Source organism: Atractosteus spatula, chromosome 14 (genome assembly GCF_055471065.1).
Source record: "Atractosteus spatula isolate fAtrSpa1 chromosome 14, fAtrSpa1.hap1, whole genome shotgun sequence".
NCBI classification, from domain to species: Eukaryota; Metazoa; Chordata; class Actinopteri; order Semionotiformes; family Lepisosteidae; genus Atractosteus; species Atractosteus spatula.
Window position 1 is genome coordinate 3,686,337 of NC_142719.1, and position 60,948 is coordinate 3,747,284.

The following is a 60,948-nucleotide window of genomic DNA, read 5'->3' on the forward strand; positions in this document are numbered from 1 at the left end:
TAAGCATTATTTACTTAACATAATGCATGCAATATTTATAGTCTCCACAGGAAAGTGTAACGTCGGGGAACCTTGAGGCTAACATTTATTTGTTAATTAGCTGAAATAACAACCGCTAACAGAAGGCTGTCGGTCGACTTACTTCCCTAGTTACGTTATCTCTATTCCCTTTCTCTCTGGCTCGCTTCCTCTGAACAGAAACAGGGGCGGCTCCGCAGAGCTATAAAAATAATGGGAATCGTACTCTTAAGAGTCTGACAGCACCTCCGACTTAAGTAACAGTTATCCTCCCAGGGTAAACGGCTCAGTGGCTGACAGCAAGAGGACTCTCAGTACAGGACCGAGCGACTGCGCTGGAGAACTGAGTTTTTGGCTCAGATGTCCTCCGCGCAAACGATGGAGTTCAAAGAGCTCGGAGGCGAGGAGGATTCAGACGGGGAGCTGGAGGACCTGGACAGCGTTAAAGCGCTGACCGAGAAGCTCAAGCTCCAGACCCGGCGACCCTCCTATCTGGAGTGGAAGGAGAGGCTGCAGAGCCGGCCTTGGAAACGGGGCACCCGCGAGCAGAGCGGAACCGAGCCGCAGCGCGGCGCCGGCGTGGGGTACCGAGCTGGAGAGGAGACGCGTTCGGACCTCGAAGGCTGTAAGAACAGGGACTCCCACGTCACTGTAAGGAACATCTGCGGTTTTGACACGCTGGATGATGCCCTGGACTGGCTCAGAAAAGAACTGGTAAGCGCCTGTTCGCGGATACATTCCCACCTGCTGGCGAGCTGGTTCATCTCCAGTTCACACCTCTACCTGCCTTTAAATCAGTCGGCTTTGTAGAGTGTGTTTTTCGGTTCAGCTGTCTTAAGACTACCTCGTCGATGTACTGCGTCTTAACCTGACAGCTTCATTGCATTTGTGGAATGAACAAGAAGAATTCAAAATATACTTTTTGTCTTTCCTCAGAATCAACACTTCTGTGTTATTTTTTTAACCCGTGCGCGTTGCACGTTTAATCAATAAAAGTCTGGGATATTAACCTTTTCCAAAGCAGTGTAAAAATAAATGTTGTTTCATGTGGTCACACGCTGCACCTGTAACATCAAGGGCGTGTTCGAGGCTTTACTATATATATCTTCTGAACGTCAGATCTCACCTGGTTGTACTCAACTTTTGTCTTTTTTTCTGTGAACGTAAGAGGGGAATTTAAATGTCACTCTGTAGGCAAACACCTGTTTAGACTGTTGGGTTACCTCCAAAGTTCACGTCCTAAATACAGCGTGATGTCTTAGATTGACGCTTCTCTGGATAGGAAAACGTTTCTGAGGTACTTAGGAACCTTAACCCCAAAACTCCGATTATGTTAAAAACTTTAAACAATACAAATAAAACAGTACCTGGCAGTACATGCATAACAGCTTTTGTTGCGCGTTGTTTCAACTTTGCTTCGAAATGAATAGCTTTTTTCATTTAAAAATGTTAGGTCCGTTTTGATGAAAGGGAAAACAAAATTCGTTTTTTTTATTTTTGGTCCACCATTAACTTTTTGATCCGCATAGTAGAATTTTTTTCCCCCAAAATTAAAATTCCTTCCACAAATTTTAAAATCAGAATAAAAAACCCCCTAAGTAACAGAGATAATAATAATGATAATAACAGCATGCTTTATCCAGACAAACACAACTCAATTTACAATCGACAATTAAAATAAAGACAACTTTATTAAAGGGCTGTTTTTTAATTGGTAAGATGCTTACAGTCTTTCACTCAATTGGTAGACTACACAGCCAACTGCTGGTTATGCTAGTGACAGGTAATGTGCATACTTGCTTTAGGCGTGCACGGGAAAACGTGCCTTGAGATAAATCTATCAGACCCATGCCTCTGCTGCTGTATTGTGTGCAGCTGAACTTTGTCTTGACTCCACTCAGTTCACCAATCTGCCCAGACCTCTATCTAATCACTACCATCAAGCCTGAAACACAGGGAGACCCTGTGGAGAAAGTTGTTTGTTTTAAGGGGCCAGGGGACTTGGCCATCAGCAGGGATTTCCCTTTGATGGAGACCTGTATTGTGCATGTAAGTCTGTTCGCACACAGCTGGCACTCCCTCAGTAAACAGGTGGGAAGCACAGAGAGGACATGGAGTTTCATTATGAGCCCCAGGTAGAGTAGCTTGGCAATTATTTTGTTTAAAATCATACCAATGCGTGCATCATTGTAATGTTCTGCAGTTATTCAGATCTTTAAAAATTAACAGTGAATTAAGGAATAGATTCAAAGGAAAGGCCTGCTATAAGAGGTGATGTAGAACCATTCAGCGTGAGTTATGTGTGGGGATGTGCTATTGTCCTGTAAAGTACATGATGTCAGGGAATTCTTCCTTTTGGAGACTGCGGGTATTACTTCTCTCCATTGCCATGGCCTCTGAGCTTGAATTTAGTGAATAAACAGGCCCGATGTCTTGTGGCCAAGCTGAACAGCAGGAGCAGCAGCACAGCTTGAGGCAGAAGCCTGGTCCGGCCACGTCTGGCCAGCGCGATCATGTGGAGACAGAAAGGAGTGATTAAAAGCTGCTCGGTTAAGCAAGACAAGATCAATACGGCCGCGAAGCGTCTTGAGGTGCGGAATCGGTACTGGCGCTGGGAGCAGGAGCGACGGTACAGTATGTTGAGTGACAGGTCCGCAGGTGTGTAATGACTTCCCCCCCGCTGTGCTTGTCCTTGTCCTTGTCCAGAGGGAGATGCAGGTGCAGGACGACCAGTTGGCACGGCAGCTGATGAAGCTGCGGGGGGAGATCCACCGCCTGAAGGTGGAGCAGGTGTGCCACCGGCACCGGGAGATGCTCGACGACGCCACCTACGGGCTGGAGGAGTGCGGCGAGGAGTCCGACCTGCTCTGCGACATCCCCCTCAAGGCTGCCTTCGCCCTCTCCATGCCGCTCAAACACATCGGCCTGACCAAGATGAACATCAACGCCCGCAGGTTCTCCCTGTGCTAGCAGCTCCCCCGTCCTGGGGGCCTCTGGGAAACTCCACCAGCGCCTTTGAAACAGGAGCGTGGTGGTGGTGGTGGGGTATTGCTACTTTGACACTCCTGCGCTGAAGCGTCAGTGGCTGGAGTGCGTTTCAAAGATGTCTGCTGAGTCTCCGATGAGAGGCAGTGAAAAAGTTGCTTGCATTCTTCTCTGCTCAGGGTTTCCACCTGAAGTGGTGTCCCTCTCTAACGAGTCCTTTCTCCCTGGGGCAGCGGGCTCTTGACGAAGGACACCGCGTGGCCTTGGAAGGGCAACAAGCGCATGAGGCTGAGCATCAGACAGGAGCCGTTTTGCCCTGCTCCCTGATAGCGTCAGCATCAGCAACAGGGCTTTGTGCTAAACCTCCTGCTGCTATGGATTGCTTGCAGATACTCCCAGGAATTGCTGCACAACTGCCTCTTCTTGGGGTTAAAATCCCACCACTGCAGGAGAGGACTACTCATTCTTATCCCGACATTTGAATGAGGCACTTTCCCTTTTGCAACAGATAGCCCAGTTCGTTTGTTCTATAATCCAACCCCCCTTATCAATGGGAAATGCAGCCTCAGGCCTGAGAAGCTGCTGTGAATGTGCCTGCAGCTTTTCCCTTATTCAGGGCATGTAATGAAGCCGCATGCAGACCTCTGCTATGTGCTACGGTACATGCTTAGTTCTTTATTTTAATCACCTGTATGTAAACCAACCTTTTGAAAGCTGTGTGTAAAAAAAAAATAGACATTTGGTTTTGTAAGTGTTGTTGATTTGAGTTCCTGACTGCATATCTCACTTGAAAGACCACTGAGAACAGAATCAACAACAACCACCCCTTCTTTTCATCTTGTGTTTGTGGTGTCACTGCCTGGGTGATCTTGTCACATCACGTCTTTGTCATTACCTGTGGTGCTGATGTCCTGGGTGCTGCTGCTTAAAGGCTTCCAGGTCTTGCATCTCTGGTGTTCAGGCCCTGGAGTGGAGCAATGGTTTTTGGCAGTGTGATGTTAGAATGTATTTTCACCTTCCGCTGCTGAATTAATCCTCTTGATCATCTGGAACCAGTTTCTCTCTGTCAGCTTTTCTGTGTTGATTAAAGATGTAATACAGTTCTCTTTATAATTTTGTGTTTTTTTATTTATACCCACTTATTCTGTTATCACCAGTGGCTTACATCTCAGCTCCTAGCAATGATTCCATTCTGCAAACAGATGAATGGGCAAGCCCCTCCTATCTGCCCTCCCATCACGTCATTCATTTTTTGACAGGCCGGAAGCTCCACAGTGCCTTACAGGAGGGTTAACTCTGATTGGACTAGAGCAGCATCTCTCCATGACATCACGGTCAGCCTGGAGGTAAACAAGAGAGTCCTTGACAATTAAACCCAACCCTCTCCCTGGCTTCACACTGCCAGTTGTGGGGTGACTCAGGGTTAGACTGGTGATGTCTGAGCTACTGAGCTCAAGCTACATTTGGAAAAAGTTCAAGTAGGGAGCTGCGTCAGCATGCGTAGGCTGCAAAGCAACAGGTAAAGGTTTATTCCCTGCTGAAAGGAAAAGAGACACAATGTTTCGGCTGTGAAGCCTTCTTTTCCTTTCAGCATGGAATAAATCTTTACCTGTTCCTTTTTATTCTGAACCAGCTCAGTTCTTGGTCAGGTCACACAAGATTCACATAAGACAAAAGATAGGATCACTTTATTGCCCAGATACATTTTCTTGCATTACGAATTTGTCTTTTCACATACCCCAGCTTGCCCTCCATGAGACACACAGACAGGGAGGGAGAAGCTTGGGGTTAGAACACAGGGTCAGCCATTTATACAGCGCCCCAGGAGCAGTTGGGGTTAAGGGCCTTGCTCAGGGGCCCAACAGAGTAGGATTCCTGTGCTGGCTGCGGGATACGGACCAGTAACCTTCCAGCCACAGGCACAGATCCTTAGCCACAGTGCCATCGCACCACCCTGGCTTCTCTTTACTTCATTAATTTTAAACCTATCTAAAAAATTATTCCTTATTTGATAAGGCTTTTCTAAAAGATAATTGAGGATGAATGATGGGCCTGAAATATCAGTGTACTTGTTGGGTGTATTCCACTTTTTTTCTGGAAAAAAACACGACGTGCTCAGGGATCGGTAAAGAGAGAATAACTTTATTTTGTTCATTGTGTCATGTCACATTCCACAGTTTGGAGACTATTGATAAAACAATGCAGTTTCTCTCCGCTGCTGTGTCTGGTAGATACTGATTTTGCAGCTGTTTTAGAAATCACGATCAGCGTGTGCTCTTTCAGTTCCATTGTGTTGTCGTTACCCGGGGCGCAGAATGATGCATAGTTCCCACCTGAGTTTCATTCTCCTGTGCTCCAGTAAATACAGGCCCAGGGGCTCTGCCCAAAATACAACCAGGGCAGCTGCCCCAGCGGGTCTTTTCAATCAAGTCTGAATGAGCCGTGTCACAGCCACAAACAGCGAAACAGCTCACCCAAGTGCACTGCAAAACAAAACCCTGAATTCATTCCAACATTAAGTTTTCACCTGAACAACAGGAGTGACCTGGGCATGAGGTCACAGCTCTTCGCCATTTGCTCTTACCGAACCCAGATTGTTCCTTGTTTTCTGTTGTGTTCTCATACTTGCTACATGACAGCCAGGCCAGATGGAAACTTAATTTATTAAACCCAGAACGGGCCACCTGATATCACTCATGGTTTCCATACTGAAAATATTCCACCTGGCTTGCAGACTAGTAATTGAATTCAAGGCTGAACTCTGTTTTTGCCTGTTCAGTCAGTTTTTGTTCTATAATCCACGCTCCTTATCAATGGGAAATGCAGCCTTGTGTGCCGTCCTTCTGATCTGAGAAGCTGCTGTGTCAATACTTCTTTAAAAGTATTCTGTCAATACTTCTTTAAAAGAACTTGATTTTTTTTTTTACAAAAAAGAAGACAGGCCCTAAGTGACAGAACAACCCATCGTCATTCTGGACTCTGATGCCGAGAGAACTCAGCAGGAAGATGAGAACTTGGTGCTGGCAGAGCTGGCCTGCCTAGCGCTCTGCACAGCAGTAATCGTGATTTATTACCTCGTGCTGAATACGCTGGCCACATATTGCTTTTTAATAACCGTTATCGAACCATTACACATCATAAAGCGTATCAAGGCCTTCTCGGCTGCAGAAAAATAAAATGATTTAGCAAATTCCTGCTGGTAGGAATAACGGCAGTCAGCAATAACAAAGAGTGACAGTTTTGTATCTGTACAGTAATTCAGCTCATGCAGTGTGCTGTCCCTTACAAGCAGAGGCTTTCTCACTGGTCTAAAGTGCTGTCTGTCCACTGGATAGTCATTATCCTGAAGTGCAGAGATCATTATGTTCTTCATAACTGCCCCATAAAAGTGTTAACTGCAGCTTGACTGGAAAATGGAGAGGAGTAGAATACAAACCAAGCAAACAACTGTCTCTTCTTTTTCTTGTCATGAAGCAAAACTAACCTACCTGTTTAAACCGAATTTACATTTCTTGTTCCATTTTATATTGCCACCTCTTGTGTCCTGACATGTTTCACTGTTGGGGGGGGGTTAAAATTTAGTTTTCATAAAACATGAACAAGTTGATAAACAAGCTGCACGAGATTTTTTTTTTTTTCAGGAAAAAGCAAAATACCCACAAACAATAAGCACATTATTTGAAGGCCCATCATTTATCTTCCAAACCACAATGATCCTCTTTATGAAAAACACTATATCAAATAAGGAACTCTTAGACAAGTTTAAAATGAAGTCTGTAAAGCAAAGTGTATTAAACTGTACACGTTTCCTGTCACGTCAAGACATGTTAAAGAGCTTTGTGATTAAGAGAATGATGAAACAACACAAATGAAATATCACATGATGACAAATGCAGAAAAGAAAAAAAAACAATGTGTTAGGTTAATAATTGGGAAAGAAAGTGTTTTGGAATCGTTTTTAAAAATGGAGAGAAACTCATACAGCTTCAAGCAGAGAAACTGTGTAATTAAGGTGCATCATTTTAGAGATCCCTGGTACCCTCTCTGTGGCAGCTTGTCATGGGGCCAAACAACAAAGCAACGTCCAGTGAACCCAGTCTGGGACGAGTACAATACTGTAGCTCCATACGTCTTTGAGGCAGCAAGGAGACGAGTTATATATAGCTTCCTAGACTAGGTGAAAGATTGTCAAACTAATTTGAAACTTGCCAGGCAGAAATGCAGACAGGCTAAAACAGGAGTGATGTGCTGTTAGGACTCAGTCCTGGGTACATTTCCTGCAAGTGAATTTTGAGCAGTGAAGCATGCTGATAGTACATGATAGAGATGCCCGCATTACAGCCATTCAATCTTCAATCTGGGGATAACTGAGGCATGTACCAGTTCCTCAGCATCTGTCAGAAAAGATCAATATCATTGATCAATATAATGGATTGATTATTGAAAAAAAGACATCCTTGTAATATTTCTGACCTGCGATTTAAATGAGATACACTAATGGGTTCATGTAGAGAATCGGGACAATAATAAATGTTGCAAATGAGAAAAGGTCATTCAGCCAACCTTACTTGTTTGTTTGGCTAGTATAGTAGGGCCTTATTTTAAAATAGATTAACAGAAGATCCCAATGCATGATCATTTCACTTATATAGATGGAAAATACTAAAGGTACCAAAACACAGCCTTGGCGAGCCCCAGGATATATTCCAGTATATGTCATGATATTAGCTCCTTTATTCAATCTATATCTATTCTCAGAAACCCAGAATTATTCTTCTTTAAAATATCCTTTGATATCCTTTGTGTTGCATGGTGACCAAAACTGATCACAATATTCGAAATGAGGTCTTACTGCTGTGTTATTGAGAGGCCATCATGATACGTCACAGGTATAAACATGATACACAAAGACTAAACTGAACTATGTGATGTTAAACGCCATGATCTTTTTTTCTTTTGTATATTGAAAGCATGTCTCAGTACTATGCTGAGACAACAGTAATACAGTGAACGCCTATCTCAGTGTACTATACCGTATACTATACTGATGAAACCCCAAAACACTGTGGCTCAGCCTTACACTAGCCATGTACTGTATGTCTGAAATCTGAATTTTTAAAAAGAAGCTATTCCTATCTCCATTCATTTTCCTAAAGCTGTTTATCCTCTTTGGGAAGCCATTTAACACAGGATGCCCATATCACTCTGTTTTAACTACTGCAGTAATATATGTTTTAAACTACAATGCATGCCGCTGCTTGTAGCTAAGAAATACAATAAATAGCTCTGGGCAAAATACATGCAAAAGACCTGTGATGCAAGCATGGTTTATTCTTAGAGTTCATGTCCAACAATTTGCATTTCTGGGCTGATAAATCACATTCATTGTTCAGAGACATATGTTAAGGTTAAGGTAACATGAATGTAATTCTGTAAACCACTGTCCACATCTGGTGTGCTTTCACAAGTTTCCCCATATTGCTATCTCTAGGGGCAGGTTTAGATTTGAACGCTGTTGCAGTCTCTGACTAAGTGTATTAGGTGAAAGGTGTTGACTTCAAATGAGCGAGACGGCTCTGCAAATGTCATCACTTCAGGTAAACTGAAAAAAAAACCTGCAATTGTTTCTGACAATTTATATCTTCCATGTACAAACTACATCCCTGGCTGTAGTAAGATGATTAATCAGAGGAAGAGTATTTAGTGGATACTACTGTATATCTCTGCTCAGCCATAAAACCTTGTGTTGTGTGTTTGACCTCAAAAAGCTCTTTTTAAAATGCATCAAAGCATAGGTTAGATCTGCAGTCTCTAATAAGCCTTGATGTCACAGCGTGCGTAATTCTTTAAAGCCAGATAACTGAAACTGTGATGTTGGTACTGCAGCTGACATCACCTCTTTCTTTTGACAGAAGGATTTGGAAGAGATTTCAGAAAATGCCCTGTCCTTTTGTCAGCACAAAAGAATCGGTAGAATTGGGTTAAAGGACTGAGAAACCTTACAAACACAATGTAAGAGGATTTTTGCTTCCATTACCAATACCTTGACTTGTAGAAATGGTGCTTTACATGACATTGCAGAGAAAGTCCTGAGTAATGATCAGAATGTCAGCCCACCTGTTTGTACCATTGATTCCAAATGCTTCTTGTATCTAAGTCAGATACACTGGGATAATATGATATTTTTGTATTTGCCAGGTGGGTCAAACATTTGATTAAACCCAGGCTGTTAAAATGAAGACTTTTTGTCAAACAAATAGTAGGCAAAGGAATCTTGGTTTGTACCTGGTCTAACATGAAGTTAACACACTGATGAATGCTAGGATCACAGAACTGCCTTCTTTCTATATATAACATGTGAACACTGGCACCTTGTTTTACAGCAGTGTACGTATGTGAATTCAAACACTACTTGTTCCTATTTCCTGTCAGTGAGTACTGCAGCTCAGCATGCAGACCGCAACAAAACGATGTGGTTTTGCATGCTATCAGCTCGCATTTTCAGACAATGATATCAGACACTGCTGAAAGAACTGTGGTATTCATGTCATTTTCAATTTTGTTTTACATTTTGTATGATTTCCTTTTGAGTTACACCTACGTTGAAAATGTGCTTTCTGGAGAGAACTGGGTTTTGGTGCTCAACCCCTCAAGTTTCATAACATAATCATTCGAGGGCAGGGACACTTGTTCAGGGCAGAGAAGGGTTCTCATGTCTCTTTTCCCCTTCATTATCACCATCACCAGTATTTTAAGTCAGTCTCCAGAGAGATCTAAACAAGGCTGGCTCGTGTCTAAGGGCTATAAATACCCACGTGCAGAAACGCACACTTTTTCCGTACAGCTTCTTTACCTAAAAAACAACTTTTTTGTGCCGAATTTAATCACTTTTCTGGGGAGGGCGAGGACGGGGAGGAGGGAATAAACTGCACCTTTTCCACAAAATACCAGCCAATAAAAAAAGCCTGCTGAGCCAGGAACCCACACCTGCCGATCAGGTAACTGTTCACAGGTGAGCTGAACGCCAGCCCATTCAGCGTATGAATGAATAGCCAGAGGCCGTGATGTCCTTGTGTGTACACTAGCAAGGGACAATGCACAGAACAATGGGTTGCTACCATGACAGCCCCTTCCAGCATCCATTCCCCACTGTGGCCTCAGCTCAGTCTTGATGCAGCTGACAACTGCTGACAACTGATTTACAGGAAACTAAGTATGGTCAGTGAAGCCACTTAAAAGATGTGTTTGTATTTTTGTATTTTTTTGTATTTGCTTTCTTCTCACAGGCCGTACGAAAGAAAAATAAACTAGTTTTAAAAATCTGAAATGCCGTTCATCTCCCTTTGATGGGTCTCGCCATTTCAGCGTGTAAACAAGGAGGTTTGCAATGTATTGAGTGAACAAATGAGAAAAATCAGTGTGGTTTCTGCGTACAGTATTAAGGATGTTGCATTTAAACAGATGTAACTTTTTTTAAGAACAGACGATCAGGGACTTTTCTGTGATTCAGACACAAAACCCACAAGTGCTATGGCCTACACAGTACTCAAAATCAAAATCAAAGATGACATCTTGTTCCATGAAATACTTTACGTGTAGTTTTAGCTTAATTGTACATGTTTTGAAATCCCCCATCTTTACAGGAAGTCATTTCTTTGAAAGATTAAACTTGATAAATTATTAATTAAATGGCCCCCTCAGTGTTGAAATACAGGGACAGATTGTAAATCATCCATCAGCAACAGTTTTAGAGCTGAATCTCTCTGTTGGAACACTGATGCGAATGATAAAAAAAGTGTCCTTTAAGAATCTTTGACTCTTGATGAGCAACCCCTAAAATACATTTCTGTAAACTTTGAAAGATACGTGAAATTGCTCAGAATAAGGTTGTTGTTTTTTTTTATGTCAATCGTGCGGCTTTGAGTCCACTCAAAGACATCAGAGAACTATTTGTTCTCCAAATGAATGTGTTTTCACAACATTCTTCCAGATAACAGACCACATACAGACACGAGGACAGCATTTTCTGTTCTTGATTTTTATATAACGTAACAGTTTTGGAAGAGATCATGCCTCTGACAACTATACACTATAAGCAGGTCATAGTTAGTGCTCCACAGCGGAGATGTCTGAATCAGAATCAGAGGTTCAGCCTGCCTGCCAGGGGCAAATTGCAAACCCAGTCCCTGATGGTGATGTCTAGTTTTGTGGCAGTTTCTCCCTAGTGCCCACTGGAGACTCACCAGCAGACGCCGAGTGCTTGATTTGTGATCTGTTGGTAAGCCCGTGTTTATGGTTTAATCATAAGACAAGACAGACGTAAAACCCTTTAATCCTGACGTGCGTCTTTAAAAAGCCCATTTCAACAGAACAGAAGGGCGAGCCGAATTCCCGCTTATACGTGTCTCCATTTCAGGACTTCTCTTCTACACTGGGAGACAACATTGTCTGGCCTCTGGGCTGGCTTCCCTCATCACAAGAACACCTCATGGCCCGAGAACGACCAATGTCATTTTTCAACCCAAAAAAGCCAAAAATGAATTAGCAAGCAAAAATCCCTCTGCTCCATGACTTTTCAGGCCTTTCGAGTGGCGGGACCGAGGAGCATCCTGTGTAGCTGTCAGATGACTCAGTTATGCTGACCGTGGGAGTGACAAAGGAGAGGATTACAGAACAGAAAAACATCTCTTTGGAATACCCCTGGCTCGTGAGGAAACCAAAACCAGGTTTTGTCGATGAAAGACAAAGCACACACACACACACACACACACACACACTACATGGTATTCTAACCCAAATCTGAATGAGGCTAACGTTCACAGCACAGCAGCTGGGACACCTGCGATAATGCGTATCCCTGCTCAGGGCTGTATTGCAGTTAGAGGCTGAGATACTCTCCACCAGAGACAGGAAGCCCTGGCTTTCTGGTTTCTTAGCCGTTGTGGTGTAAGAACTCACACATGTAAAGGTTTGAAGGGTGGATGCACCTTCAGTTCATCTGCTCTGGGAGGGACAGAAACCTTTGCTTTCCTTGCGGAACTCTCCATAGCACAAGATCCTCAGCCTAGTTTTGTTTTAAGGGAGAAAGTGGGAATCTGCGTCACTTATCTGTGTTTTAGCTGAAGACTTGGCATGCAGGCTGTTGTCGTCAGCAGTTTGGGCGAGTCCCCAGGACATTAGAATGTAGAAGACTCTCCAGGACAAGGCCCACACTTATCAGGTAAGTTCACGCAAGCTCATAACGATGGGCTCAAGCCAACAGTATTTGTGTTTTCTGCAAAACTGAGAGTTTTTAGGACAACAGACCGTGGAGTCTAGGAGCTCATCAATGCAGCTGATGCTATTCCACACAACATCCTTTAGAAAGACAACAGTTTTCTAGAATACAATTCAAACAATGGCTGACATTGTTCCATCATGTTTTCGCATCTGTTGTCTGATGTATGCAGAGTACTTGGATGTAGTGGAAAAAGTCATGTTTGTGATTTATAAGAATATGTAACGATGCCCATATTTTTTACTCTTGATTTTTTTTTCATTCCTTCATTTGCTTCAGAGTTTTGGTTTATGCTTTAAAAGCTTTTTATTATTTTTTTAATTTAATCAAAAACCGTTTTTAGCTCATGTGTCTTAAATGAAAGAAATGTCAAGATATTTGTCTATCTCATGCACTTGCATTTTCTGGTGTGTTAAAGTAAAAGTCTGGTTCCACTCTAGATGGGTCCTGCTCAAATTGAATTAAACTGAAAAATGATTCTACTCAAAAGTTACTTGAACTTGAACTCGAGCTTTATTGCCATGTGTAACCGGTATGCGTACTGGTACAATGGAATTCTTACTTACAGAAAGTCTCTCGATTGTTAAAACAAGTGCAAAAACACAAAGTGCAGACAGTGCATCAAGACAATATACAAACAAACAGTAGACAATGTACAAGTAAACAAGTAAACAGTAAACAGTTTGAATGTAAAGTTAGAGGAGAAAGTTCCCGAAAATGAGACATAAAAATGTCATGGTGCTGGACCGTGTGCAATTTAGAAAGATGAAACCATTTTCATGGGATTTAAAGACACAATATGCATGTGATATGGTATGGGGTGAAAAAAGACAGGTTATTGCTATGAACACAACTGTGTCCAGATAGTTTCTTCTATGGTTGTGTGTTGTGTGTTCTGTTTTGAAATGCTAGGAGAAATCAAAGTTTGATCCATCAAAGCAAAAAAACATGACACTCCTAGCAGTATAATGTCATTTAGGAAAAACTGAGCTTCAGTAGTCAGCCAGTGATTTACAGTGATGGGCTTTGTTAAGGGGCTTGGTTCACATTTAATTAGTTTCCTTAAGGATAATTCAAAGGTGCCGCTCACTGTAAGCGTAGAAATGAATTTTTTATCAAGTCATTTATAACTTTTTTACGGCAAGTTAATACCAAATACTATCTCTGAGAGGTCACTAGAGCTCTGGCACATGTGTACATTTGCAAGTGGAGAATTTAGCAGTAAGAGCAGGAGGCAGCAGGAATACTTTACACAGAGAAGGGTAAGTGTTTTGCTTCCGTGGTCTGGCTTTTATTGCGAAGTCACGGGCAATAAAAAGGCATATTGCGATGTTCTAAATTTCCGCTTGAAGGGACTTATGTATGTATTTAAACACTTGTCTGATCAGTATGGTACTGTATTACCTAGGGATCCATTAAAATGATCTGAATTCTGAAAGACTTGTCCCCTCTGCAGAACTACGAGAACTGCCAAATCCCAACTCAGTTCCAGAGAATGTAGTGTTCTGAGTAACTGGACCCCTACACTGGGAGGGCGGCAGCTTTAATTATTCAAAATCATTTACATTGAAAATAATTTAAAAAACGAAGTTTAAAAGACTCTCTGTTTTCCTCGACACTCAGTGAAGAAACATGCTGTCCCATGGTCGTAGTACTTATGTTTTTCTCATTTTTCCAACTTCATGATAATATACTCTTCAATACGTACATTCTAGTTGTTTGATGAGTTGGTTGGATTAGAAACAAAGGTCAGTTATATAAGTGTTGATGTGATTGAAAAAGACGTGACTGTGTCATTCATCTTTTGTATCAATTTCTTGTCAGGGCCCAAGCTGACTAGTTGGTTTTGTTTTATCTATGTAGTTCAGCATAGAATAAACCTATTACTTGTTTTATCTATTACATGGAAATTTCTGTAGCTCGTAGTTTTAGGGGTTAAAACATGGCCTTGTATGCTGTGTGGACTGGACACTTCACGCCAGAGGGTTACCTGGTTTGTATCGCCATACCAAAAGCAGATTTTTTTAAGTGTGACCATGATTATATTTCCTACCACAGAATGTTGTGCAGAGAACTGGTACAAAATGGAAGAGCTTTTTGTGCAGCTGCAAGGGCAGGGAAGTTTAAAAAGGTTTGGGCCTGCTTCATATCCCTGTTCATGACATGAAGTCTTGAGTAACACCAGGCTGGTTGAAGGTGGCACGAGTAATCATGTTATACCGAATAATAATAATAATAATAATAATAATAATAATAATAATAATAATAATAATAGGCTTTTCATTGGTCTTTTACAAAGTGCAGTACAATACAATTCAACGTATAGTTAGTTTCTACAGGGTGATAATGCACCTCGTGTTCTTTGAAATGACTGAAAGGAGCGAAAATCCTTTTTTCCAAAGGTAAGAGCCCTGTTCATAAACACATGGCAGTGGTTAGAGGCTCTGAACTAGCTGATAACAAGAAGGCTGTGGGTTCAAATCTTGTCTGATGGTTCAAATCTTGACTAACGTCCTAATAATTACTTACAATAAACAAAAATCGTTTTAGATCCAGTGGCAAGACAGATTGCTTTAACAAACGCACAGATGTCCAGGACCTGCACTGGAATGATTCTTACACTATTTAAGCTGCCTGATTATTACCAATAATACCACTTCACCTGTTATGGCACTGTCACACTGCTATTACACTATAATAACGGGGATGTTAGCCACTTATTAAAGATTAATTCAGCTTCATAAGCAGTTCTCCCAGGTCATGTGCTTAGGAATCTGTAAGGCTGTAATTTATCTCCTCATCAGTGCTGCTTTTCACCAGGCACTCGGAACAAGAGTGAAAAGAGACAGGTGATTCATAATGAGAACAGCCGTCACATAACCCACGAGCTTATCATTCCTGTTGATGTCAGGGATTTCTCTTCTTGGAACTGAAATAAGAAGGCCTGTTTCACTACCAGCAGCAGGTAAAGCGATGAGTTTTGTCCTGCTGGAAATAACATTAATGGTGTCTACAACAGGGCACTACCAAGGAGAAGTGAGCTGTGTGCTACTCATTTGCCCTGCTAAGTGGATAGGACGAGTTTAAGGCCTGAGGCACTCACATCATTTGTCACAGGTAGCACAAATGTATTACCAGCACAAGGTTCCTTTCTATTCCTTCCAAAAAAAACACTTATAAACAGACAGCTACAGTCTAATGGTAACTGAAGGGCAACTCAACGTGTACTAACTGCCTAAGTGCATATTCAGTTATCATATTCCTCAATCTAGGGTGGCACAGTGGTCAGCATTGCTGCCTTGCTGTGCTGGGGTCCTGGGTTCAATTCCAGACCTGTGGCACTCTCTGCTTCAAGTTGTGTGTTCTCCCTGTGTTTGTGAGGGTTTCTTCCCACAGTTCGAAGGCCTATTAGTTGATTAATTGGCCGCTGTGAAAATTGCCCCTGGTGTGTCTGCCCTGTGATGGCCTGGAGTCTCATCCAGGGTGAATCCTGCCTCGCGCCCTTTGCTTGTTCTGTGCTCCAGCTCCCCCATGACCTATATTGTGTTAAGTGATTAGAATGGATAACTCAATGCATGATGACAGATTGCCTGGCAGACAAGAGCCAGTGAGGCAGCCGGAGGTGAGACAATCCGTGATAATGGAGTGTGTTAATTTACAACCTCTTTATAAACATTGAACAAAAAGTGACATAAAGGAAGTTAGTGCATTTTTTTACATCAGGTTTGCAGGGTGGTATAGCAAAAACAATGGAAAAGCAGAGTAAATAACAATACGTTTAACTAAACTGGAGTAAACTACAGAGGTAATGCTGTTTTTTTTTCACACAGAAGGGTAGTATGGGTTGTGGCCAGATATTAACAGAAGTCATCCTCCAGACAGGAAACAAGGCCCTATAGAAAAGGTTTCTCTTTGATGGGTCTTTATTAAGCTCATTATTAATTTCCAAATGTTGAATGTTCTTCGACCCATTGTCTTCATTGGACCCTTAGCTTGACTGGACACTTGAACGTTTTTCAAATGTCTTTAGCAGATGAGAATGTGAAGGGCAAACCGTCCGCGTTCTGGCGCTGAACCGGAGCCATGTGGCTGTGGCCGGGGGGGGTCCAGGTCAGAGCAGGCTCCTGACGTGACTCCAGCTCAGATCACGGAGCTGAGAGCTGTTACCTGATCCGCTCAGGTGTCAGCACGGAGACAGGACCCACACTGATCCTTTCACACACTTGGTCACGCGGAGCTGAAGGAAAGCACAGGGGAGCACAGCTCTTGTACTCTGGACCCCACACCTGCTGGAGTGTCTTGCAGTCTAGCTCACAGTTCTGCAACTGAAACTGGCCTTAATCAGTGAATGGACTAATGAGACAGTTTATTTGAACTCGTCGGTCGTCCTTAGGTCTCGAAAACCCTTTTAAACTGTTGCATTCCAAAAGTGATAAACCCCTTGAAATGTTTCCAATTAAGCAACTTATTAGCTCATTTACTAAGCTTAATTAAGTAACCAAGAGCTTGGCTGGACAGAAAACCAGACCTGGACGTCCTGAGGAATGGATCTGGCAAGTCTCGCATGAGAGAAATGCAGTATTTTGCAGTGGGACCTGTGACACAGGCTCCCATTCCCGGTCCTTGTGATTCCAGAACCGCCTAGTTTCACGCCTGCTGAGCTCACAATTATTTATTTCCTATTAATAACAAGAAGATCGATTGGATATGTCACTTTTCATGGCTTTACACAATTTAAAAAAAAAAGTTAAAATAAAAACATTCCAGTAAAAATCATGACAAGGTAATAATGTGGGCAATGAAGACAAGACAAGACAAAGGCATGTTTTCAATTCAGTTTTAAAAGTGGGAACAGAATCACTATTCATTTGAATTGGGAGTCGTCCCATCGTCTTGGTGCAAAAAGACCTAATGACTGGAGGAACGTGCGCAGGGCAGCACAGTGGTGCGGTGGTCAGCATCGCTGTCTTGCAGCACTGGGGCCCTGGGTTCAGTTCTGGACCTGGTGTCAAGTCTGTGTGGTGTCTGTATGTTTTCCCCATGTTCACATGGGTTTCCTCCAAGTGCTCCAGTTTCCTCCCACAGCCCCAAAACATGCTGGTAGGTTAATTGGCTTCTGGGACAATTTCCCCTTCTGTTAGGACATGTCTGTGTCTGTGTGTCTGGCCTGCAATGGCCTCGTGTCCCGTCCAGGGTGTACCCTCCCTTGCACCCGTTGCTCGCTGGGATAAGCTCTGGCTCCCCCGTGACCCTGAATTGGAAGAAGGGGTTAGAAATTGGGTGGATAAAATTTGCGTAGTGTTTGTTACTGACAAGGGGCCAGAGCCAAGACAATGAACACTTCACATAGGGGCATATGGAGAAGACAAATCATAGATACAATCAGGTGCTAGCCCATGCAGAGGCCTAAACGTCAGGAGTAACATTTAATATTTCACTCTAAACCCCACTGGAAGCTAGTGCAGAGCAGCTAAGACAGGAGTAATACTATTATAAGACCTGGTTTAAGTTAGAATTCAGGGCGCTGCTGCTTGATTTTAGATATTGCAGCTCTTAGGAATAGATTCTGAAACCCCTGCAAGCACAGCATTGCTTTCGTCGGTACAAGAAAAAACAAAAGCGTGTACAAGCCTGTCTGCATCCGGCTGGGTAGGACAGAAGCAAAGCCGAGAAACATCACACAGATGGAAAAAAGAAACCTTAGCAACTTCAAAAGCTACCTTAGTGTCAAGAATACCAATGTGTTTTTACACATCAACACGGTCGAAACCCATCTCCGTCAATAACCAGCTCAAGGTATTGACAGATGATTTTTAAATTAGGCTATTTATTGGAATAGAAATCTGAAGTACCAGATTGACCAGGGTTCCCTAAATTGAACAAATGATTTATTTCATCAGTAACCTTCATGTGTTCCTAATCTTTTAAAAAGGCTGATTTAGGGTGACCTATAAGTCTGTCTAGATTGGGGGTGTCCAAGACCTGGTGGGTGACCCCTCGTCTACAAAGTTGCATTCTTCAGCGATTGCCTAGAATCATTTTTTCCCCACATTGTGTTACAAGATCCTGTGAAGCAAATCAGCCTTAAAGGGCGTCTGTCCTCCTCATCCAAAATTTTCTTCTGCAGTGACCAAACACCTGTAGAAAATCAACACAGGTCAGGGGTCAGTTCTAGTGTTGTGCAACTGTATGTGTGTGTTAACTGGCTGATCCACTCTCCGGAGCAGAGTAACGTTAGTCAAATATTAGCTTACACATTAGGGTCGATATGCATGTTTGAAATGTGTCGACAGAGCATTTATTTTCCGTTTGAGTTTTACGAAAGAGACCCGACTGCATTTTGCAAGACTGAATAATAACATACAAAAACTTCCTGGTGTTGTTAATTTCTTCCAAATGCATACAAAAAATAAATACAAATATATAAATTATATATAATAATTTATATAAATTGTTTAGATATACAGAAATCAAATATAATATATAATAAAATAAATAAAATAATACAGTATCACTACCGATAGAATGTAATAATTTCCTGTTTTACTGAGGTAGTTTAAAAAGTTTTTGTTCAAATGTAACCTAATGAATAGTTAAAAAAAAATAAAGTAACTCCAAACAGCAAAGGTTAATCTATGGTAAATTAAATTTACATTAGTTTCAGTCTAGAATGTTATTGTTTACAACCTAGAAAGGTAAAGGAATTTTAAGAATGAACATTTGATTTAAATGATCCTTAATACTAAACCGTAGTTTTGAGACATGTACACTAAAAAATCAAGTACTTTCTTATGAAGGCAAACCTTCTAATTTACACAAAGCATGATTTTCAAAAGAAGAAAAATAAGACCCAGGGAGTCTGTAATTACAGTTTTCAGAGGGTTTAAGTAATTTGTTGACTTATATATACAGTACATTAAATTATGACAATATTGGCCTCATAAATCAAACATTAAAAATGCTTTTTCAACCTAGTTGGTATGTTGTTTCGTAATTTGTGATATTACTGTCTTAGGCCACTGTGAAAATAAATAAATAGTGTTTAGCTCTCAGGTACAACCAAAAAATATATTACTCGGTGTCTTCTTACTTAACCTTGGTAAAAGCAATTTGGACTGGGGCAAAAACAAAATACATTAAAAGTACATATTATGACTAACAAAACAAAGTACAAAAGAGATAGCTATACCACAAACTGCACAAAACCATCAAGAAAGATAAAAACATAAGGAAGATTAAAAATAAGAGGGGTTTTTTGGCTCTGTGTTGTTTGGCTAATGTATTTAGTGCATTCAAAATCAAATTACCTGCAAAAGGCCAACTTAAAGAACAAGCAGAAGCTAATTTCCTTTATTGATTAACAGGTTGAAGGCCATGTCAATTTTTCCAGCTCTCAGTGCATTGTGTTGACTGTAGTTTTCCACCTTCTAATGTTGTAGCCGCAATTCATATCGAAGACGTTTCAGTATGAGAAAAAAACCCTTATCTTATTTAGCATTTTGCTTCACATATCAGGAAAGCCTAGGCTAAGAGTCACTTTTCCACTTTGACATTTGTAGATTTTTGTATTGCAGGGCTTAATAATGATAATAATGAATAATAATGGTATAACTAAAACTAAAGTGGGTGCTAAGCAACTTGTGTTTTTTTTCTTAATGATGAAATCACACTAATCTAGTTCATTGTTCATCTGTTCTTTGAAGACGTTAAACGCTACGTGGATTGAGAAAGCAGTAAATGCTGACGTGATATAGCTGAAATGAGAAAAGGGGGGTATTCACATGTATTACAAAAAGTCCTGCATTTACTGCTTTCTTACTCCATGTAGCGTTTAAAACTCATATCTGTGTGTGGCATGCTCAGCTCCTCTCCTGCCAGTATTCAAGCCCTGTGTCCCAGGAGCCTTCCAGCTCTGGGTCACACAGTGGCTCCTCAGGCTGTGGAGAAGTCCCCTATATCAAAGGGCCAGGCTTCCTGGTGCAGTAGATTTCAAGGCTATCAATTTTTCTAAGGGACGATGTCACAGTGACAGGCTCAAGCACAGTCTGAACCCCACTGCGCGTGCAAAGAAGCAGCTGGGGAGTTTCACAGGAACTTTGTACGTTTGCTACGTTTGCAATTGAATTACCGGTGAGTGGCCTGGTTGTCTGCAATGTCTTCTCCACTATAAGATATGAGTCTTGTTGACCATCTCTGTCAATCTCTAAGCCACTTTGGGGCATCAGCCCTGCAGAAACATCAGCACATCTGCTAGGATATTCTTGCTAAGAACCAAAAATCTGAATTTGGAGAAAAAAAAAACTGGTAACTGTTGTATGGCAGAATGGTGTTGTTTATTTGTGACACTTCTGACTCTAAGGCATGTTTGTATCATCTGTACCAATCAGCCTAGAAGCTTTTCTATTCTCAAACTGTTGTCAGAGAGGGGTGCAAAAGAGGAAGGTGCATATATGGGCTGCTTTAGTGAAGAAGACAAGCAATTGACATCCGGCCTTATTTAAGTATAGCAGGCCTAACGTCTGGTAGCTGACAATTCAATCACCAAACTGAATCCCGCTTTTGTCTTGATTATTTGAGGATTGCAATGGAAGCTTATTGTTGAGCAATCTGTGAAAAAATGCTGCTGAATATGTATTTCTTAAGACAGAACTTGGCAAGCTACATCTTTCCCATAATATTTATTATTCAATCGTTTCTTTGTTTGAGTTTAGTTCATGTATAAATTCTAGCCTACGTGTGCTGTCATGTGAGAGAAAAGATAAATAAACAAAACCAGACTGTCAGTGCATCTCTAAAAACAGTTTCCACGGCATCACAACAGCTCTTTAAAAATGACTTTTTACTGTTTGGAAAGAATTGGGGTAACAGCTATGTGGAACATCTGCAGTGGCTTTTGGTGCAGATCACAACGTTACTCAAGTATTACACAATACTCATCAAATGTACAATTATAAATACATTTTTCTAATGCTCATGTAGTTGCAATGCAACTTCAAGGGTCTTGCAACTGAACAATGTTAAAGTGAATTAAACAAAAATGTTATTTTCTATTAACTGTAAGGGAGATGCTGCCTATAAGCTCACTCCTGCTCATACAGATGTGTGTCTGCGTTGTACTTTCATGAAAAGAGAGTGATATTGTGTTAAGGTTCTACACTTTCAAGAACCCACTTTTTTATTAATCTTGTCTGACTTTTTCACTCATATCTGCTACTTAAAGTTGGTGGTAAAAATTAAATTTCTTAAATGCAATACAAAATTGAAGCAAGCATATTTCACGAGATGGAAATATGCTGGTCTATCTAATGTAGTTAAAAGATCATGCTTGTACAAAGGCCACCGAGAATTTTACATTCAAGGGAATTGTTTAATAAACAGTAATCCCTTATCCTGGCAATTTTACATTCCTTTGCATTGTGTTTTTGAAAATAAACTCTTAACTCTTAACATTAAATGCAAATACAACTTGTTGCTCATTCAGATTGTATCAATTCTGCCTATAAGAAAAAAAACTTGGTTGTATTTATGTATATGGACTTTTAAAGATAGTAACACTTTTCTTTGTTTCAACTTTTTAGTTTTTTTGTAAACAACTTTATTCACTATACTTTGTCGATAGGAGACTTGGACCCATAGTATGATAGTGTGTGATTGTTTTGACTGAAAAATTGCAATGTTATTTTTTCCAGTATTTAACCTCAGCATGGAGGTTTATTTATGGAAATAGATGCGAAATGTTATCGGCACCTTTCCACCATGTTTTTTTCTAGAATGATGAAGTATTACTATTCAGGAAATAAATCTATCTGTTCATAAAAATAAAAGATGGAAACTTGTGTAGGATAGGTGAACTGAAACCGTCCGGCGCTGAGTGACAAATATAGGGTTTCTGCAGACTGAAAGACAAGATAAACTGCCCCGGTTTCCTCTGATAAGAGTTGTTCATTGCTTTCCCCCTCTCTCTCACCCCCTCACCCCCAACCTGCTGCACAGCAAACATGGGCTGCAACTGCAGTTCGGAATATGACGACGACTGGGTGGAAAACCTGGACGAATACTGCGAACACTGCAACTGCCCGCTGCCTCCTCAGAGCAAAAACCAGGTAAGGGGCCCGTCGCGATCTCCGGGACCAGGGGCCCGGCTGGTGAAATTCAGCCCGCTGCTCGGGGAGAGTTCCTGAGAGCCTGCGCTGTGGGGCAGAGCTATCAGATCCAATCCCCTGTGTCCACAGCTGCCTCCCAGGACAGTGTGTGTTCTGCAAGTGAGCTTCTTGTCGAAAGCAGGGGAAATCCCGGCCTTCCTCCTGAGGGGAAACCCTTCTCCCGGGACCGACTGTTTGTCTCTGAAGCTTTGGGGGATCACCTCGGAGTTTCTTTCTTTTGCTTTTGAGGGAGATGGATTTTAGACTCAGCGTCCCATCGTTCCAGCCCAGGATCAAAGAAATTCAGTTCACATTGTTCAGAGACCAGATGAGCCGACAAACACAGAGGAGGCTTTGCCCACATTTTAGGGAAACAGCGCTCAGTCACAGAGTTACCGTAAACATCAAACATCACCGGGCATGTCAGATATTATTTATATTACACACAGCAGGAAACAACTTCTATAAAGCTTTACTCCATAACCACCAGAAGGCTATTACTGCATACTTGCTTAAAATACTAATCTAAACCTTTCATAGCCTCTACTGAATATTAACACGTTTAACCAATGTATCAAATTCTGTTTTTACCATTATGACTGCTTTCTAGTTCCACAGCTGCATTTAAGATGAATACAACCAGCTTACTAGTGCTCTCAAAGAAATAGTCACTGGATTTCAAAGAGTTTTGTTTTGTTTTGTAAGTTTTTAATGTTGTGCACTATGTATTAAGAAAAAGTTAAATCTCTCTTATGTAGGCTAGTTAAATTCCACCACACATTTAAAGTAATGATGAATGTGTGCTATAAATGTGACTGTGTTCTTTTACAACCCATTACACAATAAGAAAGAAGGCCAAATTGCTTTTCTTGGGAGTGGGGCTTCCTTTTTGTCGAAAGACATAAATACACTTTTGGCTTCGGTATGTGGAAGTGCTGAGCTCGTTTTGATGAAAAACATTTCACACAGTCGTTTAACTTGCCATTTCTGTTTTCATTATTAAGTAAAACGTGCATTATACTTTTATATAAAAAATAAAGCAATACAAAACCCTGGTGAAAGAAACAAACTCAAATTAAATTAATAGCTTTATTAACAAATTTTGTGGTGACAATCTTCATTATTGTGCTATTATTTCCTGATTATAACACAAATCTGCTTGTTGCTGAATTGTGTGTCGCTGAACAAAAGTCATTTTTCATTGCTTTAACCATAGAAGAAAAAAAAAAACAAATATGTATCTCTGTGGTTCTGTCTCTACCTTTCTGAGACACAGACTCCAGTGAAGTAAATCCGCACCACCCATAAAAAGCCTAGTTTTAACGCATCTTTGCCCTTGCTAACAAAAGCTTTCTATTCAGCTACCTGGAGTAGACCTCATGTAATTAAAGTTGATTTAAAAAAGAGAAACGCATGTAGAAACTTTTGTCCTTTTGTGTGCAAGAGAACAATTGTTCTGAACTTTCCTTTGAGCTGCACAGTGTGTTCCTGAGTCACATCCCCTAGAAATGTCAGGGTCACTGTTTCATTGCAAACCCTCTACATCTGTCAAGGGCCACTGTTGACCTTCTCTGACTTAAACAGTCAAGTACCTCACTGACTTGATCACGTTTCAAGACCTGATTAAGTGCACCTACAAGACCTGCTTTGCTGTGGGTCTCCATGACTGGGTTTGGCCAGCCCTGTTTTAGAAGATTAAAATCTCTCTGCCATTATAATGGTGATTGCAATTTGTCATTCTTTAATCTTATTCAGTTTGATCAATTGTTACACAACTTGCTGCACACTGCCAAGGTAATTCTGTACGTCCCTATGGGTGTGCCTGTAAAAATAGATTTCAGTGTTAATGCTGTCATACTGGGGGAAAACAGCATTACATGAAGGAAATGGTAAATAGTCATTTTAAGAAGTTACCACCACATCAATAAATTACTCATTACAGTGACTGTCTTGTTGCTCTCTCAGTACACAGATATGCGGGATGGCCTAATTCCTTACCCATCTAACACTCCTCCCTCATCTCCACTTCCTGGTAAGTCACTGAGAGGCTGTGCCTCTTAATTCACTGTGTGCTGGCAGTGATCAGACTGCTCTGCCAGAGTCCTCCCCATCAGACCTGCCCTGGGACTCTGGTGAGAGACAGCAGGTACAGACTGAGGAACCCTTCCCAGATACTTCCTGCCATGCAACCTCAGTAACAGCGATTGATGGTCCAATTAACATAAAACTCAGGAATATCAGGGGTTTTACTTCTTATTGGTTCATCACAAAACTATTTAAGAAAACTGTCTCATTGGCCGCCCAATGCACCGAGCACTGGTTCCAAGCACTAGATACTATCCTATGTTTGAAATTTTCCCTATTCATACAATCTTGTGCATTGTCCGGTTTACCCACAATGCATTTCCAGAAAATGGAATTCTCTGGTTTTCCCACAATGCATTTCTGTCCCCGCTGAAAGTAACAAGGATCTTTCATCTGCATCGAGCCACGCTGCGCAGTACAAGCGTGCTCTGTTTCTGCTGTTATGTTGTTAAAGCATAGATGATACTTTTGTCTTTCAGATAACTTAGTCATCGCAATATACAGCTATGAGCCCAACCACAGTGAAGACTTAGGTTTTGAAAAAGGAGAAAAACTTAAAATCCTGAATACGTAAGTTCATCTGATTTTTTTTTTGCTCTATATACAAATGACGGCATCCACAATCAGTTTAAAAACAAAACTTCATTGCTGGATTTGAGATTGCAGACGTGGGACAGTTAAAGGTTTACAGCACTTAAGTCTTGTGCCGCTGGTTGATGGCGCATGCCTCCTCTTTGTTCTGTATGTAGACCAGAGGCTGAATCTCCTACCTTCTTCATTTTCATTAGATCATTCACTAAGAAATTAATTAAAATACAAATTTAAGTTTTTCATTTTGAAGTATATCCTTACTACTGGGACTTACTCTGTATGCCATATCTGAAAGCCTTGAAGTCTAGAGACTGTAGACTGCAGATATTGTAACAGCTGGCATTAGGTTGCCGCAAGGTATGTCAAGGTCTCAAGTATCACCAGTCTATGCTACATTTCTTATAGTATCTAGAACTGAAACACTGCTTGGCTACTGTATTATAGCTAAGTCCTAATGGCTCTCTTTTCCAACAATATTGAGGTGGATTAGTGCAGACAGACCGTCTTTTGAAACATAGATGGTGAGCCCCGCCCTGCCCCTGCCCTCCTCTCCTGACAGCTGTGCTCTGTCTCCTCAGAGATGACCAAGAGTGGTACATGGCTCAGTCCCTGGCCACAGGGAAGACAGGGTACATCCCTCACAACTTCGTCGCCAAGCTGGACACCATGGAGACTGAACCGTGAGTGCCTGATGCTTCTGGGAGAGCTGTCAAAGATGGATGTTTCCTTCTGTAGTCAGCCCTTGTCATCCATTTTTTGACACCCGTCTCTTTCACTGTGACGTTTCCATCCATCCATCAGTTCTGCCCATTACCTATGTGCCCATGCTAATTAAGCCCACTATTAAAACGCATAAACCGATGGAAACATGACAGTATTCTGCGTGTTTTACATCTTCAGCATTATTTGTGTACACGCTGCAGGTGGTTCTTCAAAGACGTCTCTCGCAATGATGCCATGAGACAGCTCCTCGCCCCAGGAAACACCCTGGGCTCGTTCCTCATCAGAGAAAGCGAAACTACCAAAGGTATTGCGTTTCACAGCAACTCTTTCCTCTCCTTTCACTGTTGATTTAGTACTCCTGTGTGGCACTGGTTTTGCATAGTCTGCTTGTAGTATGGAGACGTCATTCCGGTGACTCCCACTGCAACCACCAGCTCCATCCCATGTGAACATTCCTGGGCTCTGCGCTAGCAGTGACTTAGTGGTTTCAGTCATCATGTCCTTTGACTGACATGGAAAAGGCCAAAGTCCTTCCAGTTCGATTTGGAAAGAACGAAGAACGACGAAGGTTTTATCTTTGAGTAAATCCGCCAGAGAATAGCTTCTGCTCTGGCAGCTCTTACCATCCTTTGGGATTGTGTTGGGTTTTTTCCACATGGGCTGGTCTGTTTTGTCTCTCCAGGGTCTTTCTCCTTGTCTGTGAGGGACTTCGATCCGAACACCGGCGACACTGTCAAGCACTACAAGATCCGCAACCTGGATAATGGCGGCTTTTATATCACACCCAGGATATCGTTCAACACCCTGTCGGAGCTTGTTCAGCATTACTCTAGTGAGTCTCCTTTGCTGCCGAATGATCCATGGATCCTGGTATAGAGGGGGCCAAATGGAATGCGGAAATACCATCAGAGCAGGATGACACATAACCCCTAAAAGTTCTTACTTCTGATTACAAGCAGCAGACAGTATGTCCCGAACAGTTATGTTATTAAAGGCATCGAGCACCGGCATCCCTGGGAATTGTACCATTTTGGAGGTACAAAACATTTTTACCTTGAGTGGGTGCCATTTTGCACAGAATGGGTCTTAACTGCAAGGGTGTGATTTGGGTTTTACAAAGACTTGAAACATAACTCAGTGTTCTGCTGCCCAGTCCGGTTACCCAGATGTTCTTTAACCAAAACCTAATTACCTTCTCATTGGAATTAAAAAATAGTCATGAGATGTAACAGTTTCTGGAGGTCATCTTCCCCCCTTTCCTGTCCCAGGAGGCACCCATGGACCCTCTTGTAGCTGTTTATCGAAGTGCATGATAAATCAAACAATCATTTTCCATACAGAGGCCTCCTGTGTATTCTTTTTGAACAGGGGCTTTAGTATTTACGCGAGAAATGTGAACTGCAAATGGCTGAAGCCAAAGAAAAGTGAACACAAAGTTTAAAGCAGCAAACACGATGGTTTCCAGTGAGGCAAATATAGAACCTGGAGTATGAATAGTAGTATGAAAAGTATCACAGCTCATGCAGCGTATTGCTGAAACTGTTCATTCTGTTTTTTCACCATCTTTCACATCCTTTTGCTGTGCACCCTTGGGTGCCATGTTCACCACATGCGTGTGCTGCATACCAGAACACGACAAACCACATGTGGAATTCAGACGCTCAAACAAAACTGGGCCCAACAAGGTTTTCTCTTAACTGCAGTGCAGGGAACAGTGTTGTTTACAGGATACACTCGTTTCAAGACAATTAAAAAAGGGCTACAGGATTGCAATGGAAAATGCTGGGGCCGGAAGATAGAGGATTTAGGGCGAAAGTCACAGTTTTGCATACCATATTTTCATTACTTTGTTTAAATCCTAATGCATGTGACAGAGGGATGGAATATGTAGAGAGTATTTGATGTGACTTGCCCAGCTGAGGTAATGACAGACTAGCTGGGCTTGTTACCCCCCCCCACTCCTGCGAGGAATGAGCTGGGGAGCTGCTGCAAGGGTGTAGATGAGGTGGCGGGACGGATGCAAGAGAGATACGCGGAGGAAAGTCCTGGGTGCGAGGCTTATATACAGAGGCTATGGGAAGCATTCCAGATGAAGGATCTAACCCCCCTCCCTAACGTATCTCGTCCTGCAGGAGACGCGGACGGTCTCTGCACGCGCCTGACCAAGCCCTGCCAGACCCGAGCCCCGCAGAAGCCCTGGTGGCAGGACGAGTGGGAGATTCCCCGGGAGACGCTGAAGCTGGAGCGCCGGCTGGGCGCTGGGCAGTTTGGGGAGGTCTGGATGGGTGAGTCGGAATCCCCCGCAGCTCCGACACCGGCTCCGATTGGAGCAGGCTCGTGTCTGTCCATTGGGAATGCAGGCAACGGGCCACGCTGGCATTTTCCCTCTTTTCACAGTTTATTTCCTGATTAGGGTCTTGAGACGAGGATGCATGGTACTGTTGAGCTATTGCTTTAGTCAGTGCACTTTAGTCTACATTCATTATGGAATATTGTTTACCAAATTAAAATCATCATTTTCATTGGATTGTGTAATTTATGTGGCCTAATAGGAAACAGACAGCAAAGTCATTGCTTACTTCCATTCCCAGATGACCAAGATTTGTCCAGCTTCATCTGTTTCATTAGGTCATCATGTTGCCGGAGAAAACCTAAATTCACTTCTTTCTCTTTAAAACCACCCTATAACATTCTTTGCTCTTAAATAACCTACTTGCACGGTAATGAGAAATATCAAATTAAATTAAATTCTTTTCATTTACGGGGTTCACATACCGAACGAGGTTGGATAATGATGAACCAACAAGCTGCCACCAACCAACAATAAAACTGCCTTATTGCCTAACGCTGGGCAGTTCACACGTTCTAGTAAACCCAGAGTTCTCAAACAAGTGCCTTATCATTTCCCATAAAGACATTAGGGCAGAATGACACACTGTGGCGACAATTCTCTTGACTTGCTGATTTGACTGGCTGGACAGAACATGAACTCGTGCCGCTTCTCTCTTTCCGCCCCAGTGGTTGATGTGGTCAGAAATCGGCCGAGCTGCATCCACTCGTTTCGTAACGGCGTGAAAGCAGTGGAGCAGAGCTTGACGCAGGCAGCTGCTTCGCTCTTTCTCTCTCTTCAACCCTGGAAGAGTCGCGTTTGCTCCGACGTGACTGATTTTTGGTTTTTATCGTGGAGGTGGGTGGCTCCTCAGGAAGGAGAGCCCAGCCCCACGGCGGCCAGCGTGCTGTGGGGTCGTACCGCTCAACAGCCGAGCAGCGCGATACGGAAACCAGCTCGGACGCCGGCAAAAACGTGAGCCAGCAGCCCATGAAGGTCTGTTCCTGTGGTCACGCCGACGTGCGACTGACATTTACAGAGACACAGCTATTGTACATCAAAAGAGAAGACTTTACGAACAAGTCAATTTGCATCTGCGTCTGCCTGCCCAGATACCCGTGCTTGACGTCTCTCTTCTGACAGCTTCCTTATTGCTTTGCGTTTTCACCCAACTGCACAGCACCATGGCATAGTTCAATTGTCTCTCTAGTTCTCAGCTCAGAGGGTGTTTTTGGAAGAAAATGATTCTAAAGGTGCATTCATTCATTAAAAAAACAATATGATCTCACTTCAGCTGTTCAGATGCAAATGCATCCACAGGCTGGCATAAGACTTTGTGATGAACAAATCCTTTTGTGAGACTTTTAATACTTTTAAATAATCAAATTTCTTATAAGGCTTTTAAGATGCTTTGCATACATTCTTATTATTACTCCTAACCCCGTGTCCTAAAACAGCAACCGTGTGAATGGTGGATCTTGAAATTGTACAGTATGTGTCTCAGCCGACAGGAGTTTCCTCCCCTCAAGATTTATCTCAGTTCGGCAAACAATTACAAAACGGATTATTAAAAAGTCTCTGGCACCAAGAGTACCAGAGAATAGAGAGACCTCAGACACTTCATGCTTTGTTTCTCTGCTTCCTGTTTGCCTGTGGGTGTGGCTCCCTCCTTTCATTTGTCTCTGAAAGAAAACAACAACACAACGAAACCCTCCCAAAGAAAGGTCTCGTGTTGTGTTTAATTCTGTGTTTTGCTACGTTCTAATTTTTACACGTTGTGTTTTTTCACATCTTAATTTTGCTCCTTTAGTTATGCGGGACCTGTAATGACCATCAACCGTTAAAACACCACCACTATCTACCTTACAACCGCATCAGTAGTGACCTTTTTCCTCTCCAGCCGAGCACATTGCTGTGACCTGTTATCTCCCACCACTGCTCTCAGCCCCTCTGTATGGTCTTGTCTCCTCACACATCGGCTCCTGGAAACATGAGAGAATTCAGAGATTTGTGTGTGCGTGTCTGGGCTGGAAGATATGGCACTCGTAAGAGAAAGACTCATGCAGTCACCTCCAAAGAGCAGGAGGCTGTGGCTGGGTGTGGTGGTTTCACACTGCAGCACCTCCTGGTCAGAATCTCGAGATGGACGCTGTGTACAGTCTAGCATGGGGGTGGGTGCGGTGTCTCCGTTCTTACCATGACTGCCGGTCCTTCGTTTCTGGGAGGTTGACCAAGAATGACCTTTTGTTGTTTGCCCCAAGAAAGGCTTACTGTGGTATAACATGGCAAGGTATATACTGTATTAATTATACTGTAGCTCATCTGTGTGAATTCAGAAAGGAACAGTACAGAATGATACCTCAGGGAGAAGCTGAGTCCATGCAGATGTGCAGCAATGTCCATGGTGGGGGTGAGGTCTCCTGTGAAGTCCTGCACAGCTTCTTTGAGGTATCGTTGTCCTTGATGGGAGGTGGAAATACCCCAGCCCCACCCCCAACAATGGCAACAGTGTTCCCCTTCAATGTCAACACAGGACGTCTTTGAAACAAAATTCAAAAGATATCATCCAGAATCAGCTTCTCATGCCTACCCTGCCAAACAAACCCTGTTATAAAAGGGCAGCTCAAAGTCTGGTACTGCAGGGTTAGCAGTTCTTGATATTCTCTCAGCATCTAAATATTGTTTGAGAAGATGCTGTTACGGTCTGTAACCAGCGATCTCCCCCTGTTAGGTCTGTACAATAACCACCGGAAAGTGGCCATCAAGAACTTGAAGGCTGGCACCATGTCCACGAGCGCCTTCCTGGCGGAAGCCAACCTCATGAAGAACCTGCAGCACCCCAGACTGGTCCGCCTGTACGCCGTTGTCACGCAGGAGCCCATCTACATCGTCACCGAGTTCATGGAAAACGGTCAGTGCCAGGCCTGCAAAAAAAAGAAGGCCCCCTGTTTGAAACAAAGCCCACAACCATTTCCCGTTCTGCACCCTTGAGTGAAGTTTATCTCAAAGATCAGGGCTATGTTGTTTTTTTCTCAAGCTACCATGTTTGGTAGAAAGCTGTATTTCTTGTTTTAGAAAAGGACTTAACAGAGAAACGTAGTACAAGGTGCATGTTTCCTCTGCCTCAGTCTTTACAGTTGTGTCATTCTTTCTAGTTAGTCGAGAGAACTAACTGTAGTCCTTTTCAAACATTTAGGTGGGGTGCTTCAGGGCTCATTGGCTGCAAAAGTAGAAAGCAAAGAAGAAAAGAATGGAACATTCTTTTCTTTCAACTATTCAGTGCGGAATTAGTCTCCAGCTAACTTGTTACCTGTTTACATTTAATATAAGGGAAAGAGTAATGTGACTCAACCACAAGCATTCAGACATAGTTCCACAGATGGTAACTTACTGGAATAGATCTTGTTCACTTAGATGCCTTAGTTAGGCAAACTAAACTAAATTATAATTTGGTTAAGATAAAAATATTTTGTGTTCCAATTTGTTTTTCAATAAAGGAATTACAGGCTTTTTGAAGATTGCTAGACACATATATTCTATGTACACATATGCCTTTGCTCCGTAAATGTATTTTCATCTTGCAATGGTGTAAAACAAGGAAGATGGGTTTGCACAGTAATGTTTGAGTATCCTGCCACCTCTGGCTCATATTTCCCCTCCTAGGCTCCAAGGACTACAGCAAAGGAAAGATCCACCCTGCCCTGAGGGTGAAATATGAATTTCTTGTTGTTCGCTGTCTCATTGTTTGCCTCCTGACCTCGCTGACCCCTCAGGCAGTCAGAATGGAAGCAGGGCCGAGTTCCAGGAGCAGGACAGGCCCGACAGGGGGTGGGGTTCGGAACAGCAGGCCTCTCACAGCTGTACTGGACCTGAAATAATCTCTAAAAATAATAAACTCCGAGGTCTCTGTGATTAAACCACTTCACACAATTCCTGCAAACGCTGATCAGCAGAAAAAAAACACACTCTAAGCAGCGATTACATCAAATAACTTTTTATGTTTTTTTTTTAAGACGTTTCATTAACACGAAACCAATGTTTCTGGACCTGGTTAAAAGCTGCAATCACAGCGCTTAGTGACGTGTGCTGTGAATGTGCAAGTTTCTGAAAACACAGGACGTTCTCCCCTCCCATTTCACCAGAGAGATGATGTCTGTGGGCAGAATTATGGAACTTGTCATTAAGGGAAAGAGTGCTTCAAGTGCCCCAGTGCTATGTGGCTCACAGAAGTGTTGAGATAATGTGATTGGAAAGAGCAATAGAGCCAAAGAATTTGGCATCTGGTCTGCCTGTTTTGAAGAGGTTCTCCAATCTGAACTTGTGTGGTTGTGTCTCCTGCCCTTTCCTGGAACTGCTGTATTGTTCTGGAGGCATTTCCTCTGAGAATGTTTGATACCAGTATGATAGATTGAGGTGTGGTATGAGTGAGGACGATCCTTTGAAGTAATTATAGACACTACTTGAACAACAGGCTGCTGGTTCCGAAACCCGGGAATGAGGCTTTGCTTACTTTTCACGGCTAGGAATCAGATCCACTGAAGGATAGCGAAACTGTAAATTCTCTCTAAACAAAATCAGTGTTTATGTACTCGAATGAAATACATTAACCTTTTGTGGAAGCAGTTGTGGAATTACTATTGTGTAAGGGCATTTAAAATCAAGAGCAGCAGGCACCTCTTACACAAAGGCTTGTGGGAGTGTGGAGCAAGGTACCCAGCCATGTTGTTGATGCCCGTACCCTGGCTTCTGTCAAGAAACAACTGGTTGAGATCCATGGATCGGTTACATACCAACTACCAAATGTTCTAGTAGGGCCAAAAGGCCTCCTCTTGATTATAAACTGTTTGATTTCCTTATGTTCTTACATGCTGTTTACCTAGAATAAAATTACAAAAACCCAAACTAAACATACGTTCTTGTACTGCATGTCTGAGGTCACCAGCGTCTCCCCACCCTACACACACTGTCCCCATACAGAAGATGGCAACTCCGAGAAGATCCTGATCTTTTTGTGGCACTAGTGCTTCTGTTCGTGTCGCTCTGTGGGACATTCTCAAGCCGAAATGACCCATTAAATGCTGACGGGCTGTGTTGTTCTTGCTTGTAGGGAGCCTTGTCGACTTTTTGAAGACACCGCAGGGATCCAGCTTACCAATCAACACGCTCATAGACATGGCTGCTCAGGTGAGTGATCAGCACACTATATCCAGTAGACCAGACAGTGAGAGCAAGTGAGGAGAACATATTTTCTTGTTACAATGCGCAGGTGCGCTGAGACATTTTCATTTCGAATCATCAGAAAGCATCTGTCCCAATATCAATTGCAAGGCCTGAACAGAGTGTATAATGAACATGATGGAAGGGATATCAGATTGTATCAGGAAGTTTTAAATAGTAGGAAACAGTTTTAAATTATTCCTGACAGCATTAAACCAATGCCAACCAATATTCTGATTTCCCTTTAAACTGCCTGTATCCCCACCTTATCAGCTATTACTACACATGTGCATATGTCTGAATATTGCCATGTAGCCGTCTTGTTGGAAGCTCTTGGACAAGATTCATAAAAGAGAAAAGTCCTTAATAACTAACCAGTGGTGACTGGCTGGCCTGCAATGAGGAATAAAGATGTCTCACATCCACCTTGTCATGGTGCAGGGGCTGAGAGCCCAAGGGAGCCTTGGAGCTGTATTGTCAGGCGTTTTGCACTCCTGGTAGGGACGCTTCAAATTGGTCTAAGGAGAGGGGTCAGATGAAGAATAATCCAAACTTCACTCCCCTGAAGTTTCCACTAAGGTGTGAGAGAACCCTGTCAAGATCAGAGACACCGCAACCATCCCTGGAGCTGGGCCTGGGGGCTGTGTTTGCCAGCGAAAGCCTGGAGGACAAGCTCAGCCCCAGATTGTGACATGGAGCTGTTGTGTGGGCTTAGCACCTGCAGGGCTAAACTTGGGGGGTCAAGTGTGATGCCCATCGGGGAACGGGCATGAGCAGGACGGTTCTTTTTCACGTCACATGTTTATTTGTCTGAAAAAAGGAAACAATGACAAAGGAAAAACGCTGTTAGCTGGCTCTACAAGGTGCACAACGTTTCGCATCAAGATGACAGGACGAAACTGAAGGACCTCACGCCTGAGCTCACCTCAGATGAAGGCGATTTTTAGATGCCCCTTGTGGGCTCCCTGTAACACAGGAGGAACAGCTCTGCAGAGTGAATCCGCTGTGTCTTCGCAGTCTTATCAGGGTTCTTTATGAGCAACTTCTGCAAAGAAAAAGTCCATAAAAAAGCATCACAGTATGATATGTAATTCATTTCAAGTGCCGGAGCTTTTTAATAGTAAATTTATGACTTTGCTAAAAGCTACATTTTGCTGTTATCACTGGGTTTCTGTGTATATACAGTAGCACAAAGCTGTGGTTAGTGGTGTCAATACTATTGCAGCACTGTAATGTCAAGTTAATAAGTGTTGCTAAAATATTGTCTCCCGTCTGTTATTGAACCTCTTCTTCAGCAAAAGTAAGAAATGGTGCTTATGAATATAACTGTGCAAACGCACCCAAACCAATGTATTGTCACTGTGAAATGCATTGAGCTGTTACAAAGCTAATGGTGAAAGGATTTACACTGGTATTGAGTTGTTCTGCATTTGTTTCAGTCGTGGTACATCAAGTTCCTACAGTAATTACTGAGTTATTGCTTCATCCATTCATAGCCTTTTATATAATCTAGTAATAGTATTACTGGAAACAAACACACCCACAAGAGGACGTTTCTTTTTTAACCATATTTTGGCACGTATTGTGTATATTTAAGTTCTTCATATACAAATAATGTTTTTCCTTCCTTTGCAGAAAATACAGATAACAAGATGTAGTAATTACATTGGTGTCTAGAACTATTTTTAGATTGCATTGTGTTTTTGAATGATTTATTATTATTTCTATGATTAGCTCTGGTAAAATTAGCCATTTAAAATAGTTTCCTACAATGTGTTTAAGACAGGGGTAGTACCCAGGGGCTGGAGAATTTTAAATCTAGAACCCAAGTAAAAACAAAATGCTGAGAAAACATTTGACTTTTGCTACATAAAAGTAATGGAAACAATATTAAAAACTAAACTAGCAGATCACTTGTATGGCTGTAGAAGTGTAGGAAATAGCCAGCATGAACTTAGAAATGGCAGGTTTTGTTAGAGTTCCTTGAACAAGCAACAATAGTAGTACAGTACTGTAGATACCCATAGGAATTAGGATATGATGTATTTAGATTTTCTGAAGGATTATGATAAAGTTAATCTTAAATTATTAATTCTTAAATTGCAGAAAGTAGGCATTCCGGTAAATGTGACTGTTTGAATTGGTTGTAAAATAGAAAACAGATACAAATACAAACAGATAAAAATAAGGCATGAATACTCAAACTGGTGTGATTTAATTATTGGGGTACCATAATGATCTGTACTAGGACCACTGCTCTTCTTAAGATAAGAGATCACTTTATTGGCCATATACAATTTCTTGCATTAGGAATTTGTCTTTTCACATACCCCAGCTTGCTCTCCATGAGACACACAGACAGGGAAAAAAGCTTGGGGTGAGAGCGCAGGGTCAGCCATTTATACAGCACCCCTGGAGTGTTTAGGGTTAATAGACAATGTTTTAAAACACTTGCATGTTTTAGGAAATTTGTTTAAGCAAATAAAAAGGCAAAAACAGAGACTATGATATATGGTTAAAAGTGCAGAAGGGAAATTATTGTTAAAATTGAAAAATGCTCTAGTAAAGCCTCATTTAAAATATTTTGTTCTATCTTGGTCACCACCTTTTACCAAACAGGCCACAAGAGCTGAATGATCTCCTCTCATTGGCAACTCTTCTGATAGTAGTTCAAGTAGGTGGCTGCGTCAGCATGCATGGGCTGCAAAGGAACAAGTAAAGGTTTATTCCCTGCTGAAAAGAGAAGAAAAGAAACACAATGTTTCGGCAGTGGAGCCTTCTACATTGTGTTTTGTTTGTTCTAGCCTTCTAGAAGAGTCTTCTTTGACTCCACAGCCGAAATGCTGTGCTTGTTTTCTTCTTTTTCCAGTATGGAATAAACCTTTACCTGGTCCTTTGCAACTCTTCTGATAGTCTTCGTGTTAAAATGAAACAATGAGGAGTTATTTTTAAAATATGTTCAGAAAGAGTGTGAAAAGACCTGGTCACACACTAAACACTAGACTAGTGCAGTATCTGTGGTCTGAAAACAGGGCATTCATTCTCTAACAGAATGAGGTGTATCTGGCACAGAATCAAAGCTGTGTGATGGTTTTGCAGGTTCAGGCCAGATAATAATTATCTCTTCATCTGCTGTGGGCTGCAATCAGACCAGAGCTGAGAGACACGCAGGCTGGCTGAGAATCAGGGGGTAACATTCTTGGCAAAAGAAGTGCTGATGGTCTTGGTGACCCATATGTACACAAGCAAAGAAACATAATGGGACATGTGGGCCTCAGGATTCTTCTGAAGGTTTTTGCATGACCCCATAAAGTTTCTTGGAGCTACACAGTGTGCTCATACCTCTCTTTCTATATAGGTATCTTTGTATTCGTGTGCAATGCATTAAAACACATCTCTGTATGCATGTGCACAAAATCAAAACCCATTTTTTACAGTCAGAGACTTCCTGGTTCAGAAGTGCTACCGTTACCAAGGATATTTTTTGTTTATTCTCTCCACTAGCTTGTAATCAGCAGTTGCTGATGAACGTGTTCTTCCTTCGTAATGCTTGCGTCTTCACAGGAGGCCTTGGCTTGGCCTGTCTGAGTCCCAGGAAAGCCGGATTTTGGCTGTGGACATCTCGTTGTAGCTTTGCCGAGTTGAAATGCAAAAATTGATGAAGAATGCTGTTGAATTCTGAAGCATGTTAAATTATTTCACATACACAAATTGAGAAATGGCTGACAAAGTGCTTGCTATCCAATCACAAAGGAGGAATTGCATAGCACATACTCAAAATTTATTTTAGCAAAGGGAGCAGTCTGATGCAACAGTTCGTATTAGATATTATAGATAGCAACTACTGTTTACACTGGGTTCACTGTCAGCTATTTTTTAAGTAATAGTTTTGCTGTCCTGGTTTTTGACAACTCTAGTTAAAAGAGTTGTTGTTGTGTTTTTTATTCATTAAGGCTGTTAGCAGTTTGATAGAAAATAATGAGACGTTACCTCGGAGCGTTTCTTGGACTTTACAGTGAAGGCCACGGTTGTTTGCAGCCTGTGTGCAGTTCTGTAACAGGCCAGAGTTGCCTGTTTCCTTTGTCCTTTTCCCACCACAACTCAAAGGGGATCTTCTGCAGACTATTGACCTGAAATATTCTTGCCCAAGCTCGAGGGAACATCCCTGTGCATCTTGTGTAGTGTAGCTGGCACACTGCTGAGTCATCGGCAGATTTGTGAAAGAGGTACAAGGTCAGCGACCCGATCTGACCTGACCTGACCTGACCTGAAGGCTGTGATGCAAGAGCAGTAGCTGTCCGCAATGAGCACGCTCGGACTGGCTTTCGTCACACCACAAACACCGACAATTTCCACAGAAAGCATTAGAAGCGAAGCCGAGCGAGTACCCACTGAAGTCAGCGCAGGTAGCAGAAAAGCTGGCGATTTCTGCCTGGCTAATGTTTTCCAAAGGGAAATAACAGTAACCAAAAAACACAACAGTATATTTGTTTAGGGAAAAAAATAAATAGTTCCCGAGTGAACATCGCTCTGAGTGCAGACCTGTTTCCTCTTCTGATTGATTTAGTTGGGGCTCTGCTTCTTTTCCATGTTTATCTTTGGTCTAGGACAAACCGTTCCAATTCATGCTTGAGGCTTTATCTGCAGGGTCTCACTTTTTTAAAAAACAAATTCTAAGTAGAGCCCATCAAAGCAGTTATTGATTGCTGATTAGAATTATTTGGACACATGTAATGTATTGTTTTAGAGCTACATTCTACTGTGTTTTTCCGCATATTGGATGTGATTTTGTCTCTTAGAATCTCACAAAAAATTCAGTCTCAGACAGGATACTCTTCAGCAGCCAAGCAATCCCTTACATGTTAGTTCAAGATAAGGCAGGATTACACATCATATGATATGTTTGGTGCTTATTGATTTAAAACACAAAGTTAGTATAATCTCTGGTGCAGAAAATAACAGACTTTCTTTAGTTTTACCTAGGATTACATCAGTTTATATCAGTTATATGGCTAAAAATTCATGTTTTATGCTTAGTTCTTTCATAGCTCGTACAGACACTGAAAAGCAGGTTTGTGCTTACAAAACAAAGAACACAAGATTATTTAAAACTGCATCTCAGGGACTGTAACCTTGAAGGTGCTCTTGTCACCTCTGAGAAGAATATGGCTGAAACAGTGGTGACTTCTACTCTGAGTCCCTGTCGTATGCCCACGATACCTTGATAATTTCATGTAAATTTGGATGATTGCGTGTATCAACATCCAGTATGTTTTGATCCTCTAAACATAGCAAATGAAGGGCATAAAAATACTTCTACACGCTGACTGTCAACGCGGTTTCCTCCTTTTTTCACACACCTAACAAAAATAAAAACATTTCCTCTGCAATGTTTGTGGAATACATAATTGTCTCATTTTCGTTTCGCACAGCTGTCTCTTTCAAGACATGCACCTTTAGTAAAACAAAAACACAGCTGAAATGAATTTTGTTGACTTGTAAATGAGGGGAGATGGCAGGTGAGCTGTTTTCTGCTTTCACCTGGGCTCCAGGAAGTGCGTAAGTGGGTCACGAGCTACAGTGCTCCTGCTCTCTGCAGTCGCTTTTCAACGTTCAACAGCCTTGTTGGTAAAATGAAGAAGGAGTTGGCTGACTGTGCTTCCTGCCTGTTTCAATCACCACAGTGCAAAACCCTAGATAATATCTGCCAGAAACGTGTTAAGAGAAGTTTTTTTTCCTCCATTATCTTGAACGCTTCTTCGTATCTTATTGCATTTGCTTTCTGCGAAAATGAAAAAACGAGCCACACAAAAGATGTATCCAGCATACCGGGTCTGCTCAGAGACACCGTTGCCCCCAAAACACCCTCCTTACTACCCCTTTCAAGTCATCTTGAAATGAAAAGGATGCACAGTGATATTTAAGGTGTAACTTTCTGTTTGTTGGGCAAAACAATTCTCAGAGGTGCCTTATAGCTAGGTTAAAAAAAAAACAAAACTTGTAAGTGAATAATGAAACAATAAAAAAAAGTTAAACAAGCTGGATTTAAAAATTCACTACGAAATGGGTTTCTGAACTCGATTTTGTTAGTCAGTAATGAACTAGCTTTACTTCATCAATTTCATCTAGTCTGATGCTGTAGAGGTACAGTACCAGAGCTATAAGGACCCCTGAACGTCTACTGGAATGCAGCAGAAAAGAATGGGATGTATTCATAGATCTTTTAGTTTTGCTTAATCTTAATTTAATCATAAATTATAACATCTGTTTCTTATGAACATTTGTTCTGGTACATCTTGTTCTTGCAGTTTTCCGTGCTTATGTCGTGCATTTACACTGCTTTGCCAGGATTTCCCATTGGTTTCCCTGCTTTTGCAGGCTTGGACTGTGTTTCCACTGGAATTTCCCAGGCTGTATTATATTTTTCCCTGTGTTACCACAACTAAACTAAGGATCAAATGTTTTTCTTGCGATTTCTGTCAAAAATCAGAACCCTTGTTCCATTAATCTTGGAGGTAATCCTTCATTTTAGAAACCAGTAAGGCAACTTTAACTGTTACATTAGAAATATGCCTAATCAGTTTGGCAAGTGTAAAATAGATTCATCCCACAGATGTTCTAAGAATCATTTAATATTAGCAGAGAGAAAAAAAGCACTGTTTTCCATAACCCAGTCAATGAGGATGTACAGTATCTCTTTAATGAAAGCATATTTCAGAGACTTGGGCGATGAGTGAGACTAGGGTGAGGGGAAAGGGAGATGGTAAGACTCCCAAAGGTCACGGACCCCTGAATCAGTGCTTGTGCCCCCCCAGGTTGCAGAGGGAATGGCCTTCATTGAGCAGAAGAACTACATCCACCGAGACCTGCGGGCCGCCAACATCCTGGTCTCCGAGGAGCTGATCTGCAAGATCGCGGACTTCGGGCTAGCCAGGCTCATCGAAGATAACGAGTACACCGCCAGGGAAGGTACGCTTCTGTCAACGGTATCAGCGACTGTCAGCACTGCCCTTCGCCCGACAGCGGCCGTGCCAAGCCAGAACCTGCAGGGCGAATGATGCAAGCAGGAGACAGGAATGTCTTGCGTGATTTTACATGAGTACGTGTCGATGGTTATGATAACAAAAAAAATGACGATTGCCACAGTAGATGTAGGTTCTGAGACGGGCATGGGCAGTCCTGGTCCTGAAGGGCCAGTGTGTCAGCAGGTTTTCATTCAGCTCTTAATAGCCCAGCTGACTTAATGACGTGATTGTACTGGGTGGCATGGTGGCGCAGTGCTGGGGCCCTGGGTTTCCTTCTACATGTCCAGAGACATACTGGGAGGATACTTGGACCTAGGTGTGACTTTCTGCTTGTCTGTGTCTCTGTGTGTGTCACCCAGCAATGGGCTGGCGTCCAGTCCAAGGCGTATCCTGCCTTGAGCCCATTGCATGCTGGGTGAGACTCCAGCCTCCCCACAGCCCTGTATTGGACAAAGCAGTTAGAAAATAGATGGATGGATGAATTATCATTGGCTTAATGGGACAGATTTAACAGGTTCTCCCGACTCATCAGACGCTGGAGTTCAGCAGCTTTGAAACCTACAAACCAACCATCCCCTTCATGACCAGGACCGCCCAGCCCTGCTCTGAGAGAGAAGACGTCCCTCTGATGAAATGTATCTGGGATTCGGTCTTTACTTTTTGAATGCCGTCTGCCTCACTGGCACCGAGGAGGAGGCAGTGCATTGTGGTCAGTAATCGAATACCCGTTTTTTACCGCGCCGGCATGTGTTAGCACCCCGCCACCCTCCCACAGCCACGCTGGCATGAAGCATCTCACTTGATGACGTATGGGCGTGGCCCTGCTGAAGAACGCCGTGTGAAAGAAGAACAGTGTTTTACTCAAGGGATGAACTAACCAAGGCGCTTAAGCTGTTTACCTGCTCCTCTGACCTCACAGTCTGCAGCGTTCTGCTTTCTGACTGGGCTTTGATTAAAAATGTTACGGAACAGGCGACCCAGCCATGTGGTGGAAGCAGATGCCGGATGAGACCTTGGGATCAATACGCTACTGACTACCAAACGGGCGGGAGAGACCGGGCAGCCTCCTCGCTCCTGTCCTCGAGGGACGGCTGTTACCGACTCCCACGGCCGCAGGAGCCCCAGGGTGGAGGGAGGGTGGGGGGACCCATGGGGGCTGAAGGCGCCTTGAGAGAAGACCTGAGCTGCAGGGGCTGTCTCGCGCTCAGGCGGTGAGAGGGAGCCGGAAGCTGGAAGGGGGTTTGACGTCGCTGCACCGAGGCCCCCTGTGTGTGAAACCACAGCCCCCGTCTCCTCCTCCCGCCTGCAGCGGTACTTCGGGCTGCTCAGAAGTACCTGCTAGCGGAGCTGGGTCAGGCTCGCTCCTGCAGCTCTCTGGCGCCGCCGCGGGGGGCCGGTCGGACAGGCGCCCCCGGGCCCGTGGCTGGGAAGGTGGGCCGTGGGTCGGCGATCTGTCCTCGAGGGGCAGGCTGTGCCGTCGCGTACCGCTGGCGTGGTCGCATGTGTCCCTTCGGACAATCACAAAGCAGCACGGGTTCCAGGATGAAGGACGGGAGGTCAGGAGAGATAAATCCATTGGGAAAAGAGGTTCCAGAGTGGAGTAATGGTCTGGGATTCGGCTTTCTTATCCAGAAGGCTGTGGGTTCAGAGCTCAGCTGTATAAATAGATCCAGATATAAATAGCTTTGGATAAACACATTGTCCATATAAGAATACCCTGCTGATACAGTATGGTTTGATTTTGAACTGCTGAATAGTTAACAAATCAAAATAGTTTGAGAAATCTTATTCCCCCCCCCCCCCCCCCCCACTTTTATCAAAACACAAGGACAGATCAATGTAAAAAATCAAAATAATCAGATCTCGGGGGAGCGCGTTTAGATTCATTGCTGATTGTGGCTCCATTTAGTCCTGATAAGCAATACGTAAGGCTCAGTGTTCTCACACAGTTATCAAATACCAACATAAGATTGTTTAAAATAGAAAATAATACACTGTTTTAAAACACCCACAAGCAAATAACCGTGAAGCAGAAAAAACACAATAAATGTTTATCTCCTGCTGTACTCCTTTTTCTTTCTGCAGGGGCACAAGGTGCTAATTAGAGCCCCAGTATTGTATCTGGGAGGTTACGGGTTCAGATCCTTTTGAAGTCTTGAGCTTTACTTCGCAGGCATACTAAGACTGTGGCTATATAAATGGCTACAAATTTAAGTTGAGCTGGATAAACAAATTGGGTATATAGTCTCTGTGGTAAGTTTAAAGATATGAGTATAGATCGCAACATGGCTCTGAAACTGAGATGCAATATCTCTCTCATTCTAGAAAAGCAGAACAGGGCATTGTACTGACTGGGCAGACTGAGAGCACATTTATAGGCGCTTGGAGCGCCCTCTAGTGTTCCACTAGATCAGCTTTACTTTCCATGGTTCTGCCCAGCTCCGGTTTCAAATCACGCGTCACTTGTTTCTAATTATTGGGACCATGCGAACAATCAGTGTCTGATATTTGTGCACTAATCGCTCAGTTAAGAGGACTCTGGATGTAGAGAGCTGAAGCTGAAGAGTTACTTCCATTATTATGGAATCAAAAGATCTGAAAATTAGGGCGGCACGCTAGTGTTTATCCGTGCTAGTTATTTTGGTTCTTAATAATTAAAATGTGTCTGCGCACATTCAATAATAATAATAAATGATTTTAATATTTAATAACATTCTTCTTCTTCTTCTTCTTCTTCTTCTTCTTCTTCTTCTTCTTATATGACCCTGAATTTGAAGAAGCGGTTAGAAAAAGGATGAAAGGAAGATCTCTTAATTACTTTCAACAAATCACTGGCTTATTCACAAGGAGCTTCTTTGTTTAACTGGTGATTTAATACGCGACCTGTAAATCCTGTTGGGTCTGGTGCTCTCCGTGGCTAGGATGGGACACCCCAATTATACATTTAAAAAACACCCCGCCCTCCCCAAAAGAAGCTAGACAGCCCTATCTTCAGCCTCCGTCTTCGCAGCCAGAGCTCTTTCTTAGCGCTCAGTGACGGATCAAAATGGAATGTGTTTTTCCCACTGAAGGAAATCCGACAAAACAGATACTGTTCTGCTCAGATGTCATCTTCCAAAGGAACGATGCATGGAAACATCGTACATTTTACCTCTTGCTAAGCCCTTCTTTTAATAGAAATGTAATAGAAGGAACTATATTCAGAATTTACATTCGCTGTGTAGAACGCTTTTAATCTCAGAGGCTCCCTTAATACTTTACCTGGGTGCCTGGAGGCCGTCTCCGCGCCTCACTTGAACATCCAATCCCTCCTACAGCGCAGTGTGCCCCAGCACTGCACTGCTTATTGGAAATCAATCGGGTGGGAGCCGAAGGAAACTCAGAGCCTCACTGCAGCGTGAGCTGAAAGATCGGGGTTCGGAGCAATTGTCAGACCTCCCTTCTCCTCCTCCCCCTCAGGCGCCAAGTTCCCCATCAAGTGGACAGCCCCCGAAGCGATAAACTACGGGACCTTCTCCATCAAGTCAGACGTGTGGTCCTTCGGCATCCTGCTTACCGAGATAGTGACCTACGGGCGCATCCCATACCCAGGTACACCACAGGCCGGGCTTGTCTCCTGTACGATGCCGGGGCTGCTGCACGGGGAATGCAAACGTCAGATGAAGAAACTGTAGCCTTCTATTCAGGCTCCGTGTTAATCTCAACATTTATATTACCGAAGGGTTTGGCTGTGTGCTGCGCAGTGTGTCTATTGGGTATTTTTTTCACTAGCTCTTCAAAATACCCACTGCACAGTAAAAAATAAAAAATGATAAGGCTCAGTATGCTATGGCAAATCTATGTCATTACTGAGGCAGTTTTACCATTGTAGGGTAATGTAAATGACTAATGCAAAACTGCTGGAATTATTTGCATTTTAGTTATCAGTGTGACGCACTGAAAGCACAGTAGCCTCTGGGGTAATGCATTTGGGGTTAAAATCTGCCCACACACACACACACCGCTGACCCCTGACCCCCTGTCTGCCGCAGGAATGACCAACCCGGAGGTGATCCAGAACCTGGAGCGCGGCTACAGGATGCCGCAGCCCGACAACTGCCCCGAGGAGCTCTACAGCGTGATGAAGCGCTGCTGGCAGGAGAGCCCCGAGGACCGGCCCACCTTCGAGTACCTCAAGAGCGTGCTGGAGGACTTCTTCACGGCCACCGAGGCCCAGTACCAGCAGCAGCCCAGCTGAGCGCGCGGCACGGAACCCGCGCCAGCCCGCGAGGCGCTTGGGTCTCTCTGATCTGTTTGTTGTTGTTGTTGTTGTTTTTTTTTCCTTTTTTGAAATGTTTTGTGAAAGTGTTCTGCAGGGAGGAGAGCCGGTGATCTAGGACTCGTGTCCTAGAAAAGCCTTTCGCTTTTCCTACAGGTTTTGTGTGTACAGAGTTTCCTATTTCTATGTATCTTCGGCGCAGCGCTTTGTTGCGCTTTTTTAACATTCTGGTGTTTTTTTTTTCCCACTCCCGCCTCGAATGAAGGGAAAAGCTTCATTCCCGTTTGTAAACCACAAGCTTTCACTGTCTCCAAAAGCGTTAGTGTTAATACTGTCGCAGAGTATTCAGGGTTGCATTTGCTTTTTTGTTTTTACTGGCATTTTTGATTATAGAAATATTCATATGTTGGATTACAGCTATACTGTTACCAACCTTTGTGCTTAGATGTCTCATGGTCTTGCATTTTCTGTAACACATTGGCACATAATGCCTCTGTGTTTGTGTATCCAAATAATTATCAAATAAAATATTAGGAAATAAATGTCTCGGTGCAATAAAAATATTTGTGACTGTACCAGGTGTCACTCGGACTGTTATGCAGAAACGGAGCTCGTTAAGAAACTACATAGGACAATATTTTCATCGGATGAATTTTTAAAAGAAGAAAACTGTTAGTTGGAATTGTAGAGACGTCAGTGCAGTGAGAGCTGCTCACTGTTCAAAACATAGGAATGAAATGTGTTTCCGGAGAAGCAGTTAATTTCAGCGTATGTGGCACAGCACCAAACACATGGGCCTTTAAGGTGCTGTCATTAATCATCTCATAGGTACACCAAGACGTTCATTGAAGGGCCGACTTCTGCCTTTCTCATGTGCTATCGAACACTGTAACAACAGCACACTGATTTCACGTGGATCTGGAAGCAAAAGAACTCCGAGACATCGTGTCGAGTATCTAGTTTGACCCCCACGTTGACACCACCAACCCACACAACCCCTTGGTCCCGATCTGCAGGGTCTAGACGGGTGTCAAGTCTACATCGGTGAAAGGCGAGCTTTATGACCCAGAGAACAAGACGTGGCTGCTCTGGGGAGTCACGTCACTATTGAAAGCGGCTAATTTTCTAGGTGTATATACTGAACAGCCGTGGGGACGTACTTTTTCTTTCTTGCAGGTGCGTTATAGCCACTCGCCAGACCGTTTCGGTAGCGCAACACCTGTCCGCCGCCCCCGGCTCCTCCTCACGATCAGGTGCCGTTATAATGGAGAGGAATAAACGACGGAGGCAGAATACTCTTCCCTCGGAAGTACAAATCGATGACCTTAACTCCCCATCTCGCTTAAACGCTTCTTCTCTCAGCAGCCCGCCTGACCCTCTCTTCTCGTTCCTGTGCCGTCACAACGACCTTTCACCCTCTCGCCTCTGAAACGCATAATTATTTCTAAAACTCAAAACTCTTAACGTTTACTAAATTGTCTTACACTTAATTATATGTTACACTGTTAACAGTCTCATCTTGCATTGCATGGTCTGTTGCAACTGTAAGCAAGCTGGAGATACTTTGCTGATTAGATGAATGACCAATGGCTATGTAAAAATGCTGCAGTAGAACCGGTATACCAATTGCAATAGAAATGCAGCAGTATTTATTATTAGAATTAGAAACACAGGAGTGTAAAAATAAGTTTTAAGAGGATGGGAGAGCTGATCGACTCAGAAGAGCTGACATGGATTGGAAGATCATTCCACAGTCCCGGAGCAAAGGAGTCCAGTTTCCCAGAGTTATCCAGGAATTGGAGCCTTGTTTTAGAAACTGACAGAAGGTCAGAGTCCAAGGAGCTCAAACGACTTACAGACGCAGCCAGGAGCTAAACCACTCAAGCCCCAAAAAGTAAGCAGCAGTATATCAGTTGTCTTCAGAAATCAGCAGGGAGCCAGTGCGTGGGAGCTAAGCTCCTGTATTTTAATTTTAATTCAGGGTCTGAACAGCTTCGTTCTGAACATATTACAGGTTGTTGAGAAAATGTTCGGATGCACCAGAATGCACGACACTATAAACAAGTCTGGAAAAGACAACAGCATGCATTAGTTGCTCTGTATCAGATCGAGAGAGATGCACACGAGCAAAAAGACACTTTCATAACACGAAGTTCAGATGCTGGGGTATGTGAAAAGACAAATTCCTAATACAAGAAATTGTATATGGCCAATAAAGTATTCTAAAAAAAACCTGTCAGAGGCCAGATGGTCACCCCATTTGTTCCTGCCCGACCTTGAGGCATCATCATAGGTTTGTTAATCTACATCACTTCTGTGAACGTTCCTCACCTTTTCTCCCTCATACACTGCTCTTGTACTTCCACTCCTGTGAAGGATGTTGAGACACCAGTAGCCTCTGTTCACAGCGGTTACGTGGAAGATTTATGATTGTAGTAGTAGTAGGAAGAAGACAAAGGGGCAGATGCAGAATCAGTCAAATAAAAGCCCTTCTGAAGGAGAAGATGCTGAGTCTGGATGTGAAAGGGCTCAGGGAAGGGGACTCTCTGATATCTGGTGGGACAGAATTCCAGAGCTTCAGGGCAAAGCAGGAGAAGGCCCTGTCACCCACAATATGTTCACGGGCTTGGAAACAGACAGGAGACCAGAATTAGACAAATAAAGGTTGCGAGGCGGGCAGAAGGAAGATAAGAACTCAGACATTTCCTGAGGTGCCAAGCCATGTAGAGTCTTATAGGTGAGCATGAGGATGTTGAAGTTGATATTGTGGTGCCCTCGCCTGGCTAAAGTGTGCGATGAAGGGCAGGACGGGAATAACAGCCAGGGCAGGGACTAGGGTTTACGGAACAGCTTCTACCTCCAGGCAATAAGGCTGCTAAATACCCAAGCTGCAGCTTCTTCAGCAAATCACCCGGAATGGCTACATGGACACACAGTTTTCATTGTATTCAGCATACTGCACTGCTTTGATATAATGTATTGCATACACCCTGGACACATTGCAGCTCTATTTATACTGAGCTCTGTCTGAGTTTATTTTATTCAATTTCTATTGCACTATTATTATGTGACCTTATTTTGTAACTTTAATTTTGTGATTTTTACCCCCCCGGTGAGCTCGTAGAAAAGACATTTCATTGCCTGCAACTACTGCTGCATGCTGTATTGTTGTGCATTTGATAAATACACTTTGATTGATTGATTGATTGATTGATAGGGGGCCTCGGGCCAGCGCCGCTGTCCATATGGAACTGCCGTACACTGTGTGAAATCGCTGTAAAATAGTTATCCCCCAGTTCTGAACCCTTTTTATACCTGTGCCCACTGACCACCCTATACATACCCACGTACCTGTACCTGAAATGACCCCCGTGTGGTGTAACCTGCTTTGTCGTGCTTTAGCTCTTGTGTGGTTGTTGCTGAACCGGACACCCATCCGACTAACAAAGCACCGACTGTTTGTGCTAAAAGAGCCTGAGTTCTTGTCTCCATCCTTGCCAAGCCCTTCGTGTTACAATATAGAGAGAAAATATTGTGGTCCAACATATGACACTGAGTTTTTTTTTTAAATCTAAACAGTTATTTAATTAGTAAAACATTAATTGAGATACACCCCAAGATTTAACCCAATAGCCTTCAGTCCAGAGTCTGGGGTCCAAATAGTAACCTCTTATTTACATTAGTATACTACACACAGGTGACTTTCCAAGCAATGCCATATATGAACATAACTCATAGTGAAGCCAATGCAAAATTATTTGGAACTTTCATGTCACTCAAAAGTAAGTAATATTTAACAAGTGACACTGGGTATTTTGTGACATTACTAACCAGTCATTACAAACACCAGTTCCAAGCCTAAAAAATAAGGCTGGCTTTCTGCACGTAGCTACGTGGTTCATACCATGACCGTAGAGCAATGTAAAAACAGCATTAAGTGACCCCTTAAAACGAATTAGCACCATAAATATAAACTTATCTTATCATATAAATATTTTTAAATTTATTTTGGTAAAGAGTCTAATTCGATTTTATTGTTACCCCTCCCGCCCTGAACACTAAACCACAATGGTACAGTCCTGAAGTAAAAAGGAGATTTCCGAAAATTGGACATTTTGAAACTGGGGCCATTTTGGATCCCACGGAGAACACCGCTTTAGGGTTGAACTGGACGGATAACCGGAGCCAAGATGGCGTTCAAAGAAACACAGTTTCATACCCTTGTTTATCTTCTGTGGAGGGGCGGATAATCTATTCGCCTGCGAAGGACGCGATTGGACAAAAGGGGGAAAGACGACCGCCCACCACGGTCCGATTCAGTCTCTGATTGGCTCCAGCGGTGTCAATCCAGGTTCCCGGTTGTGGCTAGGGCTGCGTAGCGCCCGGTAGACAGGCCGTGGCTGTGTCTGGAGGTAAAATGGCGCTGACTCAAGGAACAAAGAAAAAAGTTTGTTATTATTATGACGGTAAGGGTAAAGTTTAAGTTGTATTTTCCTAAAACCCGGCCGGCGTAACGTGCACGCATGGAGATATTCGCCGGGAGGGCTGCGTTTATCGTCTCTTTTAAAGCCTTTTTTGGGGGGGAGGAGGAGGGGGGGGGGGGAGTCCGCCGGCCAAGTGCTCATAGAGCCATGCAGCATCTCGTACCCCCTCCTTCCCGCAGTAAGAGGGCTGCCGGGCAACGTAGTTAAAATCGTGGCTAGGATAAGTTGAAGCGGGGTCTAAATTTGAATTATCGATGCACATTGGTCTCTGGCGGCTTTTCGAGCGTTTGCATGCTGGTTTTCTTCCCCCAGTCCCGCGTCATACTGGCCATAATAATAATCCCGAAGTCGCCCGTCTCCCCTCGGCGACCGGTAGCGACCGGGTTACCTGAGTCGGTAAGAAGACGGGCTGCTGCGTCTCTTTAATTTTTTTTTCCCCGGAGGGGTCGACATGCCGCACACCCGGGAGTGAAAAAAGAGGCTTAATTATTGATGCTGTGCGGGTTTTTTTGGGTTTTTTTTTGTTTTTCCCGGCGGTGGATGCAGCCGTTTTGGGTCGATTTGCAGCGGGGTTGCGAGTCGGGGCGGAGGCGGCGGGTCGCCGGTGCGGACGGGATGCGTCAAGGCGGGGGAGCGAGGTCTTCCTCTTCCTTGTGCTCGTTTTACACCAGCCTCCCTCTAGACAGGGCTGAAGTCGCCGGAGAGGGGCTCCTGCGTGGGCTCGCTGTGTGGGGGGCGCCTTGCCTCCTCGGCCCTGTCGCCCGGTGTGACTTTACACGCACGGACCGCCATGGGTGGACTTGCTCCTCCGAGCCTGTAATACTCATCCCAGGGCAGCTGGCCTTGCCCACCGAGCAACAGCAAGTGCTTTAATCGTTGCTTTAGTTTCTCCAAAGATGCACTTTTTTTTATCTCGGGATGTTTGTTTGTTTTTATGGCAATAATACAGAACATGCACAATGAGAGGGGGCAGTAAAGTCAGTAGGAGCAGAGGGGTGAGGAGCAGAACCAGTTCAGTAAAGGCTCTTCTGAAGAGGAAGGTTTTCAGGGGTTTTCTGAGGGTTGTTAGAGAACAAAAAACGATAAGTAAACGATAAGTAAAATCTTCAAGCAGCAATCTGGTTTGGGTCCATCGCATTAATAAACGTGCAAAGATTGTGGTATGTACCTTGTGTTGCATATAACTATTCCTTATACTAACCCAGCACCTTTTTGGAGGGTGCACCTGTCTTTTTAAGAGCGGTGTTTTGTCTTTCTTTGAGCACAGATGATAAGTGTACACAGAGGTGGTAGTTTGATGTCCTCTGAGGGTTTAGCTTGTGTCATATGTACGATCGCAGTGCTGACTGTAAAACTTGTGGCGCTTGGTTCATTCTGAACGGTGCCATAAAATGTAGGATTTGGTCCAGTGGAGTCCATCGTGGATACATTATAAACAAGCGAAGGCCAATCTGCCCATCTAATCCATTCTCTGTTTGGTAGCTAATTGATCCAATGTCCTTATTCAGCTGTTTCCTGAAAGAAACCAGGGTTTCGGCATCAGCAGTGTGGCTTGGTAGCTTGTTGCGCGCTCCCACAACTCTTGATGTAAAGTAAGACAGCCTCCTGTCTGAGTTTGCGATGCACTTCCGCGTGTGACCTCTGGGTGGTGTTTCACTGCTCATTTGAAGTATTGTCGTGAAGTCATGTATTCATTTGTGGTGGTGCTCTAAGCTCGTAAAACTTTATATGTGGTTTTAATTACTGTTCTCAATGTTATGGGCTGTAACGTTTTCTGGTCCTCCAACATACCAATGTTCATCTCCTAGATCGTTTCAAAGTAGGTACATTCGTTTGACTGGCACATTGTTCAGGAATCTGGATTTTGAAGATGAACGCTTTTGTTTATGCTGCTGTTGGTTTCGCGAATGCCAAGGCAGTTCTAATGCAGCTCCTTCCCATCTTCCCTGCCCTCGTAGGGGATGTTGGGAACTACTACTACGGTCAGGGCCATCCCATGAAGCCACACCGAATCCGGATGACCCACAACTTGCTCCTGAACTATGGGCTGTACAGGAAGATGGAAATTTATGTAAGTACGAGAGTGTTTCTCTCTCTCTCTCTCTTTTACTCCCAGGGTAATGTTGCTGCGTGAAACAAAAAATTAGTAACTCGTAAACAAGAGGTGATCCCTCACTGTTCCAAACTGTTTTTTTGTGCCGAATGTGTTTTATTTAGGGTTTCTGTTTGTGCTCAGGTAATGAGATAGGAATAAATAATACGGTGAAGTATTAAAATATTTGCCAAACAGACCTCAAACTACAGGGTTTTCGAGGGAGCAAATTGTAGTGGCTGTCCATGATGCCTTGTTAAAAGAGTAAATAATCTGGTACTGTTGTCATGTTCAAGCATTCAGTGTTCCCATTATGCCTCTTTAGGTTCAATTCAAAAGAAGTTTTTTGTTATGTTTAGTATTCATCATGTGTCTTGTGTATCTTTTTCACTCACTGATGACCATCAATGTTTCTCAGCTGCGAGGCTCTCATAAAGTTTCGGACTTGGTATTTAATCTTATGTATGTTTTTTTTTATTTGTTAATGGGCTAAGTGTAACACAAAGAGTACCTCCTTTTATTTGGCTGCAAAGCAAATTTCCCATCTGGGACACCGAAGGAAGTAAGGGAAGGCCGTTGACTTGGGGGGGGCTGCAAGTGGCCTGGTCCCAGGACGACCCCATTGGGATTTGGGGAAGTGCGGCTTCTTTCCATGTGTTCACGTTCCCGTTCCCCTGTTTCCTTAGCGTCCGCACAAGGCGAATGCTGAAGAGATGACCAAGTACCACAGCGACGACTACATCAAGTTCCTGAGGTCGATCCGCCCGGACAACATGTCGGAGTACAGCAAGCAGATGCAGAGATGTGAGTAGAGGCGAGCGGAGCCCTGCGCAGCCCATCGACGGGTGTGGAGGAGGAGGAGGAGGAGGAGGGATGAGACGGAGGTAACGTGAGGGTTGTTGCCCGTGGACGTTGATAGACGATGGCCAGTTGCCGTGGTGCACGTGGGGGCGAAGTCGCCCGTGTGGGGAGTCTTGTGCCAGATGTGAGGTTGGGAAGTGTGTGCCCCGCTCCCAGCCCCGATGTGTGGCTTGACGTCCTTTTCGTCGCTCCTCGGTATCCCAGTAAAGGTGGTTTCGGTGCGGAGTGGGTGCCAGTGCACGCACTTGAAAAACTTTACATTAAAACGTCTCTCCTAGAGAGTGGCTAACAAGACTTTCTGTCTCCCTGCAGCAAGGTCCTGTTCCTCCCAATATGGCTGAAAACTCAAGAGTAGAGAACTATGAAGCACGTGTTCTTAATGATCTCATTGTCATGTCTGGAAAGTGAAAGATTTCAGTTGCAAGTTGCTCTTGATTTCCATCTAAAGATCATACTTCTTTCTCGTTGCATTGCAGTTAACGTGGGAGAAGACTGTCCTGTGTTCGATGGGCTTTTCGAGTTCTGCCAGCTGTCCACAGGAGGTTCAGTGGGTCAGTTTCAAGTTTTGTTGGTCTGAGAAGCATTTCTTTTTTTAAAAGACTAATCTGAAAGTTAATGTTTTAATGAAGTTTTGACTTCTAAGTGATTTTTTTTTAGTAGTCTGTATGATTATCCCATTTAACTGTAGTAGCTTTTAAGTAGTTCTGTGAAGTAAATTGGAATTGATGGGAACAAAGCGGTATGTGTTTTTCAAGTGTGAATGGCTATAACCACACCTACACTTGCTTTGAACAGTTGTGGTTATCGTCTTGTTTTAGTCACGTTAATAAACTGTTTAGTCACGTTAGCCAGGGGATTAACTTCTTCTCTCACAAGTCAAGCAGCTCAAAATGAATAAATGTAACACTCTTAAAAGAAGACAATGGGGTTAGTGTGATCAAATAGAATAATGTCCTGTTAACTAAAATTCCTGCCGTGTAGTGACACTGTTACCATTTGGAGCTCAGGAATGGGGAAGAGGCGTGCAAAACGGCTGTTTATAACTTTGTATGTGGCTGTAGTCCTTTCTGGGGGTGAGCACTAAGAAGTAACTGTTTTCTCTCTGTAGCTGGGGCAGTGAAGTTAAACAAGCAGCAGACTGATATAGCCATCAACTGGGCTGGCGGGCTTCATCACGCCAAGAAATCGGAGGCTTCTGGGTTTTGCTACGTGAACGATATTGTCCTAGCCATCCTGGAGCTGTTGAAGTAAGCTGAGGTGTCCCTTATTTTGTTTTGAGCTGAGCATGTTGTTTTTAAACTGTTCCACTCAGTACAGTGACCATGGCTGTTCATTATTAAAGTTGTTTTTGATTCTTTGTGGTATTTCATAATACTTTTCATCTTTGAAATTACAATGGAAGGGAAAAAATTAAGTTTACTTCCTGCATTTTGTTATTTTGTTTATGAAATAACCACTTTTTTCCACTCTAACCCATGAGATTTTTTATATGCATAGTGTACCTTTGGAATCCCCTTTGTCCTGCCTAGGAGGTGATGCAGGTTTACCTGACTTGTCTGTTTTAGATACCACCAAAGAGTCCTCTACATCGACATTGATATACACCACGGAGATGGCGTGGAGGAAGCTTTCTACACCACAGACCGTGTCATGACTGTGTCCTTTCATAAATACGGAGAATACTTCCCTGGCACTGGAGATCTCCGAGTGAGTGACAAAAGGGTTTTTCACATCTTTGACAATGTACAGTGCGATTTGGAGCACGTGGCTTTCCTGCCCTGCAGAATGTGCCCTTAATACATTTAAGTCTGCAAGTGGCTTTCCAAATAAGTGAAGTCAAGCTGGACTGCTTTCCCAAAATAGTTGTGCAGTAGAGAATTCAGTGCACGGGCACAAAAGTGTATTAATTGATCAGGGAATTTATCAATTGCTTATGTGTTGCAATTCATTGCTGGGAGTCCAGAGTGATGGACTAGAGAATTTATCTATTGCCTTTCTTGTCCGTCCTTTATCTGCGTATGACAAAAATTGACATCGTAGTTGAAAGGTTTTACTCTTTTGTAAGGAGCATTAAAACTTTTAAACATGGGAGTGGAATCATGCCTTTCTTCTGTGTCGCCTGCTGGGTCAGTATTTCTTTGCGTTTCCACATGGTGTTGGAAGTGTAAACAGCAGCAGTGCTCCTTCAAAATGGGTGCCGCAGTCAGCCCTCGCATAAGGCAGTTCAAAGAACAAAAGCTTAAGCCTGGTGTTGCTTTAGTTCATGCATATACAGGCTGTGTTTTTTTTGTAAGTGCATTGATGGCAAAAATCCCCCTTGTTCTTGTGCAGGACATTGGAGCGGGCAAGGGCAAGTATTATGCTGTGAACTACCCACTCAGGGATGGAATAGATGATGAGTCTTACGAAGCCATATTTAAACCAGTAAGTTGCCTTTTCTTCCAATATAACCTGTGAGGGTTACCTTTATGAAATGGATAGTAAGGCTTTAGTTGCATAACTTAGTTTAATTTATACCTAATTAATGAATGACCCATTTACAGTAAAATTCTGTAAAAAGTTAAAGCATCTATACAAAACACATTAGTGTTCATAGACTCTAAAACGCATCGTAATCTGAACATAAGTAGCGATTTCGTTACTATTGAATATCTATGGATGCTTTAATATGCCAACGAACCTCAGTTTCTTATTAATTGATTATTTTTAGTACATGCTTGTTGTACAACACGTTGGATATTATTGAATATATGTTGAATGTAAGAAACAGCTGGATGAGATCCTTGGAGAGAGCAGTTAAGATAATTGCTACCAAAAGGAGGCTGGATGGGTTGAATGGCCATCTCTCGTGTGTGACTGTTGTTGTATGCTTCATATACATTGCTCGCTGCAACGGATCCTTGCTTACAGTGCGTCTCTGCCTGTTTTAGATCATGGCCAAAGTGATGGAGATGTACCAGCCGAGCGCGGTTGTGCTTCAGTGTGGTGCGGACTCATTATCTGGGGACAGGCTTGGGTGTTTCAACCTGACAATTAAAGGTACATGTGCCCCAGCAATGCGGTCAGACATCGCACAGGCTGAATGACGGGGACAGCTTTATGCGTAGTGTTTGTGTGCCCCAGTTCCTGGTGGCTCTCGCATCTGTCTTTGGTTGTTGGATTTGTTTGGCGATGTCTAAAACTATACAAGTTTTACTTGTATAGTTTTACTCTCCATGATGTAGTGTAAAAAAAAACCTCTTAAACAGTTTAGGTCTGGGAGAACTGATGACGTTTATGTAATGCTGTGTAGTTTTTACCATAGCATTCGTACCACACCGAACGTGACATTTCAGTGACGTTAAAACCTGACAGTTTTAGCACCCTTGAAAAAGTCTACATTTTGTGTGCTGAAATGGCACCTTAGGAGGCAGTGTTCCAAAAGTTCCTCCTTAGATGTCCCTGTAATAGTTTGTTTTGTTCATGTTTTGCATTTTTATGCAATGATAAGCTTACATGTGTGGTCAGTTCTTTTGAAATCAGTTTCCATTTATTCTGTTTTGTACTCTTGTGCCGAGGCCGGTCATGCTGTGCTAAGTTCCTAGGTTATTGAGCAAAGAACTCGTAAAAACCGGGTCTTCTTGTTGCGACGCTGCCTCATGTCCAGTGTGAGAGACGAAGGCAGGTTGTGCTCGTCGCCCTGCGCCTCGTCTTCCCTTTTGCTTCGCACGCTGTCGGCCTGTTTCTCTGCTCACAGTCGCTTGGGTTTTTTCGGGTCCCGCGATTCAAGCCGGGGGTGATCTCTGTGTTTCAGGCCACGCCAAGTGTGTGGAGTACATGAAGAGCTTCAACCTCCCGCTGCTGATGCTGGGGGGCGGAGGCTACACCATACGCAACGTGGCACGCTGCTGGACGTACGAGACGGCCGTGGCGCTGGACAGCACCATTCCCAACGGTCAGTCCTGCCACGGGGCAGCCGGAGGCCTTGGCATTTTTTTTTGCGAGCAGGGCGGTGCTTCACCGTCACACGCCTGTGATTGGTATCTTTTAGAACATGCTAAATCAGAAATGAAAAGTTACCCATTTAAGATTACAAGACACTTTACTCCTCTTCACTTACTTCTCATTTGCTTGATTGAAAAACTTCACTCAGTTGTATAGCAAGCAATAACTTTTAAGACTCCTTTTCATATTCCTTACATTTGTCTTTTGATCTTTCCTTGCCTTGTAGAGCTACCCTACAACGATTACTTTGAATACTTTGGACCTGATTTCAAGCTCCACATCAGCCCCTCAAACATGACTAACCAGAACACAAATGATTACCTGGAGAAAATCAAGTAAGTGATTTGTTTTTCTTCTGGTTTTTAACCAGTTCTGTACACATGCATAGTTTCTAGCTCTGAAAGTGTGTCTGTTGCAAGTAAAAGCTGTAATGCTAGAAACACATTTATCCAAAGCATCCTAGATTTGCACCCATTGTTGCAGCTAGGCATTTTACTTCACCCAGCCTGCTGTAGTAACTTTCTGAAGTGTACAACAACAGCGTCTCACCTGCGATTTGATCCCACAACCTTTTGCTGAGAGGCCCAGAGCCCGAAACACTATACCACTATACTGCCCGTGTTTGGAAATAAGCACTGAAATGTTGTATGGGAACTGCTCTGTGCGCAGGTGGACAGGTGCCTGTCTCGGCTGCTTCATGTGCTCGTCCAGGTTGTGTGGCGTGCGCGGGGGTGTCTTGGCGTGCGCGGGGGGTGTCTTGGCGTGGGTTGGGCAGGTGAGCTCACGGGTGCCATTTCCCTGCAGGCAGCGCCTGTTCGAGAACCTGCGCATGCTGCCCCACGCGCCAGGGGTGCAGATGCAGGCCATCCCCGAGGACGCCGTGCAGGAGGACAGTGGGGATGAGGAGGAGGAGGACCCCGACAAGCGCATCTCCAGTGAGTGGGCCCCTGGGGGTGGGGGTCGCCATGGGCAGAGGACGGTAGACTGACAGATCTGGGCCTTTTAGGTTTGAGAGGCTTGAATAAAACAATCGGTGTATACAATTAAGTATTATATAAGATAAAGTAGTCTAATACAGCTAAGGGTACGTCTTCGCTTGAAATGCGTGCCCACTGTAGCTAAATGAACTGTTAGCCATGTAGTAAGAGAATCTTTCATGGGTGACCATTCTCTTTTGTTTTCGTTTTTTTTTAAATATCGCCCATGTGAATGTAGGTAGGGATTTTGTTTCGCGTCCAGTGTAAAGTGTGGATCGTGCTGTTGCCGGTCCTGATTGAGGAATGGCAGCGCCGGAGACCTGGGTCGTGTGCCTTGACACAGGATGAGCGTTCGGTCCCTCTGTGGCAGTGTGTGTGTGTGTGTGTGGTACGGTCAGTTGATGTGGGGGAAACCCTCGGTCTGACGGCGCGCTTGTTTGCTGCAGTCCGGGCTCACGACAAGAGGATAGCCTGCGATGAGGAGTTCTCGGACTCCGAGGATGAAGGCCAGGGCGGCAGAAAGAACGCTGCCAGTTTCAAGAAGGCGAAGAGAGTGAAAACGGAGGAGGAGAAGGATGGAGAGGAGAAGAAGGGTGGGTGACGAGATGAAACCAGTTTTCTGAGCTTAATCACTGGTATGAGGTTATTTTGTAGATGTGAGAAATTCTCTAAAATGATAAATTCATGTGTATCCCGTTTCTAAACATCCCTTTTAATGACCATGTTTGCCCCCTTATTCATTTTTTAACTTGTCTCAATTATTTATGAAGGCTTTGATTTAAGGTGTGTAAGTTAAGGACCAGGCCACACAAGTGGAAACTAAAGGAAAGTGCATTTAAATCAGAGAACAGCAGGCATTTTTTTATAGTGTTACTTGACGATTTTACCTTTAACCTGCTACTCTGATTGGCTGAATAGTTAGAAACGAGAGGAGCCATTCTTGTGTTCTAAAGTGAAAGAAGGCTTGAAGGCTCATATGGCATGTTTTATTTCAGATGTAAAAGAGGAGGAGAAAGCCGCAGAAGAAAAAATGGAAACAAAGGGGTAGGTGTTTTTAAGATATGCTAAGACACTAGAAACACATGGGTTCCAACAGACGAAAACTGGTCCAACTATTAGATAAAGAGCAATTGTCTAATCTTGTTTGTATTGCTGCTGCAGCATGATTAGAGTATCTTGTTTTAAGATCACTTGGTTAACTATATGTCATCAGAGCGTTGTCAGGATTATATGGCTAACAGTAGGAAGAAAGCATGATTTGTGCATACGGCATCCAATCCCTCTGTTTCCAAGAAATTCTCACAGCAGATAAGGTGATTCTGGGGTTCTGCAAGCATGGCTCACCTTGCAGCAGAATCAGTCTGCTTAAGCTTTTCCATTCCAGGCTATCCGTCTCAACTGTGAGTTAAGTGCTTCTGATTTGTTATCTACACAATAACATATTAGATATTAGCACATTACGTCTAGTGGATAGTTAAAGCTTTGTTCTATTAAACAGGTCTGTGGTGTAGTTTGCTTCCAAATGTGGAAGGCACAAAAGGTAGGTGTTTTCTGCTATCCTTGATTCAGACCGCTCCCAGCAATCTGTGGTCTAAATGCTCTGGTATGGAATTGTAAAAGGTTATTAAGTGGGAGACCAGTGCTGGTAAAACTGGGCACTGCTAAAAAAGATTTTCTTCACTCCACAGGGCAAAGGAGGAACTGAAGATGGCATGAGACAGCTGCTAGCCTGGGTCTTTTCAGCATTGCATGAAATTCCAGTAGAGAGACAGCCCTTTAGAAATCCACATTGAAATGATACCGAGACTATGTAAATTATTTTCTAAATGCATTTTAATAATTGAGTTCTAATAAGGACTAAAAAAAAGTGGAGTTATTTTTTTTTATGCCACTGATTTGGGATTTTTTTTCCTGTTCAAGCAAAACTGTTTAAAATGTTCAAGATCACAATTCTCTTCTGAAAGCTCCCTTTAATGAAGCAGGCTGAAATGATACAGACCAGGGGTGTAACAACATTTATAAAGTTAGTAGAAACCTTAAACCTTAACTTTTTTTTTTCCTTATACATTTTAGGTCTTTGTTCAGCTTCAATAAGTTATTTAAATCATGGCGTTTCTGAAGGACGTGTGGCTTCTACAGTTTCATTAATGTACACCATGTTGCCACTTAGTTTAGTAACTGTTGTGTTCTGCAGAGGTTTAACATCGGTATTCGAAGAATTTGTGGGGCCTTAGATTTGTTGTTTTTAAAGATCTGTCAGTCTGGATTTCATTGAATTCCCCGAACACATAACAAAAACCGTACAGCTGAACTGACTTCAATTTTCTATAATGTGAATTGTAACTGATTCAGCACCATTTTGGAATAATTGAGGTTCCACCTGCGGCAATAACAATAGGAAGAAACTAGCGATATGATGGCTACTTTGGGTTTTTAGCCATGCGTATCTCCTGTTCTCTTGATAACCAAATAACCATGTGGTGAGAGCAGCAATGTAGTCCTTCATCTTGTTAAAAGCAGTTCTGCGTGAATCCCCCCCATGATGGTAACCATCCTCTGCCGCAGTGTGGCTGGTGTCACAGCAGGTTAGGAAATCAAAGGTACTGTTAAAAATGACTTTGGGTGGGCTGGGTGCTCTCCCCCTCGCTGACAGGGATGATGTCCCACTATTCCTGATTCAGTGTGCTAAACCTGTGGTCCGCTTGCTTGTCTCCAGGACCTGGGTCTGCCTCCCGGGCCTCCCCAGGAGTGCTGTGGTTGCAATTCAGAAACAAAATTGAGACCTAACATTACCTTGAATAGCCAGGGTGCATAAAGACCAGCTTGTGCAGCAGCCTGCTGCTCAGAATAAAACACTTGAGGCTGAACGTGTTCAGTGTAGACGGTGTCCTCGTCGGAGCTGCTGAGTGAGAATGCAGGTCCTAGGAATCAGAGTTGCAGAAGAAGCTGGCTTGTTTGTTTTGCAGCTCTCAAGTCTTTTCAAAGGGGCCTCGTTATGTAGCAGTTTTAAATTTTATGCGATCGATGGTTTTAAGGCGTGTGAAGAAGAGTCCAAAGTTTTGAAGGAAGGGGAACCCTTGTTAGGTTGATCTGTAAGTAAAGCAACTTTTTCCATCTAGGTTATCTTTGAATCTTGGATATTTATCGGAGGGATGGGTTTTAATCCTTCCTCCATGATCGTTCCTTCGGAGATGGTTTTAAGTTCCAGCTGCAGAACATCAGTCTGGTCAACCAGAAGTGAAGGTGTTATTCTTGGTGATGAAATTTCCATGTGTTAGACCGAAGCTGTGCTGTATGTTGTGCTCTCTTACAACTGTACTGTCTCGCATTTCTTCCAGAAGCTCTGAGAGCGGGTGTGATGTCGTATGAGAGTTTTTTTTCCTTCCTCTTGAAATACTTATTTTACTTTTTGGAAATATTTGTATTGAAATGGAGAAGAATTTCTACCTGGCAATGTTTTTTGTTCTGTATTTTAAATAAAGTATGTGGTTTACCTATTGCACTGTGTTGGGCCTCGCATCTTTGCAGTGTGGAAGAAGACGTTGCAGAGAAGGGTGGGACAAGGGTGTCTGGGTGTTAATATAAAAATGTTGGAGCCTTCATTAGCACTTGCATGTATTGTGGGGTTTTTTTAACATTATATCGGTGAAGAGGAATGCAGTTCCATTGCCGTATGTAACCACTAGAGGTCGCACTTACAACATTTTAAAAAGAATGAAAGGGCAGACCACACTGCTACCCTCAGCCTGGAGAGAGAGGCTTGGGAGTCTTAGAAAGCTGCCTATAATAGTGATTAGAAAAAAATGTTAACGCCCCTTAATTAAGCAACTGCTGGAACCAATTAAGTAATTCAGAGCCAATGGCAGTCCAGGACTGGAATTGGAATTCCCTGCTCTAACT

At 43.1% G+C, this 60,948-nt stretch overlaps 3 protein-coding genes across 4 annotated transcripts in view; all 3 read left to right on the forward strand.

Annotated features, from left to right (window-relative positions):
* Window positions 1-4,113, forward strand: part of fam167b (family with sequence similarity 167 member B) — a 4,585-nt gene extending 472 nt beyond the window's left edge. Inside the window, exons 1-2 of the mRNA XM_088932375.1 lie at window positions 1-732; window positions 2,725-4,113. The exon at window positions 1-732 is cut by the window's left edge and continues 472 nt beyond it. Of these exons, the coding sequence (XP_088788501.1) occupies window positions 379-732; window positions 2,725-2,988 (618 nt within the window). The 5' untranslated portion in view covers window positions 1-378 and the 3' untranslated portion in view covers window positions 2,989-4,113. The remainder of the gene's footprint in view (window positions 733-2,724) is intronic.
* Window positions 4,114-11,419: 7,306 nt separating this feature from the next.
* On the forward strand, window positions 11,420-45,192 carry lck (LCK proto-oncogene, Src family tyrosine kinase). Of its 2 annotated transcripts, XM_088932806.1 has the most exons (13): window positions 11,420-12,223; window positions 22,274-22,383; window positions 24,388-24,454; window positions 24,987-25,077; window positions 25,677-25,778; window positions 26,022-26,125; window positions 26,504-26,653; window positions 27,954-28,106; window positions 30,882-31,061; window positions 33,258-33,334; window positions 40,183-40,336; window positions 43,852-43,983; window positions 44,424-45,192. In XM_088932806.1, the coding sequence occupies exons 2-13, from the start codon at window positions 22,279-22,281 to the stop codon at window positions 44,627-44,629; spliced, it is 1,521 nt and encodes a 506-aa protein (XP_088788932.1). In that variant the 5' UTR covers window positions 11,420-12,223; window positions 22,274-22,278; the 3' UTR covers window positions 44,630-45,192. The 2 variants fall into 2 exon arrangements, with proteins under 2 accessions (XP_088788932.1, XP_088788934.1); XM_088932808.1 differs by lacking the exon at window positions 24,388-24,454 and having other exon boundaries at window positions 11,960-12,223.
* Window positions 45,193-48,999: 3,807 nt separating this feature from the next.
* Window positions 49,000-60,547, forward strand: hdac1 (histone deacetylase 1). Its single transcript, XM_088932809.1, has 14 exons — window positions 49,000-49,116; window positions 51,093-51,205; window positions 51,913-52,030; window positions 52,564-52,638; window positions 53,196-53,334; window positions 53,653-53,794; window positions 54,419-54,511; window positions 55,018-55,126; window positions 55,881-56,021; window positions 56,298-56,406; window positions 56,876-57,006; window positions 57,495-57,641; window positions 58,044-58,092; window positions 58,737-60,547. Exons 1-14 carry the CDS (start codon window positions 49,068-49,070, stop codon window positions 58,762-58,764), a joined length of 1,443 nt encoding a protein of 480 aa, XP_088788935.1. The 5' UTR covers window positions 49,000-49,067; the 3' UTR covers window positions 58,765-60,547.
* The last annotated feature ends 401 nt before the right edge of the window (window positions 60,548-60,948 follow it).

Bases quoted from the DNA above. Each gene is read 5' to 3' on its own strand.
- lck (XM_088932806.1), top strand. From the start codon at position 22,279: ATGGGCTGCAACTGCAGTTCGGAATATGACGACGACTGGGTGGAAAAC. The intron at 26,126-26,503 runs GTATTGCGTTTC...TTGTCTCTCCAG, and splicing joins AGAAAGCGAAACTACCAAAG to GGTCTTTCTCCTTGTCTGTG. The intron at 26,654-27,953 runs GTGAGTCTCCTT...CTCGTCCTGCAG, and splicing joins GCTTGTTCAGCATTACTCTA to GAGACGCGGACGGTCTCTGC.
- hdac1 (XM_088932809.1), top strand. From the start codon at position 49,068: ATGGCGCTGACTCAAGGAACAAAGAAAAAAGTTTGTTATTATTATGAC. The intron at 51,206-51,912 runs GTAAGTACGAGA...CTGTTTCCTTAG, and splicing joins ACAGGAAGATGGAAATTTAT to CGTCCGCACAAGGCGAATGC. The intron at 52,031-52,563 runs GTGAGTAGAGGC...GTTGCATTGCAG, and splicing joins CAGCAAGCAGATGCAGAGAT to TTAACGTGGGAGAAGACTGT.